Source organism: Phodopus roborovskii, unplaced genomic scaffold, assembly GCF_943737965.1.
Source record: "Phodopus roborovskii unplaced genomic scaffold, PHOROB, whole genome shotgun sequence".
NCBI classification, from domain to species: domain Eukaryota; kingdom Metazoa; phylum Chordata; class Mammalia; order Rodentia; family Cricetidae; genus Phodopus; species Phodopus roborovskii.
Genome location: NW_026126570.1, coordinates 31292 through 103380, shown reverse-complemented (window position 1 = coordinate 103380; position 72089 = coordinate 31292). Strand labels below are relative to the sequence as shown.

Genomic DNA, 72089 nt, shown 5'->3' with positions numbered 1-72089 from the left:
CTTTCAAGAAAGAGCTGACACTAACACTTCTCAAGCTGCCCCATGGAAGCAGAAGGGGGGGCACTGACATACTCATTCTATGAAGTCAATGTAACCCTGATACCAAAACTGGATACCCCACAACACCACCAATAAAAGTACAGGCCAGTGTTCCCCATGTGCACAGATACAAGATGCCCCCGAGATCACCTGCAAACCAAACCCAGGAGCACGTTAAGAGGATCACATGCTGTGACCAAACTGCACAGTGAGGAAGTCACCTCCCAAAGACAATACAGGCTGATAGACTTGGCAACTGTCTTCAGAGCCTCTGTACCAATGAAAGAAAATAAATAATGGAAAGAAAGACAGAAAGGGGGGAGGGAGGAGGGGGAGGGAGGGACTAAACCTTATAATACCAGAAATCAGAAAACAAATTTCACTTGAAGGTAGGAATCATAGATGAGAATGAGCCAAAGATTAGCCCGTGTGACTTATCCAGAGTCCCCTCTTCCCTGCAGAGACTGATACTGAGGAGCACCAAGGGGAGGGGAGTGAGAAGCTACATCAATCAGCCTAAGAGGAAATAGCGACTAGAGCCATCATAGACTTCTATTTCATTGTTTCTTTTTCTGTAAGTTTCTATTTTCTGTGTTTATCTATTTTTGCATTTGCTTGCTTGTTTCCTGGCAGCTTAGAACACCCCAGAATAGGTTTTTATGACTGTTATTCCTCTCCATGAACCTGACCTGTCACACCCTCTTTATTCATTCCTCAACCTCTAACCCACATACTGAATCTTTTCATTCATACTTTACTCTGCTCCTTTCCCCCATCCCTCACTTTACTACTTAGTCATTAATACCCCCCTAGCTCTAAAACCTGCACGCCCAATTTTTCCAGTCTGTGCCCATGTGTAGCTGTAGCTGTCTCTAGCCTCCTCTAAGACCACACCTGAAATACTCATGTGTCTTCAGCTACAGGCTAGCATCATGACTCTTGTTAAATCATTGTATCTGCCTGCCATCCCACATCTGTCCTAAACAGAAGTGAGGAACAGAGTCCCAGGTGAAAACATCACCAGGAAGATCCTGTGAAATAAAACAAGCAAACAATAGTGAGGGGTAGAAAATGGAAACATCCTACAGACACATAAAACTTAACAAAGACAGAAAGCTGAGAAGACAAGCCATTACAACCCCCCACAACTCCACAGCTTCCCAATACCAGGAACAAAAAACTATGAGTCAGTTTAAGGGCCAGAGAAACATCGCAGAGTCCTGCTTTTGAAAAGGTGTCGGTGGTCACATAGGGGGATTTAATGAACAGATGAATGAGGTAAAGAAATTAACCCAGAACCCAGACAAGAAAGTTAGCAAAATACAGCAATGAATAATTAACTCCCATCATATGAAGAAAATGGCAATTGCTATTGAGAAAAATGTAAAATGAGACAGAAGAGCCAAGAGTGTTTTCTTGGAGACAGGTTACAGGGGGTAGAGAAACCCCAAGTCATTTTAAGCAAAGAGTATTGCCATGGAGCATGCCTGGCATATAAATGAACCAGCAAAGGAACCTGGTTATCACCTGACACCAGAGAAACATAAACACAACACAGCAAAGACCTACAGAACAGTATCCTATATGAACATACATGCAAGCCTGATGCGAGATGTCATTCTGTGTATGTTTCTCATACTGGTTAATGAATAAAGCGCACGTTGGCCAATAGGAAAGGAAAATAGGAGGGACTAGGAGACAAGGAGGAAATAGGAATTAGTAAAGGAGTCAGGATGGAGAGCCTGGAGAGAACAGAACCATTCCTCCGCTTCCTCGGTAAGATCATGGAAATACATAGAAATGGGTTAATAATTAAGACAGAGCTAGCACCTGGCCAATAGCATTGATCAAATAAAGAGTCTCTGTGCATTATTTGGGGCTGGCGGTGTGGCGGCAGGACAAGACCAGGCGGCGGGCGGAAAAACCGTACTTCTCACACAAGCCCCCATCCACAGCATTAGCACACGGGTATCTCCTATAGCAACTGTACAACAGGGCAAACAGGACTTGAGTCAAAAATGCAAGAGAGCTAGCATAGGGAAGTCGTTGGTAAATTACCAGTTAGGAGAACATGATCACCTCAACGTTGCACATTTGACAAACTCCAGCCCTGTTTCATACTGAAAATGCGAAGGACAGAACACTTCTTCAGCGAGACAAAAGGCACTTACAAAAAGCCTTTGGCTATCGTGCCAGATGGTGAGGCCAAACAGAAAACCAAAAGTGACTCTAGCACCAAAATCACTCTTTACAAGAGAAGAAGCAAGGTGGATATCTCACCTTGCTTAGTGTAAAACTTACAGCAAAGCTACAGTAATCAAAACAATGTGGTGTTACCATGAAAACAGACACAGAAAATAGTGAGACAGGGTTAAAGATGCAGAAATAAGCTTGACCATCTATGGCTACCTGGTTTTCAACCCCCATCATGGATGGACTCTTCAACAAATTGTTGCTGGAAAACCTGGATGGCCACATGTGAAAGACAAGACTTATGCTCTGCTTCCCGCAGAAGGGGAAGTGAAATCATAAAACTTTTAGAAGAAAATGTGAAGGTAACACAACCACAAGAAGAAAGAAAAGGGAAACGACAAACAAACAAAGGACTTGATGAAAAATTAAAATACTTTGTACATCAAAAAGTCATAACTAAAACATGAAAGGAAAAACCTATAGAACGGGGAAAATATTTACAAATAATATATTTGATAACAATCTAATATCTGCAATAAATACTAACTTAAATAACTCAACAAAAAACGCCTGTGGTTTCTACAACCCATGGTCTGAAGTTGAATTTTCTCCAAAGAATACACAAGATATCCAATGGAACTACAGAAAAGATACTCAGTGTAATTAGCCATTGGGGAGATCAAAATCAAAATTGTGTTGAGTACACACACTAGAATGGCCATCGTTAACAGCCACAAATATGGGCAAGCATACAGAGAACTGGAACCCTCATAGACCACTGAAGGGAGGTGGAGCTGTCTCCAGACACTGTGGGAAACACAGCTGGCACCTCACCATCTGACCCAGCATTTCTTCCAAAGTATATTGTCAAAAAAAGTGAACATATGAACTCAAATATAAATATTCCAAAAAACACTGTTTACAATGGCCAAAGGTGGGAAGCACCCAATGTTAACACCTTCATAGATAGCCAAACCTTGGTGTGTATACACAATGGCATAGTATTTATTCATCCAATAGGAAGGAATAAGTACTTCGCATTCCATCAGACATGAATGAACTTCAAAAACATTAGCTTATTGTGAAAGAAGCCAGATCAAAAGAAAGGCCCCCCTATATTTTTCTGTTCTGCTTCAAACCAGAATAGATAAAACCACAGAGCCAGAAAGCAGAGCTGTTGGCTGCCCAAGGGTTAAGAAAAGGAATAAGGAAGGTAGGAGTAAGGATTCAGGCATTATTCGGCCTGCCCCTGTCAGTTGGCAGAATGCACTAGGCAGTGCCTGGTCAGCCTAGGGTTTCCATGGTTGCATAGTCTGCATTCAGGGGCAAAGGACCCCTTTAAAGTCAGACCCCCGTGCAGGGCATTGGTGGGGCATATACCCTAATCCCAGCACTTGCACTCGGAGGCAGAGGCAGGCGGATCTCTGTGAGTTCCAGGCCAGCCTGGCTGACAGAGCTAGTTGCAGGACAAAGAAACCCTGTCTTGTTCCCCTCTGGGGCAAACAGGACTTTTCCTGTCTCCATCTTCTCTCTGTCCTTCTCTGTCTCTGTGTCTCTTTTCTCTGTCCCTCTCGACCTCTTTTCTCCCCCCTGCCCCCTTCCCTTCTGAAAAACTTCTCATAAAGCTCTGTCTGCCTTTCCATGTTTGTCCTCCGCCTCAGTCAACCTCTCCCCTGCCATGGAATCCCTTTGCCAAGGGCCCCCACTCAAGTTTCCCCACGAGCTTTTTCATAACAGTAGGTGTATGGGTACAACTTTGGGGGTGATGAAATATTTTGAGATCTATGTACAGAAAGTCATCACCTGATATTGTGAACACATGAAATACCCCTGGACTGTTCACCTGATAATGTGAATTTCACCCTATAAAAAATAAGAACATACATAAGGTTATTTTTAAAAAGACACTAAGACACAGCCTCAGGGGCAGAAGTTCTCAACTCTTCTTTGCTTACTAATCACAGCAGGATTTCTAAACATCTGATTCTTGGAGCTGGAGGAGACAGTTCACTAAGTAAGAATGATTGATGCTCTTACAGAAGACCTGAGTTCAATTCCTGACACCCAAGTCAGTAGTTTACAACTGGCTATAACTCCAGCCAAGGGGATCCTGTGCCTCTGGCGCACATGCGCATATGCATGCACACACACACACACATGATTAAAAGCAAATTAATCTTAAAATGAATAAAAAATGAAATCAGATTCCTAAACCCAACCTCAGAGCTGCGCTCTCAAGCAGCTCCATGCAAGTGATTGACACCAGGACATGACTGGGTCTGTGGTGAGGGCCAGGCAGCCAGTGGAAGCGTCCGGGAGGAGTGACATCTAAGTTGGGGTGTGAGACATAAGAAGCTGTTGTCCAGGTGACAGACACTATGTGAAGAATGGCACTGGGTAGATAGAGGGAAGGGTGTATGTGTAGCTTAGCAGGGAACATAACTGTGAGATTCCAAATAAGCTCTAGAGACTTCCAGGTTGAAAGGTCGTATGTTTACCTTTCAAAGGCCAACGTCACCTAGCTCAGCCACCAAACCCACATCAATCACTGACGATACCTAAACTGATGTTAAATATATAGCCCTGGCCTGGGGAGATTGCTCAGTGGGTAGAGCACTTGTTGCACATGTAAGTGTGGATCGGGACTGAATCCCCAGAACTCATGGGGTCCACCTGTGATCACAGCACTCAGGAGGTAGACACAGGAGGTCCCTGAGTAAGCTGACTAATGTGCTCTATGGTCACATAAAAGACCCTGCTTGAGGATACAAGAGTGACTGAGGAAGCAACACTCTGTGTCAATCTCTGGCCCCAAATCATTGTGTGTGCCCAGATATGAGAACATGCATTGATAACACATATGTGTGTGTGTGTGTGCGCACACACACACACACACACACACACACACAGGGAGAGAGAGAGAGAGAGAGATTTATTTTATACCCTTAAGGGGAGACACTATTGGAGAAGTAATGATTAGGACAAAGCTACAAGATGACCAACAACAAAGGAAGACAAGACAAGAGACTGCTCTGCCCTGAAGAGCGCCCATGGAAACCTTTCCATTGCCTGATGCTTGCCAAAGCGCCATTGAAAATAGAATGTCCTCTTTATGAACACAAACTACAGCCACAACTTAAGCTCAGCCACAGTGTTTGGGACTGCAACTTTGGCAGACATAAGGAATCAAAATCCGCTTCAACAGCCTGGCCAGGCTGAAGAGAACAAAGACTAACTAGGTAAGGCATGAACCAGGAAGGAGAGGGCGATCCCTGATTGGAAAGGGCTTCCTTCTGAACTCTAGAATGGCCACAGACAGTGACTCTGTAACCCCGTGTGAGGATGGGGTAAGGACCCAGGAGCCACATTCCTCTCCCTACTCCACCGATGTCCACTGCATTGTGCTGGCTGCTGAGGAGCACATAATCCCCTCCCAGACAACAGCATCTAGCGCCTAGCATCTTCAGCAAGGTCAGCTGATCAACATCACAAGCACAGCTACTCGTGGGGGTGTGTGCCCACAAGCCTTTCAATAGCTGAGTTCTGTGATGTGCAGTGGTGTGTGTGTGTGTGTGTGTGTGTGTGTGAGATGCATGGATATGGTGTGTGACGTGTATAGCATATGTGTCTTGTGTATATTGTTCCTATAATGTATATGGTGTGTTTGCTCATAGAGGAAACACTTTGTGTACTCTGAAAATGGCAACTATACTTTCAGATTAGGTAATATGTAACTTCTACTTTGTTGTTGTTTTAAATATCTTTTCTAGAGTGCTTTTAATTTATCTATTGGGGGCACATGCCGTAGCATGCATGCGGAGGTCAGAGAAAACTTGAGGGAGTCAGTTCTCGCCTTCCATCATGAGAGTCCCAGGAATCGAACTTAAGTCATCTGGCTTGGTGGAAAGTGCCTTTAGCCACTCAATCACCTCTCGGAAAACGTCATTTTGTGAAAAAAAAAAAAAATTCTTAAATTGTAGACGTTACAGGCATATTAAATGAGCCCTTGCTGTGAAGAGGTCACCTGGCATACACAGGCTCAAAAAAGCAGCAGCTGTGATGGTTCCAACACCCTGCCGTCTCCCATAACCCCTCTCTGCTCACCAAGGTCTCCTCCCGGGTCTAGAAAGTGAAGATGCAAACAGTGGTTCCAGGAAACATACCCAGCACTACAGTGCACAGCCAGCCTGACTCCAGCTCCCACAGCCTCTTCCTCTACTCACAGGAGAGTGGGGTGGCTCGTCAGAAGAGCAAACAGTGAGGCCTCTTGCCCCAGAAGATTCCGTGTCAGGGTGGGCCAAAGATGAATAGCCTGCCTGTGATTCCCAGGCTGCCTGAGGCCCTGCCCTCTACCCCCCTGCCTCTCTGCCCCTGATCCCCAGCCTCTGTGGTCCTGCCCTCTGCTCCATGCCTCTCTGGGGTTCCACTTCCTATTCTTAAGCACCAGGAAAGGTCAATGCTAACCATCTGTTTTACTGAAGTAAAATGATCTATTTTCGAACATAAACCTTAACACATCTTAAAATTACTCACTAAGCCAGGATGACACCAGACATGGGTGCCATCTATAAAGAAGCAGGGCTGTGCGCCCTGTAGAATAGAACCTGACCTTAAAGTATGTTCTTCAAGCTACAGTGAGAACCCGATTTGGCATTCCATCGCCTTTATTATGGTACATCAGGAAAAGGCAGGAAAAAAGCATACACAAAGCATGTATGTGCAGGCGCATGTGCGCGCGTGCTGCGCGCACACACACACACACACAAAATTCTGGAAGTCAGCTGGGTTCACACTCTGACCCTCACTTGTGGCTTTGGGCTGCCCTCATTCTCAGGCTTGGTTTCCTCATTGATAAAAGCCTAGCATGTGGGAGGAAATTAAATAAAAATAAACACTCAGGCTTGATGTTAGGGACAGTGCTTGAGTTTTCTGATGCTAACATGCCTTGCTCTCCAAGAGCTGGAAAGTGAACAGACTTCCTGATGAGGACACCAAGTTACCCTCGTGGGGTCAGGTTACTCCTGAGAGCATCCCCTGGAACACAGAGATCTGGATTTCCCTGAGAGTAAGTGATCCCCAACACAAAGACAAGACAGCAGAGCATGAGTGTGACAAGGCCTGGCTGATATAAGACAGCACCACCTCCAGCAAGCATTTCTATAGTTTCAGAAATTCAAGACAGCCAGAGAGAGAATGGCTTTCACGGAGACCTTAGAAGACACAATTAAAAGTCACAACCCACGCAGGAAACCTTCAACAACAGCCACGGACATGGAATCAGATTCTCAAAAGACACAGAAGACAAAATCATTATGATTTGTGTGATCGAAGAAATAAAAGAGACAGAAATGTGAGCCAAGGAAAGGGGTCATGAGGCCATAAAGTTGATTTGTAAAAGACAAAGCAGTGTGTGTGTGTGTGTGTGTGTGTGTGTGTGAGAGAGAGAGAGAGAGAGAGAGAGAGAGAGAGAGAGAGCTCATTATATCCTTTAAAATTTGAAACCAAGCCTAAAAAGCTAGGTGGTGTGCATAAGATTAGATACAATTAATAGAAGACTAGGTGAATTGGAAGAGAGACCAAAATAAACTCCAGAAAGACTACCTAGAGACGAGGAGTTGGAAAGAGAGGGTGGCTGAGACATGGAAGATATGAGGAGACAGTGAGGCCCATATCTACTTTAGTTACAAACATCTGCTGTACATATGTGCAGGGTTCCTTTGCGTACAACCCATTCTGTAGACCAGGCTGCTCACGAACTCAGAAGTCCACCTGCCTCTGCCTCCCAAGTACTGGGATTAAAGATGTGTACCACCACCACTAGGCTGTAGTGAATATGTGTTGTTGTTTCCATTGTTGTTGTTGTTTCTCTGTGGCTTTGGAGCCTGTCCTGGAACTTGCTCTTGTAGACTAGGCTGGTCTCAAACTCACAGACCTGCGTCTGCCTCCCAAGTGCTGGGATTAAGGTGTGCACCACCACCACCTCCCTGTAGTGTATTTTTTTTTTAAGTTAGAAAGGCATACTAAAAATTCTATGCAGAATTGATGATACAGTAATTTCAGTGGATGTCAATCAAGCAGAATGAAGTTTTAAAACAATCCTCACCAGGAGCCATGGAGTGAGGCTACAAAACAGAAACACCACAGCTCTTTAAAGAACCCAAAGGAAACTGCTGGCAAAGATTTTTCCAAAGAAAAGCAAATTAGCTAGTAGCCACAGCTGAAATCAATAGTTAAGAGGACCTTTTATGTGTTCCAAGGGAGAAAAAAAAAACCTGTTCATCCAAAAGTGCATACCAAGCAAAACCATCTTCCAACAATTAAGGAGAGAATTTTTTAGACTAATTAAACTTAAGAAAGTTTATCACAAATAGACCTTAAAGAAAAAAACTTCAATGGTGTTCTATGGGAAAACAAAATAATAACATATTAAAAGGTGCAGATTCAAGGAAGAATGGGATATAGGAAGTATATAGTCAAAATATAGAGTGTGAGTAATATATAGAGTCTAAATAAATATAAAGGAAGTCTAAATGAACTGAATAAAACAATAGATAACAGATTTGAGAGGTTAACTGAAGTAAAGTAGAACTAAACAACAAATCAACACTAATATACAATTCACAAACTTGTGCTAAAAGCTTTACGGTTCTTTCTGGATAATAGAAAAGGCAATGAAGATAAGATTTAACTTGAAACATTTTAAGAAGATCTGTTGAATTACTTCAGTACTAAAATACTAAGCATGGAGGCTGTACACTGAATACTAATAGATGGAAAATGTTAAATTAAAAATCCAGCTATTCAGATCCAAAGAAAAATAGGTCAAATATAAAATAACAAAATATCCACTTTCCACTTTGTCATTTTATACTGGATATAAACTTGAATAAGAATAAAATTACATCCACATCACTCACCCTGTAAAATAATCAATTTGAAGTTAAATGTCTTAATTTAAAATCTGGAACTTGAAACTTCTAAAGGAAAACATGCTATTGGTCCAGGCAAGACTTTGTGAGCAGGGCTCTATTAGCACATAAAATAGTTTCAAGACTTGGCAAATGAGATTCTTTAAAAATTAAAGAACTTCTCTATGGCAAAGGAAACCATCATCAAAGTGAAAAGATGGCAGTCTACAGACTAGGATAAAACTCTGCCAGCTGTATTTCAGACAGAGACTGCTAACTATAATACATGAACTGAAAGACTAAACAATAAAGAAACAAAATTTCCAATCAATAAAATGACCTAATGAATAGCTGGTTCTCAAAATGAGAAATACAAAGTGCCAACAAGTATCTTTTTAAAGTGTTCAACATCCTTAACCTTTGGAGAAATGCAAATTAAAACTTTTATAGGATTCCATTTGACCCCATTTAGAATAGCTAACACACCACACACACACACACACACACACACACACACACACACACACACACACACACACACACCTGTTAACAAATGCTGGCACTTATTTGAAGGACTTTTAATTATGCTTGTGGGGGTGTAAACTTGTCAGCAACCACCCTCTGGAAATCAATGCAGAGGGATTCTCAAAACACAACAGATAGAACTAGCCTGACATCATGCCACAGTCTTCTGCACATTCCCAAAGAACTTTGTCCTACCACAGAGACCCTGGCACATCCATGTTTACTTCTGCATTATTCACAACAGCAAGGGAATTAAATCAGCCTAGATGTCTAGCAACAGACGAAAAGAAAATGGCAATGTGATACGAGTACAAAATGGAATTTCATTCAGCCAAATGTTTCTGGTGTGTGTGTGTGTGTGTGTGTGTGTGTGTGTGCACGCGCGCGCACGCGCACGCGCAAGTGTGAGTAGAGGCAAGGGAACTAGAAGATTCCGTGAGAAGGATGGGAGAGTTTCAGGGAGGGAAGTGGGAAAGTTGTAGACCACAGGAGGTGTAAAAGAGGAGGGAAGGTGTGGATGGAAAAGTATATAGAGATGGACCAGGAGATGGGGGAAAGAGATGGAGTATGGGAGAATCAGCCCAAGTAAGTTATATATGAAATTGCCATAAGAATCATGTTACTTTGTATGCAAATTAAAAATAAAACATTAGTAGATACATATTCCCAGAATAGTGGTTCTTAATGCATTGTTCTTGACAAGTGACATGCCAAGCTGACTTAACAATTTAATGATACGGGAAAACAACTACAAATTTGACCCAATGATCAAAACCTGAACATTGTTCTAACACTTAGAGGATGGCATTCTTTCCAGGCCCATGTGGAGTAGTTATGAAAATTTACCACATTTATGGCCATGGAGGTGGAAGTGAACAGCAAAGCATGAGCTGGTCTGTTGCACTGCAAATGCAAAGACCTAGCACAGATCCCAAGGAAAGCAGGAAACACAGAGAGGCTGCATAGCAATGTCACATCGACCGTATTGGATACAGAGAAATGCACAGATTTAAAAGAAGCCTGAGATAATTTCCTAATGATCTGAGGCAAGAAAAAGATTCCAGAATGAGCCACAAAGGAGAAAGTAGTAAGGACAAATCAGAAGAAATTAGAAGATTCAGGTAAGAGAAACAGAAAATGTCAAGAGCTGTTCAAATTGAATTGCTTAAATGACAAATTAAAAGGAACCTCTGTCTAAAATTCTGTGGGAGAGAGAGGCCAAGGAAATCACTAGGCGGGACATCCAGGATGAGATGGGGACAACCTGGCAGAGGACAAATGCTAAGACAACAGGGCCCACTGGCTCACACCTGCATTCCTGCCTACCCACAAGGCTGAAACAGAATCTCTCTTGAGCTCAGAAGTTCGAAGTTAACCTGGGGAACACAGAAGACACATACCCTCCCATTTGAAAGGAAATAAGAGTAACCTTTTCCAATATATTGAAATTTGTATACATGAAAAGGGGTAATCTTGAGCAATAATTTACCTTGGTAAGTTCAAAACAAATAGAAATTTGATCTCCAATAAGAATTGTTCACAGGAAACCCCAGGCTCATAGAGGTTTAGCAGTAAACACTAACACAAAGCCAAGGTCTAGAAGTGTTTTTTTTACACCGACTGTGCTAGAGAAGAGATGATGATCAAACTTATGCCTGGACAGTAAAAACAGCTAAGGAAGGAACATGAAAAACCAAATGCTCTCATGAACGTAGATACAAAATAGGCAAATCAGGTGTGACAATCAATATACTGTGAACACCTTGGTGCATGCAGGGATGCAATATTAGGCACGATTGGGTGTGTTCAGGACCACAGAGCGAGAAGCAGGATTCTATTAGAAACAGAAAACCCATTCATAGACCAAATTATCCACACACAAAAACATCTTTTATGATTGTCTCAGTCTGTGGAGACTTAACACACATCCCTCTCACCTCTGGAAAATTGAGACCTTCTCTGGACAAACTGTCATGTCTCCCAAGAGACGTCACTACAATAGTAACGTCACCTGTCTTTGTCACTTGTGTAGAATGAAAGAGGACATCATCGACTACTGATATTATGATCCTAGTCATATGCAGAGACGAATTATACTTTCTCTAACTTGTGGGCCCTAGGATTCCTTAAAGACATGTAAATACAGACGGGACACGGGAGGAATGAAGGAAGCTATTGAGAGAGGGGCAGTAGACATCATACTTAGGGTGGTAAATGACATTGGGACGAAGGCATGGTATGTTTGAAAGAAATGCTTCCTGTAGAACCTAATTTCATGTGCAGCGAATTCTCATCACTAAAACATTTTGAATAATAAAAATACGTAAACTATGATATCTTTTACACACTGCAAGAGAGTTTTTAAGCTAATATTCAAAATGGGTGGGGATGGATTCTCACATTCTTTGCTTTGGTGGAATTACGTTCTGCAGGTAAATACTTTTGCGAAAGTCTGAGGCATGAAGCCATATGGCTTGTAGGAAGGAGGAGAATGTCTTTGCTAGGGAAAATGAGAGTGCCACAAAAGGCAAGGAACAGCCCTGGGGTTGGACCCTGTGGTTGGTGCCCTAACAAAATTAAAAGGCTCAGCCAAGCCCCTGGCAGCACTCTGGGAGAGAGACAAGGCCACAGAGGCCAAGGTCACCTGAACACTCAAGAAGACCCCTTGTGAGCACCCACAACTTCCAGGAGCATAGAGGATCTCAGAGGAGAAAGTCTATCTCCATGGAGGCCTGCTCTTCCCTCCTGAAGCCTTGCAGGCTCTTGTACAAATCAATACTCATCCAGCCCTATGCTGTCTCGAGTCAAATTTGCTACCAGCTCCCCAGGATAGAGGAGCTTGGAGTCCACTAGCACAGCCAGTCTGTAGCTGGGCCTGCTAACCCCCTATACCCACAGGGGTGGCTGTATAGAAAAGGAACGGGTCCCAGACACACTGGTGACCCACAGCAGAAACAGCTAGTCCAGTACTAACCTCTCCTCCAGGTCTGGCCACTGCTTGAATTTGCCTTGGCGGCCACTGGCATCTCCCTTTTGAGCATCCAGGGAAGGCTCCTGCCCAGCCCTGGCTGGCTCCATCAGGTCTCTGCGGAGGTGGAGGGTACCATTGGCCATGCTGTCTAGGAAGCTGAGGATCTGCAGGCAGCTCTGAACCCTGGGTGGGAATGGGCAGCTCGAGGAAAAGGCACAGCTTAGCAAATCCACGAAGGGCCTGGCCTTCATATCAGATGAGGAGAGTCGCTGGTCACCTTCCTCTTCTGGGGCTCCAAAACAGCCCAGCAGACAGAGGTCCTCAGCCAGTTTCTCAAAGAGCCCGTTGCTCCTGAAGAAGTACCCATTCACTGGGTCCAAGTGCAGTGCAGCAGACACCACACAAAGGGTGTGCAACACCAGCTCCAGGGTCTGGCTCGGGGACACGGCACCCGATGTTGGCACTACAGGTACTTGGAGGGACCCTTCCAGGTCAGAAAGCAGGGACAGCAGCCCATTGAAACCACTGGAGACTCGGAACGCTGCATGGCCCTTAGGCGTCTCCAGGATCCGAAGCAGAGACTGAAAGAACAAGCAAGCATAATGAGTGAAATCCAGCAGGCAGGTCAAGGCCCGGTATAAACACATCCATCCCGGCACAGCCCTCTTAGTCACAGACGCCAGAAACCAGGCAAGCTAGATGGATAGTTCTCAAATGTTGTGATGTCAGCCTTGTTCTTTTCAGTTGTTATTTTAGGTTGTTCGTGAGTGCCTTTTTCTCCGAAGGACAATCTACCTGCTAGCATCTTTATGTAAATGCTTTTCCCCCACAGTGGTTCTCATTCTGTGGGTCACAACCTCTTTGGGGGAGTCACATATCAGATATTTACATCACAATTTATCACAGTAGCAAAATTACAGTTGTAGCAACAAAATAATTTTATGGTTGGGGCCAATACAACATGAAGAACTGCATGAAAGGGTCGCGGGTTAGGAAGGCTGAGAACCACTACTCTAGAATGAGTTTTGACTCCTGGCCTGCAGCCCCCCCCCCCCAACACACACACAACTTCTGGAAAATTGTCTCAGCTTGCCAACGAACTGGGATCCATTTGACAAGGAACCACACCAGACTTGCCCACCCCAAGAGAATTCAGCTGCATTTAATTCTCTGTGTGAGGAATGCCACCTCTCTCCAATGTACAGGAGACAGGTAGTGACACTGTAAAGACTCAGCTTGTTATTCTTCATCTCCCTCCTCATTAGGGCAGTAGGGCTCTGCCACATGAGGAGAGACAGTGTAAAGGCAATCTACCCAGCAGCAGGCTGTAAAGATGAGGATTTCCAGAAGGGAGGACAAACCTTCCATGGAGCAAGATACATGGCTACCAGACAACCTATACCCTATGTGGGAAATGCAGCTCAAGTGGTCAGAGTACACACAGAATCTACCACCCTCCAGGTGGCTGAGACATCTGAGACATCGACAGGAAAACCTGGCAAGGAAAACCATCACACATAGTACAGGGTGTGTAATACATATTCCATACACAGATGAGGAGAATGGGGGTGGGGGAGGAGGGAGACAGAGAGAGAAAGGGAAGGAAGGAGAAAGGGAGGGAGGGAAGGGGAAAAAAGAAAATAGAAAAAGGGAGGAAATGAAGTAGGTATGGACAAGTTTACAGAAATACTTAAAACTATAGACCTGGGCATTAACTTCTAAGATATCAAGCACTGGAGCCCATCTAAGGCCAGACATCATCTCTGGCATGTTTTTGGATAGTGATGGCCTTTGTGAAGTACATTAAAGAGAGAGGTTTGAGATACTTTATTCTTTTTTAAAGTAATGCTGCGCTGAATCATGGAAAGGAACACATTTCAGAATCAACTCTGGGATGCTTGAGATATGGTTCAAAGTTCAAAAATGAAAGAGACTCCCACTTTGGGCTAAGAGCCAATACCATGGCTTAATGATACAGCTTAGGATGGTAACCCAAACTTGAAAGGCGGAAGTCAAAAACAGGGAAACCTGGGTACTCAAAAACAAAAGACCCAGACCAGTCCTTCAAGACAAACATATATGTGGTCAGAGCAAGCTTCCTCCAGAAGGATGATGCTCAGTAATTATGGAAGTTCATGGTACACACTGGGCAAAGTCCTTGTCTGTATAGACAGGGTCACAGATACCTGTCATTATCTCTGGAGTCCCGGATTTGCACCCCCATCTAAGAAGCATCTCTTCAGATAAACAGGGAACTCACTCTAACTGTGAAGTAGGTAATAGTTTAAGCCTCTTCCTCCTAAATGGTAATCCACACAGCACGTCCAAGCATGAAAATCAGTCTGTAAAAATCTCTTTATCTTGTGCCTGTCACCAAGACATTAGAAAGTCCTATAAATGCTGACATAAAACAGTCTACAGGATCATGGCCAGGTGGGCTTCAAGCAAAAGGAATGAAGAAAACTCTTTTGTTTGTCACATGGCACAGGCCAAAGCAAATGCAAAGGGGATAGGGATGATTTAAAAGAAAGACTTAATAGATGGTGGCTAATTGCCTGAGCACTGAACCTGGGTCCCCATAGGAAGCAAATTCCAGTATCCAACCTTATGCCAAATATGTCTAAGAGGAGTTCCATCTATCCTCCCAAGAATGGTGACAACAGATATTTAAAGGAAAATCAACCCAACAATAATCTTTACCCATGATCTGTGTCTCTCAGTGGGTGTCACCTAGATGGCCACTTTCTTTCTTCCGGCTGGGAGGGGGAGGAGAGATGGCTGCCCTTAATTGTTGCTTTGTTCGATTTATTAAATTCCGGGTCATTATCTAAAATGGGGTAATCTCATTAGAATGTAGACTGCTCTATTATTTCTTGGGATGGGGTTAATTTCATATTTGCAGAGTCATAAAGTAAAGAGTCCAAAATCCAATTACAAAGGCTTAATTTCATAGCAACTAAAGAGAAACATTTCTATCATAAAGCAAAATAAATATTTCGGGACTTCGGGAAATGATTTGTCAGGAACTGGGGGCCTAGGAGGAGGGGTCTCCATTACTGTCATTCAACTTTGCATGATAATGCATCACACTGGGTTCCAAGTCTGCGGAAAGGAATAAATTGAATCAACAGAAGTCAAAGTAATCAGGGTAGGGTTGACACATTTCAAAAAAGGTCAGCCTTAAGCGCATTTTCTCATTCTTAACTCAGTTACCATGTCATCGGCTCTGAGTTAGTATTCCTCTAGCCTGAATCTATAAAATGGATGTCTGCTGCATGGCGCTAACTGTGTTAGGACTAACAGGATTTATTTCACATCCTATTATTTGTTATTCCTCATAATTTTCCATGTGTCATGCTGGAAGACTGGTGAGGTAATGTGATTAAGCTCCAAGTTGAACAGCTAAATGTATATTAGCAAATCAATCTGAATTTGTGCATAACCCAATCACAGTCCCTCTGGCCACAGGGAGGAAATTCATTTGCTTACATTATCCTTTAACTCCTTTATCCTTTGCTAGAATTGGTGGTGTAGTCACACGGCTTTGGTGTTGGTACAGAAGTGCCACTGGTTTCTGGAAGCATCTGCCCTGAGGTGGCCTTCCCCATATGTGTGATGTGACTGCCCTCTAGAGATGGCAGCCTCACTGGGAAGAACACTGCCAGCCTCCTTGCCAACAACACTCCACAGGGAGTCCCTCCTCTATCTGACCCTCTATGGGAAGGGAAGCCTAACCCCTGGGCACAGCCAGCCTTCAGATTCTGAAATGGCAGTCCAGCCAGAGAGAGCTCATTTCACATGGATGTTTTTGAAGCTCCAAAGGGTTCTCATATGATTTCAAAACAATCACAGATTCCCACATCAGATTCTGGGGAACATACTCATGAACTCAGAATCTGGGCTAAGCTCTGGGGGACTCAGCTCTCTACCACCCCTGCCCAGCAGTGTGCAGCAATCCTAGTCCCCTGAGGGTGGTGGCAGCTCCTGAGACCTCCTAACTACCCAGCAGAGCCTTGGAGTGTGAAGGTGGGAGGAGAGCCTTGGGCCCTGACTTTGTTAAATAAGCTCACAGAGGGCTCATTCCTTATGAACTCTCTTGATGCTGTGATTCTGAAATTATATTGAATCTGTAAAACACCATAATGGGTTTGCATTGCTAATTCTAGAAGTTCCGTCCTATTACCCAGGGGCTAACACTCCAATAAAATGTCTCTAGGCTACAGAATAAACAAGATGAACTCCTGTGAGCAAGACAGAGCACTCTTCTCCGCATTGGATGAAAACTCCTTCCTGGTTCCAGCACAGTCAAAACAGACTTTTCTTCTCTATGAGTCCGTTTGGCTTTCACTACAAACATTTCAGAATTAATTTTTCACCTAAGGGAAAACCAAAGTCCCAGTTGTGATCCTATCTTCCCAGAACACACAAATCAGTCAACAAAAGCTTGACAATATGGAGGGGTTGCTGGGCTTACCATCTGAATGACAATAGTCTTTGAAGCCCTCTGGATGTTGTTGCTTCAAACAGAACTAGCCCATATCTGTCTCAGGTCTTTCTCAGCACTGAATTTCAACGAACCTTTCTCAGTACTAAATTCCAATGGACATCTCTGGTGCTGTCTATTGGATTCCAGTGCCTCCCTCATGCTGGACAAACCCTCTACTGCAGAGCCTCACCCCAGTCCCCTTAATCTTTGTCTTAGTTCACATTATTATGGTTTAATATGTCTTTCAAAAGACATTTGTCTTCCCTTTTTGTTGTTTATTAGTAATCTCTTTCACTCCTTTTTTTCCCTGTAATGAAGTTATTACTTGAGTTCTTATCCTCCATGAAACACATAATTATGATCATGGTGCCATTCTCCATTGAGCCTCTTGGGATGCCTTAAGTACTAAGTACTTCAAAGTCGTCTAGACATTAATAGCAGGAATGACTCCCCTCAATGCCTGGACTCTGCAGAGAAATAGATGGAAAGACCCAAACACCATACTCCTTGCATTAAAACAGATAGCAGAGAGAGAACCTCAACTAAGCCAGTTAGGTTTCTTAAAGTTCCTCAGTAACCAAATATGACAAGTCCAGGAAACAAGAATGTGTTTCTTTTGTGTTGTGTCATACACAGAGTTGACAAGTTCTGCTTAAATATCCAAGTGAGTATTTGTATTTATGTCCCTTCACTCAAACACCATAAATCAAAGAGAATCTAAAATAAAACAAGCAAACAAAAACAATTACCAGTCGATAACTCAGCCATTAAAGGCTCAGGCTCACAACTGAAAAGACAAAAATAAATAGATAAACAAAATTTAAAAATAAAAGTTTTTGTTGTTGTTTGTTTGTTTTTTGAAACACAGGATCTCAGTATGTTTGCCCATATTACAAAAATAAATACTTCTCTCTGCTGTGCACATGTGATAACCCAGACTTACGTGTCCATTTGTGTCCCTGTCCCTACAACTTTGAGTCTCTCGAGCTTCCTTCCCTGTTCACGCACTCCCCTGTGAGCCCCCAGACCAGGTGAAACTGCATTGGTCTTGCCTATCGATCTCTTCACACAGCCACCAGCACCCACCAGGTATTTACCCAGACAGCCCACTACTCTCCCTGAGGTGCGACCAGCACTAATGTATTATGAGCACTGTCCTTAAGCTCCCAGATAGCAAGGGCCCTGTCTCAATTCTAACATGTATTCCAAGCACTCTCGACAGACCTGGTCACTGGTACATATAATGGAGTCAGCACAACACGTATCAGTCCACCACTGATTCACACCCTACTTTCATGATATAAAGCGGGGCTGCGATGTTGCTGCCAAATCAGAGACTACATTTCCCATCAACCCTTGCAGCTGAGTGAGTCCTGCTCAAAAGTCTGTCCAACGAAACTGAAAAGAAGTTAGAGTATGGTAATTCTAGCCTGAATGAATATGCCTTATGTCATTCCCTCTAGCCTGTCTTCCCTCATCTTTCAGCTGAGTTAAGTGCCCTGGTGACAGCTGTCCCTGAATAGCCCTAGTGACAGTTGCCCTTGAATTGCAATCCCAAGGTATTTATTGATTCTCCATAAAACAAATCGAAGGTCAGATCTGAGGGTGCCTACCTGGAATCCCAGCTCTTGGGAGGTAGAAGCAGAAGAAACAGGAGCTCAAGGTAGCTGAGTATATGGAATTTATTTATTACAGCAGCCTTAACTGCCTGGCACAATTATCTGCCTACCCAATGCAATGCACAAACAAAGGTGAATGACTTGGTGCACAGACCTGAGAAAGACAATTACAGAGGAGGACTTGCTCTCACCTTGAGAAGATCCAGCTTTAGCTGCAGCTCCCCCTGGGTGGACGAACACAAAGCACCCACAATGATGCTCATATACTCCTCAGCATTGATGATGGAGAGCTGCTCCAAGATGCTGAGTGAGGCTCCTCGGTAGCACTCATCATCCAGGAAGATCTTGATGAAGGGCACCATGCCATGATCTTTTAGGACAACTGGGAACAAGAAGCAAGACTGCTAGAGAAAGGTGGACCTTGGCACTGCAATTGCATCACAATGAAGGCTTTTTCTTTCAACTTCCCAAGTCCATTACACTCCATTCTCTCATTGGCCCCCTGGTAAATAGTTTCATGTTTTATAATACACACCCACAATGGATTAATGGCAAAGAGAAATTTTGGTGCTGAGAATTAGGATGAAATCTATTGGGAACGGGGACATTTATTTGGCCAACATCTTCCCAAAGGAGGAAGTTCAAGATAGGAGGGATAAGTTCAAAAGACTTACTCTACAAGATAGTGACTGAAGTTAATAACAAGGACCTTGGTTTTGAAATCTTTTTCAAAACATAAGTAACACAACCCTCAGAGTCCACTCTCCATCCATTTACCTTCATTCCCTAATCCAGGACCTACACCAGTTCTTTACCCTCTATCCTCTCAGGGTTTCCATTTATTATTTGAGAATTCCATACAACATATTGTGATCATATCATCCCCCTTCTACAACTCACCTATCTACCTACCTGATGTCATATATTTCCTCAAAGGAAGAAAGAAAGTGAGGAAGGAAGGAAGGAAGGAAGAAAGGAAGAGAGAGAGAAAGAGAGAGAGAGAGAGAGAGAGAGAGAGAAAGGAAGGAAGAAAGGAAGAGAGAGAGAAAGAGAGAAAGAAAGAAAGGAGGGAAGGAAGGAAGAAGGAAAGAAAGAAAGAAAGGAAGGAAGGAAGAAAGAAAGAAAGAAAGGAAGGAAGGAAGAAAGAAAGAAAGAAAGAAAGAAAGAAAGAAAGAAAGAAAGAAAGAAAGGAGAAAGGCCCACAAAAACATAGAGTCTGATTTGTGTTGAGTGTTGTTGGCCAACTACACCTGAGCCTGGGGCCTGCCTGGGGTGTTCTGATATACCCACTGTCACTCCATTAAAAACAGATTTTCCCCCTTCCCAATAGCTGTCAGTAGAAAACGCAGCTTCTTGTCTAGGGTTGGGACCTTGTCTTCTATCAAAATTTCATAGAATGCAAACCAGAATTTATGTTCCTAACATATTTAATTTCCTAGATCTTTCCTTGGGGAAAAAATGGAAGGAATCTACTTGTGGTTTGTTTTTGTGTACAGACAATCCCAGGCTGTTCTTGCTCAGGCTGCCATGCAGATTCATTCTCATGGAGTAAAGGCTCAACTCTTGATGACCAAAGAGCTTAATGAGGATTTGATCCTTCAGGTCCTGAGTCAGGACTTTCAAATCATGGCATCTATGCTGAAATCATGCTGGGGGCCCCTCTTTAAAAACAGATTCCCAAGATTGACCTCCATCTACTACCAACCAAATGCCCAAGAGTCATCCTAGAAATGCAAATTCTAACCAGTACTTCCAGGCAACATTTCGTAGGCTTTTCCATGCTAGGAAATAAATAACAGGCTTTTATATTTAGAATAGTCACTCTGTGAGGATTCCAGTGCCGTTGACAGGGATCTGTGCAGCTCCTTCATGATATATACTGATATATAAAAAGGAACCCTTTTTAACAAAACATGGCAGCCACATGATCTTAGAAAGCTAAAACAAAACAAAAACAGATAAATAGAATTGCTGAATTTATCCTTGACTATGAGAAACACACACACACATATGTTCACACATACATACATACATACATACATACATACATACATATAGATAGATAGTTTGTTTTTTGAGAAAGGGTTTCTCTGCGTAGCTTTGGTACTGTGGAATAATACTTTTGTAGAGTGTGAAGATGTGTCTTTTCAAAGGTTCTGATTGGTTTAATAAAGAGTTGAGTGACAAATAGCTAGGCAAGAGAGGATAGGTAGGATTTCCAGGGAGAGAGAAGGTAGATGGAGATGAATATAGACATGGAGAGACACCAGCAAGACAGGGAACAAGACAAGGTCAGCTCGAACTCACAGAGATCCACCTGCCTCTGAGTCCCAAGTGCCGGGATTAAAGGCATAGTTTTAGTGTTTTACTCTGTGGTTTATTTTTTTAAAATCATCTCTATTCAATAAAGCAGGTTATCAAGAGTTCTTACTTTAAAGAGAAGAAAGGGTGTCTTGTGGTCGCATTAATTTAGAAAATACTACATTATGCTGTATTTTTTTTTTTTTTTGCCTACCAACTTCATTATAAAATAGTAAGAAGTATTGACCGGGATGTGCATTTTACAGATGGTCATTAAGTATCAACCAGCACTTGAAGGTCAGCCACCATGTTGGTACTGACTATCCCTTGATATCGCCTTTGAACACTCAAAGGTAACTCGTGGTTCATGTTTTGTTGAAGACTGACTGGAGAAGGTTAGTACTATCATTACCTGTATTTCGAACAGAGCCTTGCAGAAGTGCGACCACTGTGTTCAGCATCACGCAGGTAAGTTCCCTCTCTGGATCCTGCACACCAGGACTGGGCTCTTTGTTTCCTGCCACATTTAAGGATAAATAAACATGTGCTAAGTCTGCACAGTACAATCCCCAGTCTCTCCCTCGTTGGTGTCCCACCTTCCTGAAGAGATGTTAGTACGGTAAGTCCATTAGAAGGGAGCAGGCATCCCAACCCTGAAGATACCACCCTGAAAACCCAGCCTTGGTGGTTCTCCAACTTGAGCACATCAGAAATCTGGAAATTCAAAGAACTGTGCTGAGCCCCTTCCTTGGAGCTGGTGGGTTAGGAGATCTTGGATGAGACCAGGTAATTCTTGTTTCTAACACATTCCCAGGTGAGGCTAATGGGCCTATTGAAGCAACCACTCTCTGAGAAGACTGCCCTCCATGACAAATCAAGCCCTGCCAGCCTGATCTTCCCCTTACAGCCTGTCACATGTCTAGAAGGAGCAGCTGCCATCTCATCAGCTGAGCTAAGAAGCAACTCAGAGAGTCTGGAACAGACCGATGGACCACTACATCTTTGAGACCCAAACTGGGTTGCTTCATCCACTGCTGATTCCCACTGCTGGGAAATTACCAAAACAAATTGGAAGTTTACCTCCTACCTGGGGGATTAAAAATAAGTAAATGAATGAGAACAAGAAGAATTTATTTACCAGAGACAGCGTGTGCAAGAATCAATAGGTCACAGTTAAAAATACAAAGTGAGACTGGAAACATTAGCTCCCAGAAAAAGCTAAACACCTCTGGGAATGGTCATAAGTCTGGGGTTGGATGGAAGAGGAGACCTGATGTTAAGCTACTGCAAGGCTTCGTCTGTCTAGGGTGCTACAGGGACACTGAAGGAGCGTGTGCACTGCCTTAGAAACAGCAAGGAAAGCAAGGGAGCTGATAACCTCATGCAGGAGGGGATTGAAAACAAGAAGTTAGCTAAGGTTGGGATGCTTCTCCTGAAGCCCGTGCTGGGGACTTAGTCTTTAACTTGCACGCTAATGGTATTTGGAGGTGCATCCTTCAGGAAGTAAGTAGCATTGGATGGAATCATGAAGATGGCATAAGCTGAAAGAACTGATCTTCTTTAGTGAGTTATAATAGAGCAGCAAGGCTCTCTCCATATGCTGGCTCCATGACACTGGGCTTCCCTACCTCTGGAACTATAAGCCGAATAAACTTCTATTTGGGAAGACTCAGTGGTAGGGCACTAGACTGCAAGTAAACTTCTTTATACATTTCCCAGTCTATGACATTTTGTTACAGTAACAGAAAACAAACCAAAACTACCAGTCAAGAGAAGGAAGTATATGGCCACCTACTTCCCAGGCGTGGTCTCACTAGAGGCCTGGACATTCAAGGGTATTATGTAAACACTTAAGTTCTGATCCTATTTGCAAACATTCTGGGGAAGACACAGCTCCTTCCTGAACTCCCGAAGGTACCTAGGCTCCTTGTAAAATACCTATGTTAGTCTCCTACAGAACAATGCTAAAATGATAGGGATGCAGTGTGCAGAACTTTCTGGATATCTTTTACATGCCACCTACAAGAGTGGGCCCTTTTCCTGTAATTCGTGGGAGGCCTGTGGCATGGCATAGCTGTTGTCATTTTACAGAGAGAATAGTATCATAGAGATGAAGTAACAGGGTAAGATCACCCAGCATATACCTCAGCCATGCTTCCAAAAGAGACTGACTGGCTCCCACATTCCTGCTCTCTCTCTCTCTCTCTCTCTCTCTCTCTCTCTCTCTCTCTCTCTCTCTCTCTCTCTCTTAGCTTCCTCCTTCCCAAGAAGCAGAACACAGGGTAACAATTTTGACTAAAGTCAAAGAGCAGCCCCAGGCCTGTCCAGAAAGTGCAGCAACGGAAGATGAGAAGGGAAAGGCAAGGGAGGTAAGCAGCTAGATTCCTGTGTCCTGCTGTCCCACCCCCAGGGCAGCAGGGAGTGGCAGATTTGAGCAAACCAAGAGGAACAGAAAAAGACCTCTTTGTAGCTAGTTCCTATTTAAAAATCACAGAGGTGAGGATTGCAAAGACCCATGAAAGTATCCCCAGGAGAACATGCATGAAACATGATAACATAGGTGTGGCCCAGCAGAACAGAGGAGAGCCAGCAGGGCTCTGGAACCCCATTCTCAGTGGGAGATCACAAGGACATACGCAGCAGACCCCAGAAGAGCCCCCAAAGCCTAGGTTTCTCCAGGCTCCAGCTCCCCCCCCCCCATTTGCTTTACTGAAGAATCAGCCTCCCGGTGGTTTTCACCTGTATGCCCAGCAAGGAGTAACTGTGAATTCCCTGAGTCATTTCAGGAATAAAGTAGTGTCTGTCCCTCTAAGCTCAGGCTGAGACTTGGAGACTGCCTGTTCTTTGTGAAGCTACCAGCACCAGAGCCCCTCTCTGTATCACACAATGTGATGCACATGCTCATATTCTCTGTTACAATGTAGGGGTGGGCTGATTGGCAGACCCAGCCTGGCTTGCAGTGATGTTGGCGCATTTGCCCACCTGACTTCCTCATGATCTTGGCCTGTTTCCGGAGCTGGGCCAGCAGCAGACCTAGCAGTCCTGAGTCCCGGAAGATGTCTGTGAAAAGCCCGTCACTGGCTGTGATCTTGAGGATGCTCTGCAAGGCCACAAGGGTGCAGGACAGCTCAGGGCTCTCCTTGATCAGACCCTGCACTTTAGCCAGGATCTCATGGGGAACATAGAGAAGCTTGAACACCAGCGTCTCCAACAGCTGGAAAAACTGCTCCTGCACCGGGGTTGGCTTCAGGGGAATGATCTCAACAAACTGTGAGATGGGCTGCAGGGTCCACTCCAACAGGAAAAAATTTCGAGGGTTCCAGGCCCACATGGTCTTGATGGTCAAAAGCACTTTGGTGCAGAGGACAGAGTCACTGGCTCTGTGGAAAACATTCTGCAGGACCTGGAAGGCCTGGAGATTCTTAACTGTCACTCCTGGAGATGAAAAGAGCAACAGTTTTGCAAGTTAGCTCCCTGCCTGTCTAGAAATGCATGCATGCTTGAGTTCTCATGGGGGACACAGTAACTAAGGTTTCTCTTTCTTAGTTCCTGTGAGTACGTGTCTAGGGAATTTACAAACTCCAGGTGGTGGTGGGGAGGAGGGCTGCATCAGCATTTCAGAGTTAGGTTAGCTAACTGAGTGTAGCAGCTAAGGTCATTCAACCAAAAGGTGACCAAGGGGCAGCCCCAAAAGAAGCAAGAGTCTCGTTAACTGCCCTGCCTTCGGCTGCACATTAAGGTGTAGTATTTGGGATCTGTTGAAGTAGATAAAAATGTGTGATCAGAAATAATTCAACCAGTGTCTTCATATCTAAAATCAAGGGTAGATGACTGGTCCACATTATATTTCCACTGAGCAAAGCTGGACCAAGAGATTTGGTTTCAATCAACTAGAATCAAGCTATGCTGGAGGTGACCGAGCAAGGTCAGGTTTGCTTCTAGACAGGCGAATGGATGCATGCACCTTCTTTATCCACATGGCCCTTTCTCCCCCTTTCTCTCTCTCACTCCAGGATACCTCATCTGAAGCCTTGGGTTTGCCAGAACTCTCCCCCTACCTGTCATCCCTGATCCTCTCGGTCTGCTTAAGCCTCACCCAATACCCTTCTCCCACCCAGCTCTCTCTCCTGACAGTTTGTACCGTCCTGCCCTGGCTGGCATCTCTAGACCCACCCAGTTGTTTCAGACCACTGTTTCTTCCCCAGTCTGTACTTTGTGCCCTTAAACTCTTCCCCTTTCTTTCATCCTAGACAACTCACAACTTAACCTTCAAAACTCCCTCACCAGCCCCTCGTTTCCTGACAGACCCACTAGAGGTCAGGCATGTGCAATGCTTTCCATCCCGCAGCCTGTGGTTTGATGTATGCAAGGCAGTCCCCAGCAGAGAGATATCAGAGAACTAACAATAGCTGTTCATATCAGCACCCAGTAGGGGGCAGAGCACCTGCTGCTCAGAAAGCCTCAGTGAACTCACTGGCATCATCAACTCATGTTCAGCATGCTGGGAAGAGAAACCACCAACTCTGAGCCTAGGTGGATGACTCACGATCATCAGTTGCCACTATACAAGCAAATGGTATGGGGTAAGTCACACACGAATAGGGGTGGAATCCAGAGAATGCCTCCATTACTTGACAGGTGCTTTGCCTCTATTAAGCACACAAAACGAACTTATTTGTACAAAATTGAAATTGCACAGCTGCAAAGTAGATTAGGGAGATATTTAATATCTACTGGTCTGGGTCATGTCCCTGAAGGTCACAGGCAGCATCATTGATAGGTGCAAATGAATTAGAGACACGCAGAGCCTTATCAAGACAACACACTGATGCTCCAGCTACTTGGAGACACAAGGAGGACCCACCAGAAGCCTCATAATGGAACTTGAAGCCTTCAAGCTGAGGATAAGTGACGCTGTCAAACACCTTCAGCTCTGATCTCCCGCAGGTGGTCAGCCACATGACCAGCTCCAGGAGCTCCTCAAGATGGGGTTCCTCCTCTCCCTGGGTCAGCCCATCATACCTGCAGGACAAACAGGGTCAGTTCCTGGGACTTCCTGGATGGAGCAGCCACATTTGCATGCTGTGCCCCTCACAAAGACCAGAAGGTCTCTAGCCAGAAGGAATTCAGCACCAAAGGTGAGGGCAGAGCCCTGGATAAACGTCACTCCTTTTACAAACTCCAGCCTTCCACCTGAAGAAGTGCAATCAGATTTTGTGTGTGTGTGTATGTGTGAGTGTGTGTTTGTGTGTATGTGTGTGTGTGCACCTGCTGGTGGTTGTAAGCCACTATGTAGGCGTTTGAACTCTAGCCACGTCCTCTACAATAGCAGCAAGGGCTCTTAGCCACCAAGCCATCTCTCTGGGCACAACACTCCCTTCTCATTAGTGCTCTGCTCTCTAAACCTTCCACTGCCGTTAGTCAGCTACAGCTTCAGAGCATCAGTCAGAACTGGGGTGCAGGTCGGGTGATGGAGTGTTTGTCCAGCTTTCACAGAATCCTGGTTTTGATCCCCAGTGCTGCATTGGACCAATCATGGTGATGGGTGCATGTATTCCCAGAATTCAGAAGGTGGAGGCAGAAAGATCAGAAAGTCAAGATCATCCTTGGTAGTATAGAGAGATTGAGATCAGCCTGAGCCATATGAGACCTTATCTAAATAAAATAAATGTTAAAAGCACACACACACACACACACACACACACATCAACTAAGGATTCCAGAAATTAAAAAAAAAAATCATGCTTTAAATTAATTTGTTATAGGACTGCATATAGTGTACTTTGCTATTAACTATTGTTGCTAGCTTCTTATTGCATCCAGTTTACAAGTTCAAGTTGATTATCAGTATGTATGTATAAGAGGAAACATGTGCATATAGGAGGAAACATTTATGTGTCAGGTTCCATGGGATTCACTGTTCAGATATCCACTGGAGCTCCTCGGAGCATCCTCTCTGTCAGGAAGCAGAGATTGCTGTACAGAGCAGCCTGCCGGAGACAAACTACAGTCCTGTTTAGAGGAAGGCTGCTTTCCATGGCTAGCTTCCACATGCCTAGCCTATGGCTAATGGTTGCTTCTGTGTTTATCTGGTGATGGCCAGGTAGTGCCCTTCTCTGCTCATGGGGCAGGGCCCCAGAGTCTCTGTCCAGCTCTATCCTTTAGATCAGGAACATATGAAGCAGGAAACAAAGGCGGTGAGCTGAGCAGCTGCTTCCTCACACTGGTCCCCCCCCCATCTGTCTTCTACAAGAAGCCTAGGAAAAGCTGCCCATCAAGTGAACAAAAGAAACATACAGGAACGTACAGGTACCATCCATGGTACCACAATGGCCACCATCATGTGACCATCAGCCAGACTGCTTACTATGTGTGTGGTATACCCAAAGAACCACTTATTCCTAGCATCATTTTGAAGAAGAGATTCTTTATTTAAAACCTTGTGGCTATGGACACTACACCGAGGGCCTTCAGCCTCTCTCATCCAAATCATCTCCAGTACACTTCTATCATGAAGTCTGTAAAAGACATTGCTAAGGTCCACTCCATTGAGGAGAAGCCAAGCAAAGCCCAAGGGAGTGTGCACAGCCTTGCCCTGAAGCAGGTTCCCCAACTTTAGCGGAAGGGTTTGTGCCACAAAGGGATTCCTTTTATTTCCATCTTTTGCTCTTGCTAATAATACCTAGGCATCCATCCTCTGAATACAACACAGTAAGACAGAGTGGAGAAATTGGTCCAGCCACAGATGCAGTATCTTTCTCGCTGTTCATGGGTCTGAGAGAGAAGACCTTCACTTGAGAGTTGATCTCAGATACAACAAGCAGGGGTGGAGGGGCGGGCCATGTGAAGTGGCAAAAGAAAATGCATTCTCAAGCTAGTGCCTCCCAAGACAACTGTACTTGTCCTTCTGATGGATTTGTAACGGTGTGGGGCAGAAGCGCCCAAAGGACAACTCTATTGGGTAGTTACCCATCAGCTCCCAACAGTGATTGGTGGAGAGCCAGGGGTGGGGCATGGTCCCTACACACAGCCCTCCAAACACTGAGGTAGGGTAAATTGCAGCAGACCCCAGAAAGCTTCTGAGAGAGGCATGTGAGATCTAAGAGATAGAAGGCAGGTCAGCAACGTGCAGGTATGCATGCCATGCAGCAGATTGCTGAAGTGGCTGTTAATGTAAGTCGCTAATTCCCTAAAGAAGTGGTTCCCATGCTTCCACTGCTGGTGGGAGTGCAAACTGTACAGCCGCTTTGGAAATCAGTATGGCAGTTTCTCAGAAAACCTCAAGACCCAGCAATACCACTGTTGGGCACATGCTCAAAGGATGCTCAATCACACCACAAAGACACTTGCTCGACAGTGTTCATAGAAGCATTATTCATAATACCCAGAACCTGGAAACAACCTAGATGCTCCTCAACTGAAGAATGGATAAAGAAAATGTGGTATATTTACAGTGGAGTAAATACAGTACACCTTGAAGCATGCAAATAGATGGAAGAAGGAGGAGAAGGAGAAGGAGGAGGAGGACAAGGACAAGGACAAGGAGAAGGAGAAGGAGAGGGAAGGGGAAGGAGAAGGAGAAGGAGAAGGAGGAGGAGAAGAAGAAGAAGAAGAAGAAGAAGAAGAAGAAGAAGAAGAAGAAGAAGAAGAAGAAGAAGAAGAAGAAACATGGTATGTACTAATTCAGAAGTGGATATTAGACATAGAGCAAGGGGTAAACATCCTACAATCCACAACCACAGAGAAGCTAGGACCCTAGCAGAGACATACATGGATCCCTCTGGGAAGGAGAAATAGGGAGGGTGGAAGAGGGAGGGGAGAGGAGAGCATGAGGGAAAAGGATGGTTGAGATGGGGGAAGGACAGAGAGGGAGAGCAAGGAAAGAAATGTCTTGATTGAGGGAGCCATTATGGGGCTAACCAGAAACCTGGCACTCGGGAAATCCCCAGGAACCCAGAAGGATAACCCTAGCTAAGACCCTAAGCATTAGTGGAGAGGGTGCCTGATCCTGTAATCAGATTGATGACTACCTTAATAATTATCATAAAATCTTCATCCAGCAACTGATGGAAGCAGATGAAGAAATCCACAGCTAAGCACTGGGCTAAGCTCCCAGAGTCCAGTCAAAGGGAAGAAGGAGCGATAATATGAGCAAAGGGGTCAAGACCATTTTGGGGAAACGCACAGAAACAGCTGACCTGAGCTAGTGGGAGCTCAGTGACTCAGGACCCACAGCAGGGGAACCTGCATAAGTCCAAACTAGACCCTCTGAATGTAAGTGACAGTTGTGTGGCTTGAGCAGTCTGTGGAGTCACTGGCACTGGGACTCGGATTTATCCCTAGTGCTTGAACAGTTTTTGGAGCCCATTCTTTTTGTTCATCCTAGATATAGGGGGGAGGGCCTTTGTCCTGCCTCAAAGCCAGACTTCTTGACTCCGGTGGGAAGCCTTACCCTCTCTGAGGAGTAGATGTGGTAGGGTGGGGGGGGAAGGTGGGGGACAGTAGGAGGGGAGGGAGTGGGAACTGGTATTGGTATGAAAAATGAGAAAAGAGTGTTTTAAAATAAAAATGATTAAAACACACACACACAAGAAGTGGTTCCCAAGCTAACGGCATGTTCAAATGTTCAGTTACTGCTGCCTGGAGAAGGTGTTTCTAGTCATGCTCTTGGAGTCTTGAACTTCAGAAGGCATGTTTAGACACCCTTGCTATTTGACTTCCACCAAAGCAGTAGGATGATTCTGAGCACCACAGCTTGACTGGTCAAGTTTCTCCCCACTCACCGGGCCCAGCCACTCACCGCAGCAGAACCTTGAGTAGCAGAGGATAGCCCTCCCCGTTCTCAAACTCCAGGAGCAGTGCAGAGGAGACTGGGTAGGAGTCTTTCACAAAGTTCAGGACGAGGCTCACAGCCTCGCTCACCTCGGGAGCAGAGAGGGTGTCAGCCAACTTGGACAGGTTCTGAACTGAGAGCCGGACCCAGTCAGCAGCTGTGGGAAGGAAACATAGCCCTGCTGAGCCAGGAAACAAAAGGCGCTGCCCCGTCCCCACCATCTAGCGCCTCTTCAACGTGTACAGCAAGGCTGGAGTGTGAAGAAACTGAGTGTTTTCTGTAGCCTCGGCTTCGAGAAGAGGTTCCCCGTGGGAGGTGCCATCCAGAGAGCAGCTGGCACTGGGGTGTGGAGCAGCTGGCACTGGGGTGTGGGGGTACCCTCTTTGCTCCTCCTTCCCAGAGTGTCAGAGAGTCCCAGCTCCTATATAAGAGAGGCCATATAAGACTGCGGAAGGTCTTAAGAAACAACATGGAGCCTAGCATGGGGTGCTGAGCAAATCAGCTTGATGAGAAGCCCCGAGAAGGGGGCAGCATATGAGTGAGGAGGTGGAAGACAGTAGAGGGAATGTTTCAGAAATGCAAGAAGCCGGGGCATTCAAGCAGAAGTGTGAGCTGTGCGGAAGGAGAGAGGTGGGGGTCTACTCATGAAGAGCCTGCCACTGACTTTGTTGGTCACATGGAGTGGTGGGAAGTCAGAAGAAGGGGGGCCCTCAGACTGTCGTTGGCATGGAGTGGAGACTCTCCTTAGTGGCAGGAAAGTTACAAAAGTGAAACTGGGAGGGCGCAGGCTCAGACCCTCTGCTGTAAGGACCCAGAAGAGCCTTAGGCAAGGGAGGACCCAAGAGTAGCTGATGGTGTGGTGGTGACTCGCAGGCCAGCCTCCTCTCCTAAGCACCTTCTAGACCCACAAGCCCATGCCTGTAGGAAGGCTCTGGGCCTAGTTCCCCAGGGAAGGGAGCTTCCTGAGGCCTTGGCTTGGACAGCAAAGGGTAACAGTAGAGACCCCTGCAGTCCCTGCCTGCAGCCTTTCCCTAGCCACTGAGACCCTAGCTAGAGGGAGCGTAACGGAGACTGAAATGTCAAGGCATGACTCAGCTTCAACTGTGTACCTAGGCTGCACTCATGGGAGGCTTTGGACCCCACAGTGTCTCCTCCGGGGACTGGGTTACAGTCGGGGAAGAGGCTGGTGGGCTTCTCAATTCTAACCAGCAGATGTTCCTTATTCCAGAAAAATTACAGATCAGAGCATGTATTTGTGAACATGCAGGTGGTATTAGCAGCTCAGAAACCCAGCTTGTCCCCAAAGAGCCCATTCTCTGGGATCAGCCCAAGAAAAGAAGTGCTGTGTTCCAATATGGCATCTGTGCTCATCTGAAGGAGCTGAGGAAATGTTGGGCAGAGGGTGGGAGGTGAGTAGAGATGGAGGCGAGCCTTCCTCAACATGTCCTCTTGAGAACTGGGTTTAGAAGGCTTTCTTCCCTACTCCAGACCAATCGCACTGTGATGAGGTTTCTGCCTCTCTGGAGACTCGTGTGTAGCCCGCAATATTTCGTCTCTAATAAAACCCAAGTGATGAGTCTGATGCTTGAAGCCAATGTATGAGTGCTGTCCAGGCACTGTGTGTATGTCAACCCACTGAAAATCATAACGGGCAAGGCTTTCCATGCTATCCTGCTGCCTGTCTTATAGATGACGCAAACGGGAAGCCCCTGTGGTAACGGACCTGCGATCACTCATCAGAACTGGAGTTCACAGCCTAGCTGTGGTTCCCGTCTCCAGCCTTCATTCCCCTCAACACTTTCCCTAACACAAGCACTAAGGTGCAGGGATCAGATGTCTCCCTGTTTAAAAACAGAACTTGCCAAGATCTTCTACCACTCTTGAGCTCGACTTTCCCCATGCTAACATCTGTCTCCAGAGGCTGGTGATGTAATAAGCCTTCAGGCCCTGCATGTTCTCTGTGGAAACACCCATGTGGTAAATGAGCCCCCCTTCTCTCCCTCCCCGGTGAAGCATCCAGAGACAACATTCATGTTTTCACAAACAGAGCTATATAAGGTTGGGGCGTGTCCATACTGATCCACACTCTGAGCTAAAGGACCCTCAAGTGACCCACGGCCCACACCTGGTCTCCTGGAACCTACTTCGAAGATACTGGATGATGCTGGGGCTCTGAGCCTTGGAGATAGCCCTCAGCACACAGAAGGTAGGCTCTTTCCAGAAGTAGCAGCTGTGTTCCCGCAGACAGGTGGTAGCAATCAGTAGAGACTGCAGCTCGCTTCCTGAGAGAAGTCCCTCCAGACCCTGAGACTCACTGCAAATGTTTAACAACATCTGGGAGGAATACAGAACAAGGAGGTTTGGTTAGGATGGGTGCTCCTATGGCAGCTTGCTCCCTGCTTCTCTGGAACATCGACAGCCATGCTCAGCAGTCGGACTGCAGAGGGAGCATGTTTACCCTCGGCCCCAGCCAGGACTGTGCACACAGGCAGCTAGGAAAGGGACATCCTCTTCCTACTTACAAAACCAACTTCCTGTAAAACGCGTACTTCTTGAACATATCAAAGTCACACTTGGTGACTGAGCTGGGACATCTAGGCCTGTGCCCCTGTCTTCTATGATGCTCACACAGTGATGAATGACAGCACCTAGTGATTCACTTCTCAGAAGTGATGCATCGGGTGCCTTGTGACTGCATTTTTGAACATTTTGGCTCCTGTCTTTCGATTCAGACTGGGGGGAAATGTCCAAAGAGATGGGCTTCCAGATGCTAAGGAGGAGGTGGGAAGGGAGCTGAGGCAGGGAGGGGAACCAAGTTGGGGGAGGATCCCACTGGCCATAGAGAGTCCAGGGGAATGTAGATATTGGTACATGGCTGAAGACAACAAGCGAGAAAACCATCTTGCAACCACACAGATGTTGCATTGTAGAGATGCAGGAAGAACAGTACCTGGAGAGGTCAAGGCACCTGGAAGCTAAGGTTGAGATAGGCAAAAGCCTCCCTCAGGAACAGCCAAGAGCCTGGCCCCTCCCACACAAGCTCAAGGCAAGGGGAGGCCAGGGCCCTGCTCACTCACCTGCACGAACATCCTCTGCCCTTGGACATCGCTCTCTAAAAGCTCATCCTTTTCCACGGGGAAGGCAAAGAAGAGGTACAGGCACTGCAAGAGCAGGGCTGGGAGTCCTGATCCAACCACTCTGCCCAGTGTCTCCTGCAAGGGAAGAGCGCAGGTCACCCACAGCAGAGGCAACTCTAACATGCATCGAGCCCTCACATCTGTGGAGCTGGGTGGAAACGGCTTCCCTCTCTGCATTCCTTGTCCTCAGCTGGGAAATGTAGGTGATCATGGTACTCACCTACGGTGACTGCTTCATTGAAAGGCAAAGCCCTTCCTCCATTTATTGAAGCCCTGGTTGTTTTTTTTACTTCCCGGAGATGGGGTTGGATTTGTCCGTGTCCTCCTCAACAGCAAGCTCTTAGCTTTCCTCACTGCTTCAGGGCTGTCTGTTTCTGCAGACACTTAGACTGCAGACAGACCCCCCCCACACACACACACCAACTCAAGGGCAAACACTGAGTACAAGTCATGGTTTCCCCTTGCAGTTTTAGCATCTATGGCAAGGCTATGAACCTGTCCCAGACAGTCATGGCAGGCTATGCCATCCCAGTTCCACACAAATATCCAAATACCTTCCTGATTCTTCATGCACCCTACCTGTCTCTTGCCATGGTTCCTACATACAGATACCCACTCTTGCTGCCTCTGTGAAGCTCTTGACATGTCTTGCAAAAGTGTTTGGCCATTTCTGCTAATGACCACACTGCCACGGTTCCTAAGAGGAAACTAGCCACTCATTCACTAACCACAAGCCTGAGACTCCCAGTTCCATGATGAGAGGTCACAGCCACAACCAGCACAGGGTACAGTACACTCAGGTGGACCTCACTCCAGTTGGACCAGTTGGAACATGGAGCCCAGATCAGGGGCTCTGGGAATGACGAATCTCTGTATTCCAACTCAGGGTCCTTGAGAATACTAATTGGCACCACGTGTGGCCCTAACAGGTAGGGAGTGGTTGGTGAAGTCAGCTACACTGACACTAGAAGAGAGGGATGAGTAACCCAACTTCTAAAATCAGAAGCACAACTCAAGCAAGTGGAAGACATGAACTAATTCACTTGTGGTTACACATTGCTTGTCCATTAAGGAGGCATGGCCCAAGCCTGAACCTCAGGCCCTTGAAGTCCATGTAGCATCAGAAAGGGAGAAGGGAGTAAACATAATGAGTAATCTATGGAAGGGGACTTTCCATTGCCCTATTCTAGGCCTTAATTCTCTCTGTCCACAGCTAGGGGGCACTTTGGGACACCTGGGCAAAGGCCTGGAACTCACCGAGTCTGTCCCCGTGAGCACATACACCGACTTCAGGAGCAGGTAGCCATCCTGATCCATGTCACCCTTCCACCGCAGTAACTGCCCAGCTGCAGCCCGGGCTTGCTCTGCAAGATGTCAAACACTGATTGGTGAAGCATCCCGGCCACCCAGTTTCCAGAGCCTCCTCTTCCCCAAAGATGTGTCTGCACTGCTGCAAACCACGGGCCTCCATGCCCAAATACCTCAAGGCCATCTGCATATGTCCCAGACATTACTCTCCTCAAGATTAATAACCTGGGATGACACTTTTATTACCCATAATAGTCATCCATGGTTCCCAGTTACCAAATAGTTAATAATAGCCCCTTCACCATTGGACCCCTATAATCCAGACTCTTCACCCCACTTCTTGTATCACCCAGCACCTTACACCACTGAAAACCCAGCAACCTACACCAAGGTCTGATTAGTGTAGTGCATTCTCTAGCCTCAGCATCTTTAGCAGACCAAGATTTCCACTGAACAAGCTTTCCTTCTCTGACCCCAAGATCCTGGTCCTGTGTCTGCGTGTGCACATGCCTGCGTGCATGTGTATGTGTGTGTGTGTGTGTGTGTGTGAATGCAGCATCTGAGTAAGTGAAGTATTCATGTTTAGTGTCTCTGTGTGTGATGTGTAGAATTATGCAACGTGTACAGTGTGGCTGTAAGCATCTCTATGTGACTTATTTGTGTTTTGTGTCCATGTGTGGGTGTGTAGTGACTATATGACTGTGCAAATGTAGTGTGTGTGTGTGTGTGTGTGTGAGAGAGAGAGAGAGAGAGAGAGAGAGAGAATTGGGAGTCAAGTGGGTCTGCAGTCAGCTGTGTTCTCCATCCCACACTCCAGAGCCTCTCTTACCTGCAGGCTTTCCAGCAAGTGCCTGCTGGATTTCTTGGGCAAGCTGGTCGGACACATCTTCTGCCAGCCTTTGGAGACTGCGAAAGCAGATGATGCCCACGGAGTGTTCCCAGGCCTGAAAGGCACAAACAGACTCCAGTTAGAGGAAGCAGTGCAATAAACCAAGCCTCCAGCCAGACAAAGGCTCCACTTCCTGTCCCAGCTATATCCAAAAGGTCACCCATCATCCACTGCAATGGTTAGTCTTGGTTGACACTCGGCAAGGCTTGGAATCATCATGAGGGATTTGCTCGATGAGGTTAACTAAATGGGAAGAGCCACATGCTTGTGGGAATCACCTCTCAGTGTACTAGACCCAGACTGAGTAAAAAGGTAAAGGGAGCTAAGCAACAATGTTCATCTCTCTCTCTCTCTCGCTTGCCGACTGGAGATGTGATCTGGGGGGCCTCACTTTCCTGTGGCCATGACCCCTGCTAGGATGGGCTAGTCCCTGGAACTCAGAGCCCTTCCTCCCTTAAGTTGCAACAATAAGAGAAGTAATCCACTCAATCTTTGCCCAGGACCCACACTCCAAATGCTCCAGCTTCCTGCCGAGCTCCGGAACTTGTCTGAGCATATGTTATCAAAACATCAGACGCTTTGTACCCAGTGCACTTGCAGCCCACTGAGACCTACACCCAGTGTCAGAAAATGCCCTGCCAGGGTCAGACTACCCCAGGAGAGATCTCAGGAGGGATGTTGTAGAGCAGCTGTTCTCTGGGTATAATATAGACATTGCTCTCTTCAACCATCCACAGCTGTGATTACCTGAAGGAACCCTGTACAAGGTTGGACCATTTAACTTTCCATCCCTGGATGGAATGGGACTCAGGAGGCCGCACCCTCTCACCAAGGATAGATACACAGTTAATGGCTGCAGGGGAAGGAGACTCACTAGCACAGGCATGTTCCCATAAGAAGCCCTAACTAAACCCATGGCCTCACCAAGCTGAACTTGATTTGGGGTAAGAAGACACTTTGTTCACATATCTTCAGAAACATTCACTCAATATGTTGTTACCGGGGTTTCCTTTCCACCCTCCCCTCACCTAGTCAATTGCTTTATCTCACTGATTATCTTCTTATGCAGTGTGCATGTTCTGCTACTATAACAAAATACTTAAGCAAGGTTTATTAAACCTGTAGTTTTGGAGTCAGGAAGTCGAAGACCAGGAGGTTCCATCTGTTTGGCCTCTAGGGAGGGCCACTCTCGGTGACACAGCATAGCTCAGAAGCAAAAGGGGATAAAGCAGATGCAGAAGGGACCAAGAAACCGTGACTTTGTTTCCTAACAACTTGCTCTTGCGAGACACCACTTTGAGAGACGAGCATTAATCCTTCCTAAGGGCAATGCCCCCTGCTCATTGTGCTGGTCCCTCCTCTTACAGCTTCCTGCACCAGGTCCACACTTCCAGCAGGTGAGCCCTTGGGGTCAACTCAAACCATGTCCAAACCACAGCATACAGTTTTCAAGTGTTGCTTTAGTCACTCATTTATTTCATTCCGATAGATTCTAAAACATGGAATTTCAGGCTAAAGTGAAGCCTTTTGTTTAGAGCTACATAACACTGCTAACTCCTTCTTCTCCACTGAGGGATTATTGTGGTAGCTGCAATGAGAAATGTCCTCCATGGGTTCACACATTTAAATACATGGCAGTGCTATTTGGGGGCAGGGGTGTAGAACCTTAGGGACACGGCCTTGCTGGAGGAAGTACATTGAGTGTGGAGAGCTTTGAGGGTTCATAGTCTCACCCCACTTCCTGCACACTCTTTCTGCTTTCCTGTGTGCACAGAAAGGAAGGTGCTGAAACAGGCAGGCGCAGTGACCGGAACAAGAAGCTGAGCGATGCGGTCTCATCCGCACGCACGCTGTGTCCAACAGTTGTCAACAGTTCTGTTCCAGCGAAGCTCTAGAGCGCTGCCAGATCTCCTTCTATTTACAATCCTTTGTCAGTTAGGTCAACGTTTGTAGAATAGAAAATTTAAAATACAAAACCAAACATTCAGACCCCGTGCACCATTTAGCTGAAAACGTAGCACATGAATCCTCAACACCTAGTATATAAGAAATGAAGCACGGATCCTGTGGACACACTGTAGAGACCATTCTTGCAAATGTATGTGGACAGCATGTGTGTAGCTGAGCCATCATTGCTGAGATTGTCACAGCAGTTACTATGCCTGCCTGATGCCCTGCCTCCCCTGACATGATGATTGGTCTCTATCCCCTGGGAACCTTAAACCAACATAAACCCTCCTATAAGCTGCTTTCCGTCATGGTATTTTGTCACAGGAACAGAAAAGTAACTGAAACACTTGCCACATGCACACCACAGGCTCTGTGAGAGCACACTGTAACTGATAGGATTGTCCTATACATACCACTGGCTTCTCTACAGCCCGCCTTCCAGAGCATCCTTATCACCTTCATCTAAGGAATGAAATGTCGTTTGTCTCAAGTTCAGTCTTTGGACTGGGTAGTGAAGAAGACTGTTTTCTGCTTCTTACACTGCAAACTCAGCAGTAAATTGAAAGGGACCCACACCTTAGAGCCCCCAGTTACCCTCCTAGACATATTCCCTAGAGAAATGTTGGAGCTGAACAAGAAATACTTCTGTTGCCCTATGTGTGATTAGGGAGAATTGGAGAAAACCCTTACTACATACAATAAGATGATGGGTGAATAAGTTGTGGAATTCTTATGTAATAGGATACAAAAAGCACTGAAAACATAAGGCTGAATGTGTTGGCATGGATAAACACCATAAACAGAATGTTGTAAGAACCAATTATACAAGTTCATCATGGAAGGCATCTACAAAATCTTATGGTGGCAACGAAAACTATGCTGTAAGTCTTTATTGTCTAAGACTGACAGATGTTTGTGTGTCTAGTAACAACCACACAGGGAATGGTACACACACTCCACATTTAATAAGTGGTTTATGTTTGTAAGAATGGTCTCTACAGTGTGTCCACGGGATTTGTGTTTCATTTCTTAAATACTAAATGACTAGGATTCATGTGTTACATTTTTAGCTAAATGTTGCATAGGTTATGAATTTTTGGTTTTGTATTTTAAATGTTCTGTTCTATAAATGTTGGCCTAACTGACAAAGGATTGTAAATAGAAGGAGATATGATAGCACTTTAGAACTTCGATTGCTGATAACAGTTGGACACAGTATGTCTTCAACAAATGCTTGACAAACAGAAAAAGTGATTTCAATGCCCGCTATGCACACTAATGATGGCCAAACACATAATATAATATGATGGTCTTATTTCCACTAATCTTCACACTGTCCTTTGAGGCTGGCACTACTTTTAGGGTCACTTGCAGAAGTGGAATGGGATGGTTAGTTTTAAATGTCAACTTGCCACAACATTGAATTACCTGAGAAGAAAGCCTGAGTGAGAAATTTTCTAATCAGGTTTGCCTGTGGGGATTTGTTTTGGGTGTTAATTGATACAGGAAGACTCGGCACATTGTGGGTAGCAGTAGTCTTGGACCTTGGTAGATAAGATGACGTTAAGTGCAAACAGGCAGACAGTTTTGACAATAGATGTGATCTGACTAAATTGTTTGAGTCCATGCCTTGCCTTCCCCTTAGTGATGGACAATACTCTGGAATTATGGACCAAATACACCCTTTTCTCCCCCTGTGATGCTTTTGGTCAGGGCATTTTATCATAGCAACAGAAATACTGAGAGTGAGAGAGGGATTAAGCGAAAGAATCCGTTAAGATGCAGCCTCAAGAGTTCAGTTGTTTCAACCAGGCATGGTGGTGGTACATACCTGTGGTTCCAGCACAAGTTCAAGGCTAGCCTGGGCTATATAATAAGACTGTCTCAAAAAAGAGGAGGGGGGAGGAAAATGCAAGAGAAGGAGGAGGAGAAAGAGGAAGAGTTGAATTATTTCACACATAGGGAACCCAGCCGAGTAGCCTTTATTTTTCATATGTGTGAACAGGGCACCTACCACCTGCAAAGGCGGAGTCACTCAGACACACACTCTCTAGATGGAAAATAGTCCTTTGGGCTTGGAATGAGGTGGAATCTTTCCTCAGGACCACGAACTCTGTTGTGCAAACTTTCATATAAACTCCTTACCTCCTCCCTGTACTCCCAAGCCCTTCAAAGACCAATTTTCAGGCCGTTGATTCTAGAGCATGGATATTGTCTTGGGAGCCGTGGGACTCCTGGAGGCACGGGACAATAAAGCAAATAGGGCCACTGTGATTTGAGCAGTAATTGTACTCAGAGCTGGGGCTCCCCGGGCACAGCTGCTTCCTGGGACTGTGATGGGCGCTTTCTCCCGGCTGCTTTAACTCTTTCGGGCCACCAGGGTGCCATTTGATGCACAGAGCCAATCAGTCACTGAATGGTACCGTGGAGACTCCAAAGAGTTAAAGTAGCTTCCAAAAAGGCCCTAATTTTTTCCCAAACTGGGACTTGCATGCTGAGAGAATATTGCTCAATATTTAAAAAGAAAAACAAACAGCTTTTATTTACTAACATTATCTAAGCTGCACCATCATGCCTCATGGCCGTTCCTTCTCTTCCCCTGTAAGAAAGAAGATGGCATTATGATCTCCAAAGCAAAACAAACAAAGACAAAAGCTCATGAGATGGGAGAAAACCCCAGCTTCCCAGGACAAAACAACAAAAAATTTGGTTGGGTTTCCTGCCCGAGCATGGTATTATTATTACTGTTCTTTAGTCTGGGAGGTTTGCCTTTCAGTTTCAGCTATTCCCAAGGCTTTATGTGAGGCTTTCTGCTTAGTGTGGCACCGTGAACAACCTCCTTTATAAATCAGAAACAAAAGTGAGGTGGTACAGGGAAGCTTCTGCTAAAACAACAAAACTCAGTTCCCCCAAGGTGAGAGTAGCCATGGTCCATCTCTACTGCAAGGTAGTGCAGACTCAGGAGCCAGCTAGCAGACGTTGACTATCTGTGTGCCCTCTGGAAATCACACTGGAAAGTCATTGTTGGTTAGCCCCTCCCATTAGATACAGTGTTGCTTATCTTTCTTCAGTTACCTGTGGATTTACTTTTCAAATGACCATATTCAATGAAACAAACTCCATTAGATCAGTAGTTAGCTTTAAGAGTGGACATAGCTCACCCTCTCTCTCTCTCTCTCTCTCTCTCTCTCTCACACACACACACACACATGCACACATGCACACACGTGCGCACCCACGTGTGCACGCACAGAGAGGAGGAAATAAATGAGAGGCAGAACCAGCACATTCCTGTGCACATGGCTCTTTTCTCAGGACTGTCTGACCTTCCCACTACTTGGTAGCAACATGTTGCAAATGAGTGACTATCCCAGAATTCCAAGTAACAAGAAGTAGCCACTTGAGATTCCTGAGCCCTGAGCCCTGAGCCCTGAGCCCTGTGCCTAGAAATGTTTTTCTTTCCTATTCCTTTAGCTAAGTCACCAAAACCCACCTAGATTCAAGAAGATTGTGGTAAATGCAGAGTTTACCGGCCCCAGCACAATACAAGCTCCCAAACCCAGCTCAGGATCACTGAAGAGGGGCCAGAAAGAAAGTAAGAGCCAGAGGATCAGGGAGTTTGCCGTGAGATGGTGTCTTCTAAGACTGTCGAAAGCTATACTTCTGAAGTTTCACCAACATGACTCACCAAGTATGAGATGAACAAGGACGCAGCCATAGATACATTATGTGCACAGGGAGAAGTTCAAGAGGTCTATAACCAAGAGGTCTGTAGGTATGTACTCCTATGCAAAGCACCACAGGCAACTAAGGAATGCTGAGACCAAGAAAATTAGTCTTCACCAGGGATCCCACACCAATTGGTTATGCAATACCAAATGGTCACCCCTGCAAACATATACGTAGAGGTAATATTATAGAGACTGAGAAGGTGTTTATATTTTATTTGGAAATAAGTGTGTGTTTATATTTTGGGTGTTTTGTTTTGTTTTTTGAGACAGGGTTTCTCTGTATTGCTTTGGAGACTGTCCTGGGACTCGCTCTGTAACCAGGCTGGTCTCAAACTCACAGAGATCTGCCTGCCTCTGCCTCCCCAGTGCTGGGGTTAAAGGTGTGCACCACTACTGCCCAGCAATGTGTGTTTACATTTTTTAAAGCGGTGCACCAAAGCATTTTCTGAAACAACAACCACAACAACAACAAAATGGTGTGTGTCTATGTGTAGTATGTATGAGGGTGTGTAGTGTGCATGTAGTGTGTGTGTGTCTGTGTTTGTGTGTAATGTGTGTGTAGTGTGTGTGTAGTGTGTGTGTCTGTGTGTGTGGTGTGTCTGTGTTTGTGTGTAATGTGTGTGTAGTGTGTGTGTGTGTAGTGTGTGTGTGTGTAGTGTGTGTGCATGTAGTGTGTGAGCGTAGTGTGTGTGTGTCTGTGTTTGTGTGTAGTGTGTGTGTGTATAGTGTGTATGCATGTAGTGTGTGTGCATGTAGTGTGTGTGTGTAGTGTGTGTGTATGTGTCTGTGTGTTGTGTGAATGTGTATCTCTATATTGCATGTGTGTCTGTGTCTTGTGTGTGTGTGTGTGTGTGTAGTGTTGTAGGGGGGGTCTGTGTGAGGTGTGTTAAGTAACAATTAATGAAAAAGAGGCCATGGATTTAAAAGAGAGCATGGAAGGGCATATGGGAGAGTATGGAGGGAACAAAGAATAGGGGAAATGATGTGATTATATTGTAGCCTCAAATATTGAAAGCAATAATTTTTTCAAAACGGAGTGTGAGCCCATTGCCAGAATCCCTATCTACCGCATCCATAGATCTCTCATTTCTCCAATGTCCCTCCCCAGTTTTATACACTGAGGGGTTTTACAATTACTCCTGCGCCCTCTCTGCCTTGCTTCCTGTTTTTCTCAAAGCACAAATTCTAAGAATAGTCTTCAGCAACGAGACCTACAGCATCGGCTCTCCTGATAGTATGCTATCACAGAGGGTCTTTGCGTGACCTGCACTGCCTCTCATCTGGAGCAAACGCAGCCAAAGGCTCATGCCTGTGCATTCATGCCTCCCAGAGCGTGCTTCTTTTTTCCAGCATGAGACCCTGTGATGTTCTCATGATTCAAAGCCCACAGTTGCACGCACAAAGAACAGCAATCCTGACAACTTTGCCCTCTGTTTTGCAGAAGCCACAGGCCCTACGTTGCTTCCTATGTGACGCAATGACACCTCTTCCCTGCCTGCCACACCCTGGAGTCAGCTGCCCAAACATCATGTGTTCAGGGAGTGACAATCATTTTGTCACCAAAGGAAAAGTAAAACTCCAGCCAGGCAAAGTCATTACATGGTAAGTCATTATGAGGCAGGGAAAGGGAAAGTAGATAGGTCCCATTCTACAAACTCAAGCACTAAGCAATTGAGCACCGTGCTTAGCGATGTTGATGTCAGTTCAGTTCTGCTCCCAGATAACAGCTGGATAACCTTGGACAGGTTTCTCAACACCTGCAGATTTCCTCACTTACAGAGCCGTCCTAAGTTTAGGTCCCGTCCATCAGAGGTTGCAGTGAGAACCTGTAAACACCTCACCCAGCACCAGGCAGAGTAGTGCTGAGTGTTGTCTAGGTCTCATGCATGACAGCGTCTGTTCAGCTGACACCACAACACTGCTCTGAAGGTCTTACCTCTGCCCCCTTGGGGCTCACTGTGCTTTAGATGCCAGCATCAGCTGCTCACCTATCATGCCCAGGCTGACCAGGAGCTGGGACTCACTGCCAAAGTCCAGCATAGAGAGAAAGGATCATACAGGACACACCCAGCCCTGGAAAAACAAGGTCTTAAATCTAGAATCTACTTTCAGCTGACCACATACTAATTTGCACATAAAGTTGAAATACCCTAAGTCAAGCCATGGTAAGTCATGAGCATCTTTGTATAGTTTGGGGAGTGCTAGTCGAAGACAAAACAAGGTGATGCTAAAAAGGAGGCTAGAGCATATCCCTGGGGAGGTGACCCTAGATCAGTATTGAGCCTCTGTTGACTTTGGCCTGGTTGAGAGCATTTCTTCCTCTGCACAGGGGACCTGAGCCCCGACCACAGGGAAGAGCCTGTGGCCCTAGAGGTGACTCAGCCCTCGGCTCAGGCCCTGTCAGAATTCTGTACCCTTCAGATTCCCCTGGGCCTTCCTGTTACCAAAATGGTAACTAAAATTTTGCATGGGTTAGTAGTGGCTCTTCTGCCATTCTCAAGGGTAGCCATGCTAAAGCATGTGTGGACTGTGAACCTTCACTGAAGACTTATCACCACAAGGCTCACCCTTTCTATGTCAGTCTGATTGACAAAGAAGCTGCTCCGGTTGGGTGTGACCCCACACACACCTCAGGAAATATTCCTTTCCAAGCAGGAACAACTCAAACTCATGTATATTGCCTTCATTCAAAGGACATTCTAGATCACCTTATTTTTCGCTGGACCCAAAATGAAAAAGCCAACTTTAGACATTCCAGCCTCATCAACCAAAATCATCCAGGGCTTTTTATATACACTGAGAGTTTCAACTGTTCAGTTGTTGGTATTATTATATCTACCAAATATTTTTCAAAATAATTGGAGAAATAATTTCCATATTGCTTATAAGCCATGGTGTTTATGGTAATTCATGACAGCTCATGAGCAAACTCAGACAAGCCTGTCTTCTCCGAACTCACCAGAGAGCACTTGTGTTGATATTCAAACCACCGATTTCACTTCTAGCCATCTCTCAAGTGTCCTCAAAGCCTATGGTGTGGGAGAGCAGCAGGCCCCCAAGTTAACAATGGCATGTATTTTCAGATAACTTGGAATGAGACCTCCACACAATCTCACCAGAAACAAAAGGTAACTAGCTGATACACACAGTTTACTAAATACTCAAGTTGAGATCACTGGACAATGGGCATATCAAAGCTTTATAAAGCATCCCACAAATAGCCATATACATAGAAATAAACCCCACAAATAGCCAAATACATAGAAATACACCTCACAAGTGGCCAAATACATAGAAATACACCCCACAAGTGGCCAAAAACATATTTGTGTGACAAATAAAAATAAAATAAAATTTGTGGTTCTGACCTTTAAGAACAGGGGGAGAAGGCTGAGCAGGTTCTTCCGACGTTCTTCAGGGTTCTTGTGTGTCAGCTGCTGGTATTCCAGAAATTTCTTTTCAAGCATGTCCCAGAGGACAGTGGGGCCAGGACACTGCTCTTCTAGTGGGAAATCGGGCTTCAGAGCAGGGGACTGGTTTTCATTTTGGAAACCGGGGTCCTCAGGCCTGTCCTCGGCCTTTGAAAGATCCTCAGCCTCCATCTTCAGCGAAGCAGATCTGAATCCAGAACAAACAACTGAAAATGAAAAGTCCTGCTATCTCACTTCCTGATGACTGATTGGAAAAGAGGTCCAACAGTACTCAGTTCAGCTTCCAGAAAAGTCAGTACCTGAAACCTACTAAAATGCAGAAGGATTGTCCAAATGTTTCAGGTTTAGATATGACTAACACACACATAATTAACAATACCACATGTGTCAGGCCCAGACTCTCATATAGTGACACTGAATTATAATGTGAAAAATAAAAGACCCAGATATTGGGGTTCAAGCCTCAAATTGAAGATCAGAGGAAAGCAGCCACGCCACTAACTCTTACCTCTGCCTCAGGCTTGAAAGGGCTGATCCTGTCTCCACCAGCTCTCACCAAGCCTCTGACTGCTGCCTCTCCTCAGCATGGCTGGAGAATCAATGACTTCCTATTCTCAATGTGGCTGGAGAATGAATGCCAGCTCTGAGACCCTTTCCAGTCTTAAATGCCTCTCATGAGTCCTGGGCTTGTGATCCCAAGTGCTGAGATCATCTTTGTGTGAGCTGTTTCTCTTTAAGACTGGATATATTTTGTGTATCTCAGTGTGGCCTTGAACTAACAGAGGTCCGTCTACCTCTGCCTTCCAAGTGGTAGGAATAAAGGTGTATACCACCACCACCCGGCTTCTATAGCTAACTAGTGTGACTGGCTTTGCTATTTTGATCTCCAGTGGCTTTAATAAATCACATGTAATATGTCACCAAACTGAATGGGCATTATGATGCTCTCTACAGATACCTAAGGAGACCCACATGGCCATATACATCAGATTGATATGCTAAAGCCTAAACACTACTTCAAGCTGGTCCTCCTCTAAGAGACTGCAGAAATAAAGGGGACATACAAATGCTTGAGCAGCTTCTGTCTGTAAAGGCACCAGATGCTTAAAAGCAAATGTCTTGGAGGCTGGGGACATAGCTCACAGGTTAAGATCACTTGCTGCTTTTGCATGGGATCCAGGTTTGGTTCCCAGCACCCACATGGTGGCTCACAACCATTTGTAATCCCCAGTTGTAAACGCCATCTTTTGCCCTCTGTGGGCACCAGGCACACATATGGTGCACATACTACATACATGCAGGCAAAATGCTCATGCACATAAAATAAGATAAATAAATCTTTTGAAAACAAGTTTTAAGTATTAGGTGTCTTAAAAATTGTTAGCTAAGATACAATTCATACAACATACAATTCACGTACTAACTTTTCTAAGTCACAGACATACATGTTATATATACACAATTAGCACATATGTATGTATATATACACATATGTTATTTTAACCATTTTGAAGTATTTACCTCTCGTAAGTATAGCTAAGGATGACCTGATAAACACCTCTGTACCTTCACCTTCACTTGGGAAGGTGAAGGAGAAGGATTATAAACTCAAAGCCAGCCTGAGCTGTATAATGAGTTACATGGAAGCCTAGAACATAGAAGACCTTGCCTGAGAAAGAGGGAGAGAGACAGAAAATGAAATATTCACCACCAGCATCAGTAATTCCTAAAACTTTTGTATGGACATGTAACCTACATCTAGATCATAACTTCTACCACTTAAGTCTTAAGAGTAAGTTCCTCATTCGCTCTCAGCATTGTTTGCTTCGTAGTCAGTATTTTTAGAAGACTGTTCTCAAATTGACCCATGAAGCCCTGAGCTTGCTGGGGCTCCCCTGTAAGTATATACAGGAACAATCTATGGAGGTCAGCACAAGGCCTTTGAGATGGAAGCAGCTATGCCAGTCCACCGGCAGCTGCACACACACACACACACACACACACGCACGCACGCACGCACGCACGCACGCACGCGCCAGAAGTTGCTTTTGCTTGTGTCCTTGACTTCACTGTCAAACATCTCAGATGAGATATGATTGGCTCGCAGCACAACACAGGCGTGTGTTCCATTTGTCTGAAGTGAAACACACTTTAAGTAGAGACCAAAATATCTAGGCTTCCTGCACAAAGACCTCCCAAAATTCAACATTACCATGTCAGAATCCATCCTGAACTGAGAAGCATGCCTGCTACACTTGACTACAGCAGGAGAAAGGAGCTAGATGTTATCCCTCTATTGCCTGGTGAAGCTAAACCCCTACACACACACACACACACACACACACACACACACACACACACACACCATTCTGAACCTGCTTAGCTACAAATCTGTGTCTTCCCTGGCCCCTCTTCTGCCACAGTGCTTTCTACTCTCAAATTTCATTTCCAGAACTCATCTTTTCCTGTTTTTGTTTGTTTGTTTGTTTGATTGATTGATTGATTGATTAAAAAATTGTGTTATATTCATTGCTAATCCATTTAAAATGCAATGGACAAGCTGATAAATATTAAGTCTTAATTATGTTGGATGAAAGAACCAAGACAGAGAGCACCAAAACTAAATAATCTTATCATGTGTGTAAAACTTTAAAACATTCAGAGTCTCTGTTGACCCAGGACAGGTCAGTCAATGGCCACATGAGTCTGAAGGTAAGGAGGTACTTCCCTAGGCAGGGACATAATGGAATGTTTGCGGCTGTGAAAATACTGGTTGTTGATCACGGTGTTAGTTACATGAATGCACATGCTTTGCACATGTAAATTTAATGTAAATTTAAACTGTGCACAGTGTAGCTGGGGTGTAGAATGCCCCGAAGTGCTCCTGTAGGCGGCAGGAGCACCTCTCAGTCTCTTCCCTGAGCATGGCAGGCTCTTCTGGTGACCTCTGTCTGTTTTCTCCTTCCTTGTCGTCCTGTCTCCCACTTAATCCCCATGCCTGCGAGGTGGGTGATGTTCTGCCGGCACGGTCACTTCAGAAGCACAGCCCTCAGCACCTGGATTCTGCGTACCTACTTCTCAAGCAACTTGATGGCCTGATCTTCTCAGCATCTCACTCAACACGATGTCTTCAGACAGAAACATGCAGCTGAGGGCTTTCCAGGTCTGCCTCCTCCCACTGCCACCCGTTTGCAAAGTGGTGTTACGTGTGCATCTGCTTGAAGGCTCTCACAGTGGCAGAAGGCTAAATCACTCACAGCCTCAGGTTCCGCTCACTTTCATGGGGGCAGACCATGCGGGCTGCCTCACAGGACTATGCACATTGGTATGTACCCCAATGCCGCAGAGCTGAGCGGAGAGCATATGCATGCTCAGTCCAACCAGATTCCACTGAGGTGCCCCCAGGACACAGGCATGGGGCACACTGCCTCCAACAGGCATCGGGAAGCTCCTCTCTGCCATCCCCCTGCTGTGGCGTGATCCTGCACGAGTGACTTGCAATGCCATTGATGTGAGGGTGCCATGCTGTCATGTTGGTGTGTGTGCCTAAGTAGAAACAGCCTCCCTATGCTTTTTGGCCTCTGGGCTCCTCCCATAATCTTTGCTTATTTGTCTTTGTCTTGTTGGTTTCCAAGAGTATGTCAGAGAAGAGAGTCTTGATATTTAAAAAGTCATAAATATCAGGAACATGGTGCAGTGGGTGTAGTGCTTGGGCTGAGGACCTGAATTCCATCTCCAGAACGCAGATAAGAAGCTGGGTTTGGTGGCTCATACTCATAGTCGCAAAAAATGAGAAGAGACAGTGGACCCTGTGGCTCTCTGGCCAGCCTGCTCTGCAAGCTCCTTGTTTCAAAACAAGCAAACAAACAAACAAACACTGAAGCAATGGTCCCAGCAGTGAACAACACTGGCTGCTCTTAAAGAGTTGGGCTCACAGCACCCACACAGCTGGCTGCTAATAGCTTTCTGTAACTCCAGTTCCAGGGGCTCCAAGTACACATGGTACACATGTATACATGGAGGCAAAGCTCATACACCTAAAAATAAAAATATTTCATTAAAAATGGAAAGATAAGTCAGGCATTTGTGGCACACGCCTTTAATTCCAGCACTCGGGAGGCAGAGGCAGGCAGATCTCTGTGAGTTTGAGACCAATCTGGTCTACAAGCACTAGTTCCAGGACCGGCTTCAGAGCTACACAGAGAAACCCTGTCTCAAAAAAAAAAAAAAAACTAAAAATAAGAAAATAATAGTAAAATAAATAAACAAATAAAAGAAGAAGAAACAGCTATAATTATAATGGCCCCTACTGAGATACAAGCACCATAGGCATGCTCCCACATGGTTCCTGCCTAGAGAGAAAAGGACCCTGCTGGGTGAGGTGAGGGCCACTTGAGGAGTCTCTAGAGAAAGAGCCAGAACAAGGCATTTACCCCACACCACTAGACACATTAGATTCAATGACTTCGTTTGCTTAATTTCAGAGTGTGTGTGTGTGTGTGTGTGTGTGTGTGTGAACCACGAGTGTAGTGTGTAACAAATTCAGTGCTTAAAGAGGTAATGAGCTCAGGTAATATTTTTAAAACAAAACACTTGCATTTCCTGCCTCTTTTCCCCAAGCTTCCATCTTTAAGGACACATCAGATCTAGGGCCTAAGAAACCCCCCTGAGATGCCTTAGGTGCCTGAGGGCTCATCCTAGCATCCACACCAAAGTCAGAGCTGCAGTGCATGTGTGTAACCCCACTACTGGGAAGATGGAGACAAGCAACAATACAGAGAAACCCTGTCTCAAGAAACAAAAAAAAGGGGGGAAGAATATTGACCTCTGACCTCCACATACATGCATTTGCACCCATACTTATATATGTGCCCCAATACAAATACACACAAATATACACATAACAAGAAAATACAAATATCTTCTAGGGATATTTTTCTCTTCATAGTTTTGTTTTGTTCAATGACTCTTTCTCATCTCCCTTAATGTCTCCATAGAGACGGAATGTAGAAGAAATATGGAGATGTTTGTGCTCACACACAAGCTTGAGGAACCTGGAATGTTAAGCATGTAGGGTTGTTCCTTCCAGGAAGAGATACCTGTTTTTTACCCAGAAGGCTGGGAGTGAATGCACTCTCTAGCCCGATGACCTTTGCACTATCTGTGTGGCTAGGGAATTTTCCGGCACTGAACCCTCCTCCCAGACCCTTATCGAAAATCAGTTTTTCACAATCAGTCTATCTATAAACACTACCTTTGGGCTGGAGAGATGGCTCAGTGGTTAAGAACACTGACTGCTCTTCCAGAGGACCCAGGTTCAATTCCCAGCATCCACATGGCAGCTCACAACTGTTGTAACTCAAGCTTCAGGGAACCTGGTACTCTTGCACTAATGTGCATAAAATAAAATCAAATAAATTATTTAAAAACAAACAAACAAAGCCTACCTTCATGGACTTTACAAAGAGCTCCAATGTAGTCACATCCTGTCTGCATTTAGCTGACTTTGTTCCTCAGGGAATTTATGTATCCTTTGTCACGCATGTGGGATTGAGTCACCACAAAACAGTTGTCATCATCACCAGAATAGCTCTCACCAAATTGTGCTGTGCTTAAATATGCCTAAAATAGCTGCTGGGGCTCAAACTCCAGAAGTATAAACTAACTGAGTCATTTGGAACCATACTGTCTTCGTGGCTCCCTAGGATCACCCCTTTGCTGGCTGCGGCAGCTGAAGCCCGTTACTTATTTAATGATGCCACCCACTTAGGCCAGCTATTCACCACTGCAATCTTCCCTTCTAAACGATAAGCCATAATGCTTCCCTAACTTCCTAAAATGAAATAGCCAGCTCTAAAAGTCGGTACATTTTCTAAGCTCTTGATCATGTTTTCCGTGAGCTTTCTCCCACCCACTGAGCACAGCGGATACTACATGGCTCGGACAATCCCAGTTATTTTATTAGCATACATCCACTTGACAAAATCATGAATTTCCCCCATGATATTTTTGCACATGTACATAGCACACTTTGATCTTGTTTACCCTAATTACCTCCTCTTGTGTCTGATCCTCCAAATACCATTTAGTTCAAGTCCTGCTGATTTTACAAGAACAACAGGCACAAAGCAAACACCTCCCTGTAGCCTCTGGCTGTGTGTGTGATACAATGTGAGAAGTCATCTGTCCAGTCCGCTCCTTCAGAGCCCCCCATAGCTACTATTCTGCAGCCAGATTCCAGGATATTCTTGCCTTTTCTTCCTTGTAGGGGTCTCGGGTGCTTTCCGTGGCCTTGCTCCCAAGAGCACATATCTGTGGAGCACTGGGTGTAAGCATGAAGGTGCCTAATGAGGTGTTCTTGACTAAGTACATGAAAGAACACACGAGCCAATGAAGTCATCAGTCTCAATGTTGACTGTGCAATACACATGCATACGCACACACTCCCGTGTCCCTCTTTAGAACATGTCCTTTGTCCTCACTCTAAGATTTCCATATGCTTTCCCCAAACACTGAGGGACATGCTGTGCCAATGAAACTGTTATCTCTAGGGAGCGGGGCCATATCCAGATGGAGCCACAGTCCTGCTAAGTATGGGCACTGTGCTATGAATCAGACATGCTGTGACCACACTCATGGGCTCCACAGCCAGCCTGCTCTGTAGAAGGCTACAACTGAGAGCTACACAGCACCGCATCTCAGAAATAAGCGGCAGAGAGACAAGGCATCAGGTTGAAAAGTAATGTGTGTGCCTAATGTATGTGACGGTTGCACACCTTTAGTTCCAGTCCTCAGGACGCAGAGGCAGGAGGATCTCTGTGAGCATGATCCAGGGCAGCCAAGGCTACAGTGAGACCTTGTCTAACGACAAAGAATACAGGATGTGGGGTTTGACAAGGACCAGACATGGCCTGTCCCCGCAGGGTGGGGAAGCCAGGTTTGCTGAACTGAAACACGTGACTCACCTTCTCAGAAACACACCGAGATGCTTGAGAAACAGAAGTTTCTAACAAATACGGATCCATGGAATTAGCTTTCTGACTCAGATGTGTAGCTGGGGCCACAGCCCTCTGCCTCCTGGCTGGCACCTGTGTGTGCTACAGTTCTGTTTGTCATGGGAAGGAAAACCAGGGAGGAGCTGGAGGGGTTGGTCCAGGTAACGACCATCAAGAAAAAAGAGCTGAACTGGACGGTGGTTGATGAATATGGGAGGCAGAGGCAGGCAGATCTCTGTGAGTTTTAGACCAACCTAGCACTAGTTCCAGGACCGGCTTCAGAGCTACACAGAGAAACCCTGTCTCAAAAAAAAAAAAAAAAAAAAAAAAAAAAAAAAAACTAAAACTAAGTAAATGATAGTAAAATAAATAAACAAATAAAAGAAGAAGAAACAGCTATAATTATAATGGCCCCTACTGAGATACAAGCACCATAGGCATGCTCCCACATGGTTCCTGCCTAGAGAGAAAAGGACCCTGCTGGGTGAGGTGAGGGCCACTTGAGGAGTCTCTAGAGAAAGAGCCAGAACAAGGCATTTACCCCACACCACTAGACACATTAGATTCAATGACTACGTTTGTTTAATTTCAGAGTGTGTGTGTGTGAACCACGAGTGTAGTGTGTAACAAATTCAGTGCTTAAAGAGGTAATGAGCTCAGGTAATATTTTTAAAACAAAACACTTGCATTTCCTGCCTCTTTTCCCAAGCTGCCATCTTGAAAGGACACATCTAGGGTCTAAGAAGCCCCCTGAGATGCCTGAGGGCCCATCCTAGCATCCACACCAAAGTCAGAGCTGCAGTGCATGTGTGTAACCCGGTGCTGGGAAGATGGAAACAAGCTGGTCTCTGAAGCTCACTGGGTAGCCAGAACACTCAACCAATGATCTTGGCTTTCAATGAGAGATCCAGTCTCAAAACACACAGTGGAGAGTAGTCAAGAAAGAAACCCAGTGCGCATACACACCCACAGCAACACACACATACACCAGAGAGAGGGAGGGAGGGAGGGAGGAAGGGAGGGAGGGAGGGAGGGAGGGAGGGAGGGAGGAAGGGAGGGAGGGAGGGAGGGAAATGCTGTTGCCATTCCTGAATTTCTGTTACAGGCAGATAGAACTCTCAGGCTGTATGATGTGACTTACCAGCCTTTGACACTATGATTCCAGAAGGTGCTTCAGGAAAATTAGTTTGTACTGTAGACTCTATAGCAAGAAGGCATGTGCAGCAGCCTCAAGCATTGGCTGTAGGGAACCCTGGGCCTCACTCCACAACAAAGGCAAGACTGGAGATGAAAAGTTGATTCCATGAAATGGAAGATAAAGTCTTCTCCCCACTTTCGTGTCTGTGTCTGCGACTCTGTTTCCAGTTTGGAAGCTCCCAGAACAGGTGCTTGCCACCTGTGTCACAGGTCTCACCCAGAGCTAGGGACACAGCTAGACCACAGAATAGAAGAATAATTGTCCATGTGTGTCTGCTTCCCTTTCTGTGAGATATCCACACCCAGCCTGTGTCAGTGGATTTGCATGTGCCGATGGATTTAATTTCCTAAAATACAGAATGCCCTCCCCTTACTTTCTGTAAAGATGAGGATACATTAAGCAGAATCCCTAGGTGTCTCCACACAGCCCCGTTTTTTCACATAAGAGATATAAAATCTCTTATGGTCTGAGAAGTCAGAAACATTTGCCACATTCATGGTGGGCATTGAATCAAAGGGGTAATGGGAAATCAGTTATTGATGATGAATGACTAGATCTGAGCAGAGCAGACTCCTCTAAAATAGAACGAGCACACAAGTGGATCCGACAATGCGAGAGGACTGGCTTGGAGGCCATGAGAATGGCGGAGTAGGCAAGAGCCTCTGAATTCCTGTAGAATGTGGTCTAGGGCCCAAGGCAGCAAGCATGTGCTATCTGCAGCCTGAACTGTCTGCTAGGAGTTTCCTCTAGGCCTCCTCTCCTGCTTCCTGCCCCATGGCAGACCCTGCTGTGTTGACCAAACATCAGCTCCTGAATCCAGTATGTGCTCGCTGTCCTAAAAACACCCTTTCCTCTTGCCCACAGCCTTCAGACAGCACTACTGGCCACCACACAGCTCCCGCCCCCCCCCCATTCCGCACTGTGATATTTGATTATTCTTTAGGGTCCAGCCCCAAAGCAAGGTAAATTGTCCCCATTCCATGCAAGATCCTGGTTCTCTCCTACATCACTTCCTCTTAGCCTGGCCACTGGGTCTGTCAGTCCCAGCAAGGAGCTGGTCCGGACAGATGCCACAAGGTCCTGTACAAGTGAGCCTGAGTGTTTACCAAGACAGGGCTGGAGGTAAGGACTCACTATCCTGAAGAAAACAAGTAGCTCCCAGGATTGGAGTTCTGTCCCCGAGACTGTGAACCTATGTCAGGGGACACATCCAGAGCAGACAGGAGAGATGGCCTAACTGAAGAGCAGGAAAGGGGAGCAAGGCACGAGGATCCCCAGGGGCACTGCACAAGGGCTCTGGATGTTCAGACCCTCCCGGTGGAACCGGGCAAAGACCAGGCCACAATCAGATGTGACCACTTAGTTGACCCCATCAAACCCTTTGGTGCTTCCCCACACCCCTACAATGAACCAAGCAAGTGTTCCTACTTCCTACCCAAGGCGAGTACCACATGTACCTTAGGAATACAATAGCAGAGCCAGGGCTCTACCATCTGCTCCACAGGCTCAGGAGAGGGAGGTAGCTCAGGCTGTTCCCAAAAGCCTTGGGATTTCCCCAAAGACTAACTGGGCCACACTTGCCAGGAACCAGGCAGGTCTGCAAAAAGTCTAAACACTGAGGACTTCCTTGTTTTAATTCCAGGCCACGATGCACACTCAAGGCCAGCATGCACACCTCTGTGGATTTTGCAACACCAACTGAACACAGGAACTCTCCGTGCCCTGCAAAAGGGGCTGCTTTTGTTTTTGGTTATGTGTACCAACTTCCACATTGCAAAACAGGCTGAGGAGTGCTTCCCCCTGGCTGAAACCTTGAAGCTAAGCTATGGTGGATGCTAGGAACAGCTCAATGACGGAGGTTCAGTTCCAACTATAACCCTCTCTGACATGTGGCTCAGCCTCACTGAGACTTAGAAAGTGTTGCCTCAGAAGACATTGTCACACATAGATGAACATCTTCCAGAAGAGTAGCCAGTGTTCTCTAAACACAGAAAATCTACTAGTCGTAGATCATTATTCCCATATGGGCTGTGCAAGACTGAGAATTCCAGACTTCAGAGGGGGAAGTGATAGACCTGAAAGCAAACTGCCAAAAAGTGTCAGGACCAAGGGCAAACCTGTGTCTCCAGGCTGTAGCTCTCCATCTGCCACCAGGCTGGCTTAGCGCAGTTGTCCACAGTGGAAAGAATATGACTGGGACCTCCTTGGATACTCTTGCCAGCTGCATTGCAGGGATTTCCAGGCTAAACTTGCAGAGTTGTTACAAAATGCTGTTGACCCCAGATAACACCACAGTCAACCAGGCTCTGAGCAGGAACCCCACCTTCTCCAGTGGCACCAGCATATCCAGCACAGGTCAGTGCCTTGCAGCCTAAGTCGATGGACTAAACTCTACTTGCCAGGCTCTGTATGGCGGGTTATTTCTATTGGTCATAGAAAGAGAACAATCCTCTAAATCCACACCCAGGACCTCAATGCTCACTGTCAGTGAAGCCAAAGAAACAGCTAATAGATGCTTAGCAAAGAGGTACCTCCCTGAGGACATGCTGAGACCTGAGGCCCAGCCTGTGGAGCATCTGGGGACCTGGAAAAGCTGCTCTAATGCCATGATGAGCACTGTAAGATCGGGGTGAGCATCTGAGGACAGGTTCTGTTTCTCAGGAGAAGCAATAGCAGAGGAAGGCAGGATTTGAAAGGGCCATGCATGTGACAGGGCTCAGAACACCTTGCTGACAGGCCCTGGTCCCGTAAAACTCCTGTGGGGTGATCCCAGCAAAGAATGAGATGGCTATCTTACGGTAGCCTTCTACTGGCTTCTGCTGGCTGCTGCTGGCTCCCATTGACTTCTGCAGATCCAGGCCCATTCTCCAATTGCTCACAGCCTCAGGAACAAGAGTCAGGGAAAGTGATGCTCGTGTACAAAGCCTGAAGTACCATGGGAGGAGAGCTATCTGTCAAGGATGGTGTGGAGTTGAGACAGCAGGAGACAGAAGAGGGACTGCAGAATCAGGCAGAAGTAAGCCATACTGAAGTGTCGGGGAAATTGAAAGTATATGGGGGACTGAATTCAGTGGTCCCATAGGCTCATGTATCTGAAAGTTCTCACTGGTGGTGGAACTGTTTGGGAAGCATTTTGAGGTGCTACCTTGTGTGTCACTGCAGGTGGGCTTTGAGGTTTCAAAAGCCTACCCACTCCATTCCCAGTAATCTCTCTCCCTCTCTTCTCTCCTCCTCCCTCCCTATCTCTCTTCCTGTCTCTCTCCCTCTCCCTTCCCCCTCCCTCCCCCTTTTTCCTTCCCCCAGGCCCTCTGCAAGCTCTAAGCTACTGTCTCAGTACCATGCCTTCCTGTCTGCTGCAATGCTGTCCACCGTGATCATCATGGACTACTCCCCCTCTAAAACTGTAAGTAAGCCCCCAATTAAATGTTTTCTTCTACAAGGGTCATGGTGTCTCTTTGCAGCATTAGAATAGTGACTAAGGCAGCATGAGAGAGGTTGAGCTGGTGTATGGCTGCTACTGTGCAACTGGAAGGGCAGAGGGTAAATGTAGGGCAGAAAGCATGGGCAGGTCACACAGATCTCTAGACTTGGCTATCCCCATGCCATGTGCCACCCTCTGGGAGAAGCAAAATTCCAATACCTCTGATGTCACTGGTTCAGGTTAGGAAGATCTGTGACCTTTTTGGATTGTTTGGGTTGTTGTACAACCATTCTGCTAGCTAATTCAATATCTCATATAATGTGTTCAGAATATGGGGGGGAGGCAACTAAATTGTGAAACATGCCTGGAAGTCGCATGCTTGGCCTTTTAAGAATTGGGTACCTCTCAGGGCTGGAAAGATGGCTCAGCGGTTAAGAGCACTGGCTGCTCTTCCAGAGGTCCTGGATTCAATTCCCAGCACCCTCCTGCCAGCTCATGATTGTCTGTAACTCCAGTTTCAAAAGATCTGACACCCTCATGCAGAGAAGCATACAGGCAAAACATCAATATGCATACAGCAAAAACAAATCTTTAAAAAGACGAAAGAACAGAGTACCGCTCAGTTCTCAGAGATCACGAAACACTGCAAAATGAGGGCCAAAGCACCTTGGGAATCATCAACCACATCACAAAACACCAGCCAAACCCTCCGTCACTGGGAGGTCCCGCTTTCATGGTGTAAGAGAATACTTCTCTTTTGCACCATGGAATCTGGGCCCAAGGACGCTGCTTTTTGGAAAGCTTCATTCTTTGACCCCCCCGTGACTCAGTTTCCCGCCTGCATCCCCGGATGCTTGAACCGATGTTCCCTAAGGAGCTGTTTGCCCATGCAGATCTACTTTACAGACAAGCCCACTGCTGTTCACCCACTCCAGCCTTCTCCTCTGAGAGCTGCATGCTTGTTTAAACAGAATGAGTTTCCCACGAGAACTTCTTAATGTGCTAGAAATATTTCTTAAGCCAGATCTGACTTTTCTATGTGTCCAGGAGGTGTGATAGTGAGGCGCAAGAGAAACGGAAAGTGCCAAGGGACCCAACAATGATTCACAAGCGGGGCGAAAGGCTGGCTGGGTGTCTCTAGGCAGCTGGGGGCAGATGCTACACTGCCCATCACTGCTTCACAACCCTTCCTCCACCTTGCCATGGCAAGCCTGGCTGCCTACAGCCTCGCACTGCACCATACACTGTCAGACTTAGACACGTAGATCCATCATGTTACTGGTCTTTCTTTCAAATACAAATATGGCCCCCATATCCTCCAGGAACAGTCCCAAGCTCCAAGCCTAAGGCAGTATTGACCCACTGTTCTTCCTCACCCAGTTTCCCACTGCGCCCAATGGGATCTGTCCAAAGTGACTTTTCACGCCCATCCTTCACGGCTATCTTACTCAGCCAGCGCTTTCCTCTGGGAAGCAGAGGCTTCACATATCCAAATTGCACAGCCTTCCAGACTGTTCATAGCAGTCCCTTAGACAACAGAAATAAGCCAAGCTGCCCGTGATACCAGAAACTCTCTCAACTTCTTCCCTATCCTACTTCTCATGACTCATGAGCAGAATTTCTTTCCAGAGCTCGTATTTCCTCCAGTAGGTTTCTATCAATTATGAAATGTCTCGATGATTTCATTAACATTTGGGGAATGAGTCACATTAAGCCCATCAAAAAAACCAACCTATCCAGGCATGTTAAGTTTTGTGAGCAAGGACATATTTCTTGGTAGGAAAGCCCTGTTTGAGACAGGCGATTGGCATAGCCTTCTTGCCAGGAACAAAGCACAGCCATCCTGAAGGGTGCAGATCTCCCATCTCCTATGTCAAGCACTGCTTTGGTACTCAGCTAGAGTAATTGTCACAGCCCCATGGGACTGTGAAAGGAACAGCCCCTACATCTGGATGGCAGGGAGTGGCTCTGAGGTCCCTACTCCACCCACTACCCTTGATTGAAGAACATCTTCCACATGCAGGTTGAGATTCTCCTCACCAGTGCTACCCAGACCCAGGTGGCCCTTCCCACTTCCTTCGGAGCTGCTGCTTGGGCACAGATGCCCAATGACTCCCCATCACCACCTCTGAACTCCCCCACCGAACTCCCACCCCTGCCTGAGAGGAAGCAAGTGCCCAGCCAGGCCTCACTCCCAAGCATCCCTGGCTGGAGTAGTCAAAGGCTGTACATCCTCTTTTAAAAGGCAATGTATTCTCAAGGCAGAGACACAGGGGACAGGGCTACAAAACCTCTGATCCAGTCTTGGTGCATTAACCTCGCCTGCTGCACCTGGGGCCTCTCTCCCAGATTCTATTTATAGTCCCAGGGAGCCAGGGGCAGAGGTGTGGGCTCTCTTTGACATAGTGACAGGAGTAGACATTATTGATGCTACACATTTCAGCTGGCCTCCAGCACATGGTTTCCTTTTTTTTTCCCGTGTGTATATACTCTTATTCATTGTTGACTGAATATCTCAATGGTTTTGCAGATATATTTTAATATATTTAGTATTAATTCTTTGAGAATTTCATGCAATGTATTTTTATTATGTTCACATCCCATCTCACTGCAATTTCCTGTCCTTTTATTTTTTTTTATAACCCTTTCAGTCCAATTTATGTTGCCCATATACTCCTCGGTGCTAGACTGCCCACTGGAGAGTGTGACAGATTTTCCAGGAGCCATGCACTTAAAGAAAACTGGTTCTCCCTCCTCCTGGAACCATCAGCTGTCCATAGCTACTTAGGGGTCAGAGCTTATGGGCATCAAACACACACGCCCTGGACCACAATGTTGGCTGGCTCCATCTTGTGCGTGCACCTACAGCTACTGTGAATTCATGATCTCAGTGGTCCTGTTGGGTTCAGAGTACACCGCTTTCTCTCTGGTCCTATTGGATCTCTGACGCTACAGTCTCTCTGCCCCCTGCCCTCTCCTGTAATGATCCTGAGCCTTGGGGAGTGGAGTATGTGACACAGCTGTCCCATTTATAGCTCTGTTCTTTGATCAGTTGTGATGTTCTGCATTAACCACCATCCACTGTACGAAGAACTTTCTCTAATGAGATTTTAAAATTCACATGGAAGTACAAAAGATCTCAAATATCCCAAACAATCCTAAGCAGTGAAAATGCTGCCGGATAAACCCTAAATACTATGTTATTCTACAAAACAATGGTAACATCACAAAAACAGGCACAAAGAATTCACAAGAATGGAGTAGAGGACACACACACACACACACAGATACCAGTAGCTATGCTATGGAATTGAACAAAGAGTTTGCAGGCAAAATACAAATGGCTAAGAAATATTTTTAAAAGCTCACCACCCTTAACCATCCACCGTGGAAATATAAATTTAAAACTACTTTGAGGTTTCATCTTACCCCAGTCAGAACAGCTAAGATCAAGAAAGCAAAAACAACAAGTGCTGGCCAAGGTGTGGGGGGAAGGGGACACACATTCACTATCGATGACGATACAAACCGGTGCGACCATCCTGAAAATCGGTGTGGAAGTCCCCCAAAAACTAGAATAGACCTACCACCACGTGCAGCATCTGTGCAGCTCCTGGGCACACAGGCAAGACTATTTCCTGCCAAAGAGGCACGGGCTCATCCATGTTCGTCACTGCTCTGTTCACAACAGCCAGGACCTAGAGGTCCATCCACTGGTGACTATAATGAAAATGCTGTGCCTATGTACAATAAAGCTTTATTCGGATGTAATGAACAACAAAACTCTGAAATCTGCAGATAAACGGTTGAGCTGGAGAACATTACACTAAGGGTCACCCAGACCCAGAAAGACAAACGTCATTTAGTCTCACTCACATGAGGAGCTTAGTGATAAAGCCTTAGATTCCTGCATTTACTGTGAAGCACTCAGGGGACCCGGCAAACTAGACGGAGTGAAGAAAGGAACATCTTCAGGGAAGGCCACAGTATAGCACTGAGGGTCTGAGGAGGGGAGATGAACAGTGAAGAGGGGTTTACATGGAGGGAGGGGGAAGTAGAGGGCAGAAGACGGGGTGGGGGAGGCATAACTAACCGTGAGGACGTTTTTTATATATATTAAAACTGATAATATGTTGTTTAGGCATTTTTAATTTAAAAAATTAGTCAGTGTGTACTTAGAAAGCTTTCTAATTATGCTGAGATAGGAAACGTGATAAAAATGTATTTTGCATGCTCTGTTCCCTTCTGGCACACTGTGTAATTGTGTAACTGCCCACATTATATTACAAACGTATGGTATGCTAATGTTTTTCTTGAATTATCAGACTCCATCACGCTCTTTCTTTACCTGAGTTGCCTCCCCCACGGCCCAGTGTCTGGATGTTCAGAGTGTCGCGGTCACTGGTGTGAGGGCTGCTGGCAGAGAGACCCTTGTCACAGTGACCTTGCTCCCTTCACATCATGGCAGACTGTGAATTTTTCATTGTAAGTAGGTCATTTTAATCATTTGACCAAAGAGAAGAGATGTGCCACAAGTTCTGCCGTGTACAGAGGACATGGTGACTGTCCTCTGGAAGGCCTTGGACCCTTGAGTGGTGGCACTGCCCAGTGCAAAGTGTGAAGTATGAGAAGGGCCAAATCCCAGCTCAGTCACTGTCTGAGGGCAAAAGGCTTTGTGGCTCTGAACCTCTGTAGAATGGGGTGAAGCCGGGTTTAGACAAACTGTCCCCACACCTGGTCACTGTGGCTCTAACTCCATTCTCCTGAGCGCCAATACTTCATTCTCCTTAGAATTAAGTGGCGTTAGCAGCTTTTCGCTCCTCTGGCTTCTCGTCCTTGTGAATCACCTTCCTCATGGAAGCCCAGAACAAGAATTACCCTGGCTCAGACAGGTGCTATGCACTACAAATACAAAGCCGACCTTGAGCCCAAGCTAGGTGTGTAATATATATTTTCTGGTAGCCGCTATTAAAAAAAAAACTAAAAACAAATAGATTAAATTCATTTTAAAAATGTTCCCAGTTAAATTCAGTTGCAGAAAGGGAGGGTTGATGAGCAATGGGGTCAAGACCAGACTGGAGAAACCCCACAGAAACTGCTGACCTGAACAAGGGGGAACTCATGGACTCGAGTCTGATAGCTGGGAAACCAGCATAGGACAGACCAAGTCCCCCTGAATGTGGGTGTTGGTTAGGAGGCCTGGGCAATCTATGAGGCCTCTGGTAGTACAGTATTTATCCCTAGTATACGAATGGACTTTGGGAGCCCATTCCACATAGAGGGATACTCTCTCAGCCTAGACATATGGGGGAGGGCCTGGGCCCTGCTCCCAATGATCTGACAGACTTTGAAGATCTCCCCATGGAAGGCCTCACCTTCCTGGGGAGCAGAAAGGGATGGGATGGGGGTGGCAGAGGGGACAGGGGAGGAGAGGGTGAGAGAACTGGGATTGACATGTGAAACAAACTTGCTTCAAATTTAAATTTAAAAAAATTAAAAAAAAAAAATGTTTCCCAGTTGGCTCCCTGCATCTTCAAGTTCTACATCTGGAACAGAAGATATTACAGCAAATTTGCATCTGTAAATAGGCATGTATAGACTTTCTTGTCATCACTCCCTATCAGTATAATAACTGTTTACATATTGTTTGCATTGCATTAGGTATTTTAAGTATTTTTAAACCATTCAAAGTATATGAGAGGTGTGAATGGGTTGTATGCAAATATTGTGGCATTTTATGCAAATGATTTCAGCATCCTTGGGTTTTGGTGCAATCGATAGATCCCAGAACCTTGCAGATTCTCGGTTTTAGTGTCTCATGTCCAAAATAGTTCCATTTTGTTATTTACCAATATTTTTAATTGTTACTGAAACACTTCACATTTTAATATTAATTCATAATATCCTTGAACTTTGGTATGCACTTTGAATTTACAGTGCATCTCAATTTGGACTGACCAAGTTTCGAATACATCTCTGTATTTGATAGGACAGACCTAGACTTTGACATGCCAGGCCTTAACCTGTGCAGGTGCTTCAGATGGGACCAGCAGCCAAAGGCTTAGGAATACTGTCTGGAAACAGCATTCCATCTGGACATCCATGGTTTGAAACACTTGCAGGAAAATAACAAGAGCAAAGGCGCCATCGTAAGTAAAATGAGAGAGGGCCTCACCATGGTATAGCCAATGCACTCTGGAAGCTCATTCCTCCTCCATCCACAGTTCTCCAAGCTGCCTGTTCACTGGATTCTAACGAGGTTTGGGGAGGGAGGGTGTCTGTCTCCACCTTCATGTCCCTGAACCACCACATCCCAAATCTGTATCTATGCCCTTGGCCCAGCTCTGCACATGACAACCCCAGATACCCTGACACTATGGACTTCTCTTCCATTTGCCTTTTCTGCTACAGTCCATACTTAGAATGTGTTCAAACCCCACTCTCAAAACAGTGTCAAGAATCTAACCAACTCCCACTATCTCTCCTCTTATCTTTTTTGCGGCAAGCCACCGTCACCCCCGGCTCACTTTGGCACAAGCTCCAAAGCCTCACTCTTTCCTTTTCTTCTTCTTCTTTATTAACTTTTTCCTTCTGCATTAATTTTTTCATTTATTTTGCGTCGTGACTGCTTTCTTCCAGTCCCCCCCCACCTCTCCTCAGCGCCCCTCCCCATCCACTCCTTCTGGGTTTCTGTGCAGAAAGGGGCAAGCCTCCCACGGGAGTCAACAAAGCATGGCCTATCAAGTTGAGGTAATACTAAGATCCTCCCTTTCTCTTTCCTTTGCTTCCCACAATCTCTTCTCCAGATAAGAACCAAAGCAACCCTGTTACAACTTGCCAAGGCTCTTCAACAACAGAACAAAACTTCTTGCTTAATAACCTTGAGATGGTATAAAGTAAAAACCACTTAGGAGTCAATCTAGGCAAAACACACACTGCTTTTAAGAGAAAAAGGTGTCAGTTTTACTGGAATATTTTTAAGTATCTACTTAAGTAGAGAGACAAACCGTGTTCGAGAGCTGTGAGTTATCTTCATAAAGACAATACTTCCCCCTGAATTCTGTTTTCATTCAAGCATGAACATTGCTTTTCTGTTGAGCTCAATAAGCTGATTCTAAAATTTACGTGAATGAGAAAAGTACTAAAAAATAAAAAATAAAAATGGCAAGATTTTTTCCAGATATGAGGGTTTATAATAAACCTTCAGTAAATAATGTTGCTCAGTATTGGGAATGATAGACAAATTGACAAAACAGCCATAAACAGAGCCATGCATGAACGGTGACCTACCTCACTGCAGAGCTGTGGCCTTTATAATGAATGTAACCAAGACCCTTGGCTAGCCACATGGGGAAGCCAGTGATCATTTACAAACGACTGGAACATAGAAATGGGAGAATCTGGGGTAGAGAAGGGGAAATGGGAATCTCAGGATGTGGACATGGGGCAGGTTCACAATGGACTTGAGTGGAAAGCATCAACTGATACATTGACAATGCTATCCAAACTGAGGGCTCAGGGAAACCATGGGAGAGGGGAGATTGTAAGAGCCAGAGGCCCAGGATGCCTGTGCTAATTAGTTTCCCTGGGCATGACAGGGAACACACATACATGAATCTCAACAATACAGTTGCCTGAACAAGACCAGAATGATGGTGACATCAGTTGACATGCCAACATAGACAGGGAAAATTCCATGTTGTTCCATCCCTACAAGAAGAGCCGTAGTGTAGTGGTCGATGGCTCTGAGAGAGAGAGAACCGTTTCCTCCAGGGACGCAGCTCACTCATAGGATGTCCAATCCCAAGTGATCAGCCCTGGACACATGTACATTATAGGTAACATTAAATGGACTATGCAGGTTATATACACCTGTGTACATATTTACACACACACACACACACACACACACACACACACACACATATATATATATATGCAGCAATAATAAAGAAGGGGTCATAGATTTGGGAAAGTGAGACACAGAAGGGGTTTGATGGGAAGGTAAGAATGATGTAAATATGACACTCACAAAAATCTCAAAAAATAAAGTTGAAGAACAATAAAAAAAAAAAGTATCTTAACTCCCACTTCACACTGAACTGAACAGCTGATTTCCAAGTAGATAAAGGACTAAAAAATGAAAGGCTATGGTATTGTTAAATGTTGGTGAAAATGTGGACCAAAAGCAGTTCTGCCACATTGCTGCTGGTGAGATGTTCCACACTGCAGATCTACAGGCACCACACCTTTGGATCCAGCCATACATGGGGCGAACACATGTAGGTAACATGCAGATACTATACCAATTTGTAGAATGGCCTTGGGCATCTGCAGATCTGAGTTGGGTGGGGAACCTTTGAAACAGTCTTCAGAGTGCACACTGAGGCTGTGTTTACCTGTGACCCATGCCATCTCTAGAATATACAATTTAGAGCAATTCTTACACATACTCTAGCATAATATACAAGAATAACCACAGCAGCACTGATTTTAATAGAAAAAAACTAGAAATATCTCATGTGCCTGTGAGCAGAATCCCAGAGAACTATGTTCATGTGGTAGAATGCTACATGGAATTCGATATTAACAAATTAAAGGGATGTGCAGCAATATAAATTTCAAAACCAGCTTTGAGGCAAGTAAGCAAGTCTTCAATAATATTTCATTCAGGTTGAGAGATGGCTCAGAGGGTAAAAATGTCTGCTATGTAAACACATTGACCCGAGTTCAGTTTCCTAGCTCCCACATAAAGGCTGGTACAGCACACAGATCTGTACTTGTGGATCTGGGAGGCAGAAATAGGCAGATCTCCTGGGCTTGCTGAATGGCCAATCTATTCAAAAGGGCATCTCTGGGTTCAGAGACCTTGTCTCAAACATTAAGATGGAGAGCAGTAAAGAGAGACATGTGATATCAAAGTCTACCCACCATATGAGCATGCACAGGGAAGTGTGCCTGCACACACATGCACATATAAATTATACTTCAGGCTAATAACGTTCAAGAATGCATAAAGCGAAACCACATATTGTCTTGGTTACTTTTCTGTTGCTGTGATAAAACACCTTGACCAAGACAACTTATAAAAGAAAGCAGCTAATTCGGGGCTTACGGTTCCAGAGGGTGAGAGTCCATGATGCCAGAGCAGAGGAATGGTGGCAGGAATACCTGACAGGTTAAGGTCATCTTAAGATGCAATCAGCAGGCAGAGACAGACACACACACTAGAAACAGACTGAGACTTTAGGAACCTTAAAGAAGCCCCTGTAATTCACCTTCTCCAACAAGGTCACACCTCCTAATCCTTCCCAAGCAGTTCCACCAACTGGAACAGAGTATTAAAATATATGAGCCTAAGAAAGGCATTCTCATTCAAACACCACACATTACTAAACAATTCAGAGAGTGGGGGAAAGCAGAGATAAAGGGAAAGGAACAGTGGAAACCAAACTGGGACAACAGCTGTCTCTGAAGAGAAAAAGGATGGATGCACAAAGCCCCCCCCAAAAGCGATGCTCTTTAATAACAAAACACAGGTGTCAGCACATGGGATCTAGTTATTTTCTTAACCCTCTGCTCTCTGTACTTTGTCTAAGTCGTTCCTCTATCTACTCAATGTTGAAAATGCTCCTGGGGTGGGGAATGGTTCAGCTGTTAGGGGCACTGGCTGCTCTTCTAGAGGACTAGGATTCAGTCCTCAAAACTCACATGGTAGCTAGTGCACAAGCATCTGTAACTCCAGCCCCAAGGTATCTAACGCCCCCTTCTGACGTCTGTGGGTACTGCTTGCAGGTGGTCCACAGACATGCATGCAGTCTAAACAAAACAGTAAAATATTTTTTTTTAAGAAATAAAGAAAAGAAAATTCTTCCAGGCCTGTAGGAGTTCATATTAGACACCCTGGATGGACAGACAGGAAGATCTTCCCACATTTGAGCCCACACCTACCTCACTGATTAGTCCCCAGCATGCCCCTCACCCCATGGCCTCCAGGCCTCCTTCCCGAAGGCTTTTAAGAGCAATTCTCAGAAACCACAGGGCAGGCTGGGTTCCTTCAGTCTCCTTTCAGCAGACATGTGCCCTCCCTGTCCTTCCTGTACACTGACCTCCAACCTACTTCATGTGACTGCATAGGACACCACAGGCCCCTGTCCCTTAATTGTCCCTTTATCAGTTTTGGGTGTTCACTGAACAATTAAATGGATGGACATGCAGACGATTACACTAAAATTTAATCATTCCCAGAAAAGATAGTACACAATGCCCTAGTTATCGCTTCCAGAGAGACTGGGACAAAGGATACACTTCCAGTTCTAGAAGGCTGGATTTAGGAGAAGAGAACAATCCTCAGTGAACCAGTGTTCCTGTTTATGCAGAAATGCTGGCATTCAAAGGTTGGATGTGACAGTTCAGGTAGGAAATGAGGCCTAAAGATGTCTACTTACCAGATCCTGGGGCAGGCAAGAGTGGGGCTAGCTAAGGACATACTAGGTCTGCCCAGCTGTCCTGGAGGCCAGTGTGGATGTCACCCTTCAGAAGCTACAGAGGAACAGAGGGGAGTGTGTCAGCCAGTGTCCCCTCTCTATGACATGTGGCACAGGTCTGACCTAGTTTCCCCGTGCAAGGCTCGAAGTCCTCAGCAGAGCCCAAAGAACAGATGTAACCTGTGGCCAGAGAGTACAGAATGAGCAGGTCCTGGTCGGCAAGTGGTAAAACCTGTGACACAGGCACTGATCGCAGGGCCTTCCCTGGCCACTCACTTCCTGCCACTCAGCCCTCCTTCTCCCTACCACCCCAGACTCAGACTAGGTACCCACGGTCACAGTTGGCTATGCAGAAGCCAGTGGGTATCCTACCACACAACAAACAGCCCCCACTAGGCTGACCTGTCTCGTCCAAGTGCAGAAAGACGTACCTGGACGCGAGGCATTCAAAGGCTGCTGATGTCACAGGGTGTGGGTGATTCTATCCCCCGCCTCCAATGCCTCAGCTCAGGGGAAGAGAAGACCTGGCCTCACATGGCAGCCATCAACAATGTTTCACTATGAATCACTTGTACTGGGTTTCTCTTCATTTCCTGGAGAAAGCAGAAGTGGGAAGTCTGCAGATGCCTGCCCTGCTCACCCCAGCCAATGGCGGAGTCGCTTCACTGATGACTGGCAGGGCAACTTGGGTTTCACGTAAAGGTCCTGTGGGACTGCGTGCTTGGTGGTCAAGCAAAGGGAAAGTAGAGGTGACTGCCCACATCTGAATTCCGTCTCTGCTGGTTACGAGGTCTGTGCCCAGCAGGCTCTGGTCCATGTGGCTGCCCAGTCCTAACCTCACCTTCCCAAGGCTCAATTTCAAATCCCCAGGAACTAAAGTTGAATAGTCTCTCTTCTCCAAACCATTACGGTACGGGAGCAGACATGTGGAGCGCCAATATGGAAGAATGGCTGGCTATCTAGCTGGGCGTCGGTAGCGCACACCTTTAGTCTCAGCACTCGGGAGGCAGAGGCAGGCAGATCTCTGTGAGTTCCAGGCCAGTCTGGTCTACAGAGCGAGTTCCAGGACAGGCTCCAAAACTACAGAGAGACCCTGTCTCGAAAAACCAAAAAAGAATGGCTTTCTAGCCATTTCCAGCAGAGCCCTTGAAATCTCCACTGGAAGGGGAAGACTGGGTTGGAGCAGAGGCTTAGAGAAAGTCAGAAATACCCCTGTAGGTAAGCCAGGCACTCAGGGAAGTAAGAGAGGCAAAGGCAAGGGCTGATGAGGGCAGGAGTGTGAAGTTCAGAAACACACGCGAGAGAAAGTGGGTGTTCTCCTGACAGCGTGTTCCTTGCCAGTGACCTACCGGATGAGCAGGATGACGTGGGACAGCGGGAAAAGGGCAGGGCCCGGAGCACTGACTCTAATTTTGATGTTGCTGCCTTGTGTGTTTAGAACTTACCAAGCTCCGATAACTCCACCTTTTCCCATGGGGGAAATGATGATGTGGTGTTTCACAGCTGTGCTCGGCAAATGCGTCAGGCCCAATGCCATGCACCCACTAGGGAGCAGAGTGACCCCTTCCAGGGGTGGGCACATGGAAGGAAAACACACTTGGGCTCTTCATGGTCAAAGTCCTGAAAGTCAAAACCAAGGTTACCCAAAGAGCAGTGGGTGGGAAAAGAAACACTACAGGAAGCAACTTAAAATACAACTGAAGCTGATGTTGTGTCGGAAACAACAGAATTCTGAAGGCAGTGGAGGTTTGTGCATCTCAGAGTGTTGACTGGTTGGACCTTGTGCAAGTCTTAGGAAGGGAGCCACGGCTGTTGTGACTTAATGAGTACCGTAGTCCTCTATTGTCCAATGACACTGTTTGACCATGGTCCTACATGACCTCTACTCATAACCTTTCCACCCTCCCTTCCATGATATTCTCTGAGCTACTGACAGTCTGCAGTGCTGCTTCAGGAAGGGAGTCAGTTCTATCTGGAGGGAAGGTCCCTGGTAGGCTGGCCATACCCTGGTGGATGCTCCCGCAGCTCTGAGTATACGGGCAGCACTTATCAGACTCAGTTATTAAAAATTTAAGGGTCTGGGGAGATGATGATTCAGCAGTTAAGAGCACTGACTGTTTTTCCCGAGGTCCTGAGTTCAAATCCCAGCACCCATATGGCAGGTAGCTCACAACTGTCTGTAACTCCAGTTCTGAGGGACCCGAAACCCATGGCAAAACACTAATGCACATAAAATAAAATAAATAAGGATGAAAGAAAAAAAATAAAAGGTAATCGTGACGTGAATGAGGTAAGAAATTAACTCCAGGAAAAGCTGGAGGGGGATGGAGAAGATGGAGATACATTGTATGCATATATGAAATTTTGAAAAATAAATGTTTTAAATTGTAGGAAAATAAAAACTTAGAAGACAGTGGAAATATACCTTTAACCTCCTGAAGAAAAAATAGCAAAACAAAAACAAAAAACAAATAGAAAGAGAAAAGAAGAGTGAGTTAGCCTATTTACTCTGTAGCCAGTGAAGGAAACTAAACATAAAGTGGTTATTTTTCAGATAAGTGAGAGCTGGACCACTCATCTCCAGGAGGCTTGCACTAAGAATCCCAAGGACATTCTTGAAGCTAAGGGAGGAAGTCTCTAAAGAGGAAGGAGAGCAGATTAGGACTCGAATCTTGTCCCAAACTGGAGAGACCTGTGTTCCAATCCTCTCCCATGATGCTCTACAGGAAGTAGAGCTCCCCATCAGCCACGAGGGGAATGACGCAGGCAGGCCACAGCGTGTTGTGACCTGAACATTTTCAGATACAGATACTTGATAAATCTCGTGAATTATTCAGTTCTTCAGCGTGGATAGGCTTTGTGTGTGTTCTGGACAAAAGTAAGTGTCCTGAGCCTGTGAGAACAAACTAAGAGCTGGGGGCTGGGGACAGGGCGCAGTGGGTAGGGCTTGGTGTACAAGCAGGAGCATTTGAACTCGGATCCCCAGAACCTATGTAAAAACCGGGTGTAGCAGAGCACACCTGCCACCTCGGCTGACTTATAAACTAAAACACGTGAATTCTACACATTATGTAGTAGCGTACAGAACAAAAAGTAAGATTTAAAATTGCTACTGCCAAGTGAGTGGGCACAGCATCACAGCATTTTCTCCGTGTTTGCCATAGTTTGTGTCTTGTGTCTCATTGTTTTTGTTAAAGCTTTGGAGTCAGGGTCTATATTCTGCTCTGTAACCTGGGTTTCCTGGAGTTGTTTTACTGGAAGGGGCCACTAAAGCCTCGGTTTCTCTCTCTCCAGAGACTCCCTGTCCTCTTTAAACACCCCCTGTGCCTGGCCCTATGCAGTGCTAGCATCTCATCTGTCTTTGCCAAGTTCGTCACTCACACCCCCTGGGACTGAAGCACCATGCACAGACACACACGTGTCCTGGAAGATCAGTTCCTTTGGGGAAGTGGGGAGGACACGACTGAAGCTCCAGTTTAATTCCTGAATGCCTTTACAGTGCCTCACTGCTCATGTGGCACTGGGAGAAATGGGGTCTGCATGGCTTAGGTTTTTGTCAATTTGACACAAGCTGGAGTCATCTGAGAAGAGGGAAGCTCAGTTGAGAAAATGCCCCCATCTGATTGGCCTTGCACCGATTGATGTGGAAAGGTCCAGCCCACTGTGGGTGGTGTCATCCCCTGGCAATTAGGTGTATAAGTAAACAGGTGAACAAAGCCAGGGAGAGCAAGCCAGGAAACAGCACTCCCCCATGGTCTCTGCTTCAGTCCCTGCATCCAGATCCCTGCCTTGAGTCCTTGCCTTGGCTGCCCCTGATGATGGGCTGTAACCTGTAAGCCAAACAAGCCATTCCTTCCCCCCAAGTTGCTTTTGGCCATGTGTCTTATCACCACAATCAAAGCCAACTAGGACAGGGTCCTACCAAAAGGGCATCAGGAAATCTATGGTAACCACAATGAGGTTATAGGAGGAGCTGGCTTCAAAGGGGGCATGTGGGCAAATAAAGCTCTTTCAACAGCATGGATAGCCATAACGAAAATTACGGCACCTTTGTAGTGAGATATCCACTCACACACCCCACACCTGTTGCACTGACCACGTCCATTGGGGTGCAGGGACCGGTGTGGGCATGACCAAGGGGGGACTAGGTCTGGGGTCCTGGACCCCAGCACTCTCTCTTGCTTCCTGCTCAGAAACAGAGAGCATCCGGAGGCATTCTTGGGATGGGAATCTGCTGTGGTCATCTGTTTCTGGTGTAAGTGATTTCTCCCCAAATAAACATCCATCAGCATATCATTTTTCATATTCTTACTTACCATATCACACACCTTTGTCAAAAATCAATTGACCTGCATGGCTTTATTCTGAGCTCTATCCCTTTCCACTGGTGGCTGTAACTGTTTCCACACCAGCTGTCTTTGGGTCCACTTCAAGATTTTTGCATGATTCTGTGAAGAATCGCATTGGAATTTTGACAGTGTATATATTGGGTCTAGACATAAACTATAAAACTAAAGCATCAAATATCTGTACAACCGAACACAAAGACTTCCTAGAGAAGACATGGAAAGCAAGAGCCAGGAGCAAGAGGCTGGTGCATCTGGCTTCATCCAAATCTGTTTTCTTCTCACTGAAAGAAGACATTGCTAGGAAAGGAAAACACACTATCTGATCAAGGAAGTACCAGAACACAACAGATCTCCGGTGTGGGGGGCTGGGGGAAGGGGTAGCCCAGAGTCAGAGAGCTGGCCCAGCATGCACAGAGCTCTGGATTCCAGCCCCATCAAGGATAAGGAAGAAGAGGGGAGGAGCAGGAAGAGGAGAAGGAAGAGAGGAAGAGGAAAAGACGAGAAAGAAGAAGAGAAGGAGGAAAAAGAGGAGGAGAAGGGAAGAGCTTGTCACCAAACAAATTAATAATCAAAAGATAAACAACTTGGGTCAGCAAAATGGCTCAGTGGGTAGAAGTGCTTGCCAGGCTGAGTTCAATCCCCCAGAACCCATGGGGAAGGAGAAAACTGACTCCCAAAAGTTGTCTTCTGACAGTCACTTGTATACTTACACACACACACACACACACACACACACACACACACACACACACACTAATTTTGTGAACATAGACAACTCATCAAAAAAAAATAAGCAAAAATCTTGAATACATGCTTTACCTCCAGATTCACAAAAGACTAGTCAGTGCATACAAAAGTGCTCAACATTGTTAATTAGCAGACTTGTAAACTAAAACCACACTGAGGTATATGTGCCTCTCCTGCTGGCCTACATTGCTGGTAAGAATGTGTAAACACATTAGCTTTTGTAAACACAGCAGCAGCTCCTCGTAAGGTAAACATATGATGGATATGATCATATATAATTGTATACATGCATGATATTCTCAAAGAATAAAACTATATAATTTTTAAAAGTCAAATATGCAAGAGCCACATGACTCAGAAACTCCACTCTCAAGAAGGCAGTGCATGAACATAGTTCTATCTTTTCTGCTAAAAAAAAAAAAAAAAAAAAAAAACAGAAGCAACCAAAATAACCAAAATGTCCAGCAATAGTTAATGGATAAACAGCTAATGGCAAATATGTTCAATATGTCAGCTTAGCAATAAAAAGATTGCAATGATTGATCCACTCTACAAAATGAATGAAATTTAA

General features: G+C 45.7%; 1 protein-coding gene across 1 annotated transcript; it reads right to left on the bottom strand.

Moving 5' to 3' along the window:
* Positions 1-18908: 18908 nt before the first annotated feature.
* On the bottom strand, positions 18909-66469 carry LOC127235463 (WD repeat- and FYVE domain-containing protein 4-like). Its single transcript, XM_051202766.1, has 11 exons — positions 66384-66469; positions 44259-44508; positions 35150-35264; positions 34270-34376; positions 32953-33087; positions 32020-32209; positions 29843-30032; positions 25907-26064; positions 24025-24477; positions 21455-21559; positions 18909-19123 (listed from the first exon to the last, which is right to left on the bottom strand). The coding sequence occupies exons 2-11, from the start codon at positions 44490-44492 to the stop codon at positions 18909-18911; spliced, it is 1902 nt and encodes a 633-aa protein (XP_051058723.1). The 5' UTR covers positions 44493-44508; positions 66384-66469.
* Between the last annotated feature and the right edge of the window lie 5620 nt (positions 66470-72089).

What these genes read in the sequence shown, in the direction of transcription:
- LOC127235463 (XM_051202766.1), bottom strand. Translation starts at nt 44,492, where the DNA reads ATGGAGGCTGAGGATCTTTCAAAGGCCGAGGACAGGCCTGAGGACCCC. An exon ending in GTTCCATTATGAGGCTTCTG is followed by an intron (nt 24,478 to 25,906) that starts GTGGGTCCTCCT and finishes TTTCATCTCCAG; the next exon opens with GAGTGACAGTTAAGAATCTC. An exon ending in CAAGATCATGAGGAAGTCAG is followed by an intron (nt 21,560 to 24,024) that starts GTGGGCAAATGC and finishes TAAATGTGGCAG; the next exon opens with GAAACAAAGAGCCCAGTCCT.